Source organism: Hibiscus syriacus, unplaced genomic scaffold (assembly GCF_006381635.1).
Source record: "Hibiscus syriacus cultivar Baekdansim isolate YM2019G1 unplaced genomic scaffold, ASM638163v2 tig00110450_pilon, whole genome shotgun sequence".
Lineage (NCBI taxonomy): Eukaryota > Viridiplantae > Streptophyta > Magnoliopsida > Malvales > Malvaceae > Hibiscus > Hibiscus syriacus.
In genome coordinates this window covers 5,475,711-5,547,799 of record NW_024062743.1, presented here as the reverse complement: position 1 = coordinate 5,547,799, position 72,089 = coordinate 5,475,711, and the positions used below count along the sequence as shown (strand labels likewise).

At 34.1% G+C, this 72,089-nt stretch overlaps 3 protein-coding genes across 4 annotated transcripts; 2 read left to right on the top strand and 1 right to left on the bottom strand.

Annotated features, from left to right (window-relative positions):
- The first annotated feature begins 31,234 nt into the window (after window positions 1-31,234).
- On the top strand, window positions 31,235-35,134 carry LOC120126061 (probable envelope ADP,ATP carrier protein, chloroplastic). Its single transcript, XM_039144362.1, has 10 exons — window positions 31,235-31,719; window positions 32,358-32,414; window positions 32,768-32,830; window positions 32,943-32,999; window positions 33,098-33,181; window positions 33,490-33,558; window positions 33,637-33,749; window positions 33,833-34,002; window positions 34,341-34,419; window positions 34,878-35,134. The coding sequence occupies exons 1-10, from the start codon at window positions 31,375-31,377 to the stop codon at window positions 35,008-35,010; spliced, it is 1,170 nt and encodes a 389-aa protein (XP_039000293.1). The 5' UTR covers window positions 31,235-31,374; the 3' UTR covers window positions 35,011-35,134.
- A 5,512-nt stretch (window positions 35,135-40,646) lies between these two features.
- LOC120126024 (mitochondrial inner membrane protease subunit 2-like) lies at window positions 40,647-42,707 on the top strand. Of its 2 annotated transcripts, none has more exons than XM_039144329.1 (5): window positions 40,647-40,764; window positions 41,413-41,624; window positions 41,710-41,782; window positions 42,201-42,360; window positions 42,464-42,707. In XM_039144329.1, the coding sequence occupies exons 2-5, from the start codon at window positions 41,459-41,461 to the stop codon at window positions 42,569-42,571; spliced, it is 507 nt and encodes a 168-aa protein (XP_039000260.1). In that variant the 5' UTR covers window positions 40,647-40,764; window positions 41,413-41,458; the 3' UTR covers window positions 42,572-42,707. The 2 variants fall into 2 exon arrangements, with proteins under 2 accessions (XP_039000260.1, XP_039000259.1); XM_039144328.1 differs by lacking the exon at window positions 40,647-40,764 and adding an exon at window positions 40,802-40,918.
- Window positions 42,708-55,644: 12,937 nt separating this feature from the next.
- On the bottom strand, window positions 55,645-56,001 carry LOC120126177. Its single transcript, XM_039144447.1, has one exon. It carries the CDS (start codon window positions 55,999-56,001, stop codon window positions 55,645-55,647), a length of 357 nt encoding a protein of 118 aa, XP_039000378.1.
- Between the last annotated feature and the right edge of the window lie 16,088 nt (window positions 56,002-72,089).

Below are 72,089 nucleotides of genomic sequence, written 5' to 3'. Positions count from 1 at the left end.
TAGGGGTTGCACTAAGAGTTTCTCTGACATTGTCATGTATGGAGAACTGATCGAAAGTGCCATCAAGAATTGAAAAATAGGGGGAACTAGTAGTGTTGATATCGAGACAAGAGTTGAGATCAAAACTGTGAGATCTTATTCAGCCAATCATAATGACATATACCACAAGATGATCTGGAAAAAGACTCACATTAGCCCAATTCCGATGATTTTCGAAGAATTACTCCCAACACTGGTTTATAAGAACCTACTAACTCCAGTTCAGTCCAAGCCAAAGGAACCCTCGTTTCTCAAGGGTTACGATGTTAATGTAGTGTGTAGCTACCACATAGGAAGCTCATGACACACCACTGAGGATTGTAGGGCATTGAAGCACAAGGTTCAAAATCTGATAGATTTAGGGGCATTGTTTTTTATGAGTGATATGGCATTCTAATGCGAATGGAGAAGAAGCCATTACATATACCAGGAACATTGGTTACACTTGCATGCATATTATCTTGTTTGAACTTTTTTTTCTTTGTTTCTTTATGGCATGTAAGTCACTTGACTTTAGAACATTTTAAACAAAATACTACCTTCTGAGGTAATGAGCAATGAGTAAATTTCAATCTCGGAATTTCTTTAAATATCAACTAAATTAAATGCTCTCTTGATAATTAAAGTTGTAGTATCTTTGACAAATGACAAGATTGAACTCTTGCAAAACGAAGACCCTTGATCCTACTCCAAAGGATACACCTAACATTATACCCTTCTTCTGCAAGGATAGATAGCCTTCTTCTCTCATAAAAGGACAATCAAAGGGCTTGCTATTCAGTTATGTATAAGAACAAACAGGATGGGGCATCTCTTGCATTTGATGTTGCGAAGTTGATTGGATTATGCTTCTATTGAGGACGTTCATTGATGATCCTAATCTTCACAGATGAAATAGTGGAGTAAATGAATTTGGTTTAGGACAGTTGCTTGGGAATTTATCTCTAAAGATGAGATTTCCTAATTATCAATGACACCTAGACTATAACATGTTCTTCTTGATGAGCTTAAAAAATTGAATCTGTATACACAAGAAGCTAATATAATTATATATATATACAATAAAGCTAAGTTATTTCATTGGTTGAAAGCCTTGACTTTATGAATAGATTCCTTCAGCTAGCCAAATAAAGGCAAATAATATATACATACACACACACACACACACACACACATATATATATATATATATATATATATATATATATATATATATATATATATAATAAAGCTGAGTTATTCCTTTAAAGCAATTGGTTGAAAGCCCTGGTTTTATGGATAAATTTTTTAGCTAGCCAAACAAAAACAAATTAAATTGAATTTAATTAAATAAGGAGTATCGCTGAAAATGGACTAAGGGAGTTGAGAAGTATTTGTTATAGTTAACTTCACACAAGCACTCAGGAATTTTGTTTTTAGGCTGATATTTCTACACTGCCTCTACTGAAGAAATCTACGAAGCTTGAAAGAATGGAAGTTTCATAGAACTGGACTAGAAGCGTTCTAAAAGGTTTAACAATTAAATATGCTAGTTGCGACATTTTGTCTGCATTCGTTTAAAATGACAAGCCGAGAAAGAGGGGCAAGTAACAATGTTCACACGAACAGAGAAAAGAACGATGACTTAATGATTAGAACCTTAGAAAATAGGAAGCCAACCTGAAACTCAACATCAATCCTGACACTTGTCAAAGGTTTATAACTTTGAAAATTTAAAGAGTATTTGATTCTATCGATATTCATTGAACTCATTTTTGTGATTTGCCTCAATTGTGAGCCTAAAAAGGGGAATTATTTTGTTTCTTTAACAAACTTTTCAAAAGAAAAAAAAAGAAAAAATATTTTTAAACAAAAATAATTTCCCTGGAATTGTGTCTTGGAAAAGTCCTTCGGACTTAGAAGTTCAAAATCAGAAATTGGGGCAAAAGAATTGAATGCTGAAGAACAATATTGTTTGGGGAAAGTGGAACAATTTGTCACGAGATGAAAGCTTAGCAAAGATGAAGGCTCAACAAAGATAATGGAATTTGCAAAACTAAAATGACATAATGCATGCATATTTAGGCATTTGCACAATAGAGCAAACATATGCATTATTTCATCAAAGTCTTGAATATTTGATAGGAATTCAAAAGGTCATCAAAGATTTCATTTCATGACTTCTTGAAAAATAAGAGGATTTCATCAAAGATTCATCCCACCTTTTTACGGTCGAAAGAAGTGGATCTTGGCAAAGAATTGAGGACCATCAGGCCAGTACCTTTGGGTACTTTAAATACATATAACTAACATATGACAATCTTTTACAGGTTTAAAACTCTTTAAAGATAGCGTAAACCCATCAGCATTTCCAGTGGAAGGGTTCATAATAAGAAGAACTCATCCGATGAGGAAGAAGAAGTTCCTAATGAGAAGAACTTGTTCGACCTTGGCTCATCCATCACATATGGAGTTGGATCAGCATTTCAAGTAGAAGGGTTCTTGATGAGAAAAGCTCGTCAGATGAAGGAGAAGAACTTTCTAATGAGAATAACTTGTTCAACCTTTGGCTCATCCATCATATAAGGAGTTGGATCAACATTTCCAATGAGGGAGAAGAAGTTCCTAATGAGAAGAACTTATTCAACCTTGGTTCATCCATCACATAAGGAGTTGGACCAGCATCTCCATTTCGCTCGATTTCATCACATAAGGAGTTGGATCAGCGTCACACTTTTAGTAGATCCCATCACATAATGAAATGAATCAGTACAATTGTGGGAAGAAGAAGTTCAAAAAATCAAAATATAAAAAAATGCCAAAAAAGGAAAAAACATAAGAAAAATAAATAAATAAATAAATAAATAATTCTTAGATGTGCTAATTAGTGTTAATATTTTGCAGGTCTATCATTCATGGGACTCGGGTAACTCAAATGAGAAGAGGTTCATATATATAGAGTAGATCATCGAGTTAAAGGTAGATGGGCAAACAGATTGAAGCTCAAAAAATTATTTTGATGGCAGAAAGATTGGGTTGTTTTCAGATCACAAAAAATTAGGCCATTATCTACCTTTACTCCATTTTTGTCTCATAACAACAAGCAAATAAGGGTTATTGTAATACCCTAATTTTGTCTGAATTATAAAAAACTGAAGATGTTCTGATGGATGGTCGATGTAAATTGGTTTGTGTAAATTGGATCATCAAAGTTATGGAAATTGTTGGGCTTAATTTAATTCCCAAAAGTTTTGGATCGAGAGCTTATTTTGTTTGATGGAATCATACACTCATTTTATTTTCATCTGAAATAATCAAACAAAATTCCAAGTCCAAAGATATGGTGCAAAAAATAATGCTCAATAGTCCAAATTAAAAGTCCAGTCCATATACATGCATAAATAACCATTTTACAAAGTGCCCTTAACCCAACCACCCAACAAAGCCCAAACACAAGTACTTGACCCAGTTTGCCCAATTGGCCAAAAGTATCAAAGGGCTACAAAAACCCTAATTTTGCTTTCCTACCGAGTCGCCGCATCTCCTGAAGCTTCCAAGAAAGTTGTTTACAGCTGACACTCGTGGGGAGTACGCGAGTCTAATTGTCTTCTTTACGCATCCCTTCAATTCCATACGAGCAGGAGCCGTGGTCAGCCTCTCTCTTCCTTCTCACCAAACATTGGTCTCTATGTGAATAGGGGAAGTTTTTGGGTCACTCGTGTATGCAATGAAATACTTGACAATGGTAGAGGAAAACGGTTTTTGGCAGTAAATCAAAGAAATCCTCACATCCAAAAAAAAAAAATGTAAACATTTTGTATTATTATTTTCTTGTAAAAACTCGGCTATAAAACCGAGAGAAAGATAATCTAAAGAGTGTTGACATAAAATTTATCATGCCTTGTTATTAACCTTCAATTAACAACATGCAAATTTTAATTCAATCAAGTCCAAACGAGTACTTAATTAGGCATGCGAGTCTAGGGAGTAAAACGTAAACAATTCGATAGTTACACTAAATCAGCAAGCATGCAATTGAAGTTTCCATTATGAAATTAAACATACTTTAAGAGTGATTAAACAAGTCCCAACAAATTTTGAATTACCTTCTATAATTAATTAACAGTTTATTTTCTGGACCATTTTGAACTCACGCAACATTCAAGGAAAATATTAGCACTAAGGAACACTCTGGCCTTTAATGAATGTAATTCCACCTTTTTCCATCGAGCTCAACAGCGAAGGGATCGATCCTTTCTTAAAAGGGACCGATCCTTTTTCACGGGGGATCGATCCTATGCTAGACAGTAGGTTTGGGATCGATCCTTTTTTAAAAGGGATCGATCCTTTCCCGTCAGGGATCAATATTTTTTCCATAAAAGTGCATAATTCTCAAGAACATGCATTTTCAAGTTGCTAAACATTCACATAAAAGTTACTAGAAGCTATGATCATACTTGATTACTATCTAACCACTCATGTATGTCATAATGCATGTGTAACACAGTTCACAACATAAGTCAACATATCATACAAGAATTTAGCATCAAAAGTCAAATATTGCATAAATGTTCATCTTAAGCACAAGTCACCTACTCAGATTCTGCATTATAGGTCGTTTCATGCTACCTAAGAGTCTAACAAGTGTGTTTTACTTAATTCCACTTGTCTAAACACTTGAAACATTTATTTAAGGTTCAAGGCAACATTCAAGGATTCACATGCAACATTTTGCCAAGATCATGTATAACAATCTTTAAAACAATGAATCAAATCATCGACAAATCTCCCAACACAAAACCAATCACCACAATATAAGTGCAATTATTACAAATCAACATAACAACAAATGTCCAAGTCCCAAAAAGTTTCCAACATTGCTGCCATTTATTTCAAAACCACATACGCTTCACTTAAGTTTTTGCCTTGCTTGATCACTTTCTATGCTAGCCCGTCACCTCCGACTCAATTCTAATCTCTGAAAAATGTTAAACAATGAAAATGAGTTGAAAAACCCAATGAATAACCATCATTCTAAGACAATGTACATAGTCAATATGAAGCAAAGCCTTATATGCACACACCTTACTTGTTTTTACCTCAATATATGTGAAATCGTAACATGATCGGTTGATCATCTATCGTACACTAACTGCACACAATTTCCAAATTAATCAAGTATCATTAATTCACATAGTTCAACAGCAACCAAAAACACTCATGCACAATTACCTTCCTCAGCAAGACATACACAACACAAATATATTTTTCGTTAAAAGATAAATATTCTTTGTTCGAAACACAACTCATTCATTGGCTAAACGGAATCCATATAATTACCGTACCTCGTGACTTCTCAGAACATAGCTCAATGCATTGACCAAACCCTGTATAACCGATCACACACACATATAAAACACATAGAGTACTCTTTCCTAGGCATGCCTTTCATATCCAAAGGTCTCATTAAGAACAAAAAGTCAATTAATTCAAGTTCATCAAGAGTGGTTGTCAATGATACATAGTTTTTCTCATATATTGATTCAACTCATTTTGGAACAAAATCACAATTGGTTGTCATGATCAACCCATATTATGCACAGCGAGAATGTTCGACTCGTCCAATCACATTTACATTATATATATATTTTCACAAAACGTTTACCAAAATCCTATGCATCATTTGGAACACATCACATTCACATTTCACATTCATATTTCCGACATAAGTTGCATTAACACAATATAGCACAATTTACATAATCATTAGCATCATTAATTGAGTAACAAAATCAGAATCAAGATCAAGTATCAGTTCAAACTATATTTTCCTTAACCTTGAACACATCCATTCTCAAACAATGAAAGTCACTCACCTTGTTGTCTGATAACCGAAAATGCTTCTAAACGCTAACCAAACGCTCACCAAAACACAAAGCACAACTTATCCTCAATACCCAACACATCAAACACCTTGACAAGCAAAATAACACATCAAAACTAATGCTAAAATAGAGCAGAATTTTCTGTTTCCAAAATAGAGCAAAAACGTCAAAATTATCAAAATCCTTACCGAAACGACTCTCCGAAACCTCGGATTCGATTTGCGTCACTTCTCCTCATCAAAATCTTATAAAAAACTAAAATCAACATCTAATCCAACTAAAATCGCACAATTGAACCTCTGCAACTCTTAATTCCCCAATTCCAAAAAAATGTCGAAATCAAGTTTGTTTTCAAGAAATCAATATCCAAATCAAAAGCAATTGAAAAACTGTTTTAATGTGATAATAATTATCTCAAAGTAATCTCAATTTCATCAAGAAAACCTCATAAACACCTAAGGAAAATTAGCTCAATAATTAACTCCGAAAATAAATATAAATTCATAAAATCCAATTCAATAAATTGATTAATCAAAAGAATCATTAGCAATAAATCACTTTCCCTAGAAGCATGAAAGAAAACCAAGGAAAGGAACATTACCTTGCTATTTTGTATTGAAAAGAGAGGAAAGAGATCAACAATGGCACACCATCATGATCAAAAGTAAAATCGACTAAGAGGAAAAGAAGAGGAACTTTTGAGAATTGAAATCAAACTTAAAGAAAAGAGAATTAGAAATCAAAGAGAAGAAAAGAGGAAGAAACTCATCAATTTGAGAGAATTTGGGAGAAGTTATAAAATGTTTGAAGAAAAGAAAATGAAAACCACGTGAAATGAAAATCAAGAATTAAAATGCGTTTTCATTAAAAGATGAATCTAGATGGAATTTTAGTAAAAAGGGAAGATTAAAAGAAAGTTAATTTAAGAGGGAAAAATTGTAAACACAAGCCTTGGTAAAATAAGCTTCATGGACTTTGGATTTGTGATAATTTGCAAATTAGCCATTAAGACCATAATTTCAAATTAATTCAATTTAATTGATAAATCAAAATTCTAATTAAATTCCAACACAAAATATAATAACATAAAATCATTCAAAACCTTTCAAAAATTATCTCCAAATCAAAATAATAATTTTTTTAATATTATTTTCATTTATCGAAAATTCAAAAATCAACCCAAACTACTAACCCGAACTTTGGTATGTTACAACTCTCTCCCCTAAAATGAATTTTATCCTCAAAATTACCTCAACTAAACAACTGTGGATACTGAGCTCTCATCGACTCCTTTGTCTCCTATGTCGCCTCCTTGGAATTGTGGTAACGCCAACACACCTTCACCAGCGGAACGGGATTGTTCCGGAGAACCTTCACATCACTGGCCAATATTTTAACCAGCTCTTCCTCATAAGAAAGATCCTCTCGAACCTCAACCTCGTCTACTAAAACAATATGAGAAGGGTCAGACCGATATCTACAACATCGACACATAAAACACATCATGAATTCACTCATGCTCAGGCGGCTACCTAAGACGATATGCAACCAGACCAACACGCTCAAGCACCTCGAACAACCCTATAAACCTCTGTCTAAGCTAACCCTTACATCCGAAACACAACCCCTTCTTCCAAGGTGAAACCTTAAGAAACACAAAATCACCCACAACGTACTTAATCTCTCACCGCTTCAAATCAACATAAGACTTTTGCCGATCAAAAGTAGCCTTCATCATATCCTTAATCAACTTAACCTTATCCTCAATCTCTTGAATTAATTCCGGACTAACCATATGCCTCTCTCTCAACTCGGTCCAACATAAAGGAGTATGACACTTACGCCCATACAATGCCTCAAATGGAGCCATCTGAATACTAGCTTGATAACTATTATTATAAGCAAACTCCACTAACGTCAAATAACGCTCCCAAGAACCAACAAACTCGATCAAACATGCCCGAAGCATGTCCTTCAACACCTGAATCACACACTCTGACTAACCATCAGATTGTAAATGATAAGTTGTACTCTAATTAACCTTCGAACCCAAAGCCTTATGCAAACTCTGCAAAAATCTTAACGTAAATTGTGGGTCACTATTTGAAATGATCGAAAAATAAACACCTTGCAACCGCACTATCTCAACTATATACAACTTTGCTAACCTCTGTAACAAAAACGTCATATGCACCGGTAGAAAATGTGCACTCTTAGAAAAATGGTCAACAATCACCCAATTCGAATCATTATTTAACGGCGTTAATGGTAAAATTGACGCAAAATCCATTGTGATATGCTCACACTTCCACTCATGAATACGAATATGTTGCAATAAATCCTAATGACACTGATGCTCCGCTTTAACATGCTGACAAACCAAACATCGCCCAAAAACTCAACAATAGCACGCTTCAGACCCAATCACCAACACAACTCTCACAAATCTCGATACATTTTTGTACTACCCGATACACCGCAAATGGCCCACAATGTGCCTCTAAGAGAATCTCGTGCCTCAGACTCTCATCCCTCGACACACACAACCTATCATGGAAGCACAAAACACCTTCGGAATTCAACGATAAATCACCACCAGAACCACCACGTACAAGCTGGAGCTTCGCCTCTAACTTCTTATCGCTTGACTGTAAATCACGAATACGTTGGGACCATGTAGACTTGATTTACAACTCATCCACCAACGCTCCATCTCTAGCCAAACTCAAGCGTGCAAACAAGGCCTGTAACTCCCTCATTGACTTACGACTCAAAGCATCGGCAACTACGTTCACCTTATCCGGATGATACTCGATGACACAATCATAAATCTTCAGCAATTTAACCCAACACCTCTGCCTCGAATTCAACTCCTTTTGAGTAATGAGGTAATTGAGACTCTTGTGATCAGTGTAAATAATACACCTTTTACAAAAAATGTAGTGACGCTAAATCTTAAGTGCAAACACTATTGCAGCCAACTCCAAATCATGCATAGGATAGTTATGCTCATTCGGCTTTAGCTTCCTTAATACAAAAGCTACCACCCCACCGTCTTGCATCAATATATACCCAAGACGGTAATAGACGCATCACTATACACCATAAAGTCTTTCCCTGACACTGTTGAACCAACACTGTAGCCTTTGTGAGAGCCGACTTCAACCTTTCAAAGCTACTATGTCTTTCCTTTATCCATTCGAACTTAACATCCTTTTACAGTAGTTTGGTCAGCGGAGCAGCTATACGAGAGAAACCATCAACAAACCATCGATAATAACTAGTTAACCAAAGAAAAATAAAAACCTCAATAACACTTTTAGGCGGCTTCCATTCAACTATCACCTTAATCTTATTCGGATAAACCCGAATACCCTCAGCGGAAATAATGTGACCAAGATATGCTACCTCGCTCAACCAAAACTCACACTTAGAAAACTTCACATATAATTTCTTCTTCCTCAACACCTGCAAAATAGTCTTGAGATGTAAGTTATTATCTTCCTTCAAATCTGAATACACTAGAATATCATCGATTAACACTACCACAAAAAGATCAATATACAGGTGAAACACACGATTCATTAGATCCATAAAAGCAATAGGCGCATTCATCAAACCAAACGACATCACCAGAAACTCGTAATAACCATAAGGCGTCTGAAATACTACCTTCATTATATCTGACTCAATAACTTTTAACTGATAATACTCCAAACACAAGCCAATCTTCAAGAACACCTTAGCACCCTTAAACTGATCAAACAAGTCATCTATTATTTGCAAAGGATATCGACTCTTGATCGTCAAATTGTTCAACTGACGATAATTGATGCACATACGCATCATGTCGTCCTTCTTCTTCAGGAAAAAAACTAGAGCACACCACAGAGAAATACTTGGACGGATAAAACCTCGATCCAACAACTTTTGCAATTGCACCTTCAACTCTTTCAATTCCTTAGGTGGCATGCGGTAAAACTATAACACCCTCAACCCATATCCGACCTGGATCTGAGTCTGAAGTGTCACATTGACTTTTCAAAACGTTTTTCTTAACAAATTGGTTAAAATTAACTTCACAATTTAAGAAAACAAATATTTTACATTAATTTAAAATATATTTTTTTTACAAACATATCAGAGAATATTCAACTCTAATTTTTTACTATTGAAGTATCGGTACTGGATGAAGTAGTACCGATACCCCATGCCCAGAATTCATCTTTTATCTCAAAATTTCATCCATACTTACATATAGCTTCCATATTAAACTCCTTTCATACTACTAAACTCAAATATATTTCATAAAACCATCTTATATCCATATTAAACATCATTATCTCCAATATCTGATTCACATTCATGAATCCAATAATCTCACTACATTTTCAACATGTTCTAATTTCATTCCTAACACATTAAACTTCTTATTCTAACTGATGACAAGTCAAATTCAACTTCAAAATCCATTTACTCCTTCTATTTCAATAATTCTCTCAAAAAGTCATTTTACTTAATCTCTAATAACGGGTAAATCTTTGAGTTTTAAACCACGTTAAGCTTTCCTTAAGATTTCTTAGTACCTCAATAATCAAAACCATAACTAAAGTGCAAGAATTAACCAACTAGAAAGATTTCTCACCTTAGCTATTGAGTCACGGTGGAGAAGAATATAGCTCTTTAAGTCTCTAGATATTTCTTTTTCCTCCATTCTTTCCTTCTCCATGTGGATATAAAAACCACCAAATGAATTTTTAATTCATTTATCATCAAATGACCATTTTTCCCTTCCATCTTTCCTTATTTTCCAATCAGTCCTACCCAAAGAAATTACAATTAGGTCCCTGAACTTTTCAATGTTTCCTAAATTAATCAGTAAATTTCAAAAAATTTAGTTTTAGTCACTAACCTTGTTTTTGGGATGTTACAAAAGCGCAATAGACACAGGAGCTAAATTGGTATAAGTCCCTATACGAAACTCAACCTCACGAATCGACTGTAAACCTGAAAGCTCATTCAGAAACACATCAAGAAAGTCCTGAACCATTCGGATATCGTGCACTTGTAACTCCCAACCATCCATATTAAGAACATAAACCAAGTACGCCTCACATCCATAATCTAACATCTTATTCGCATCCAATGCGGACACAACATTGGAAAGAAACTTCGGCCGCTCACCCACAACTACCAACTCAACACCATCCCTCGGGACATGATCTTGAGGCTCACGAATTGCATACACTCTGCCATGTCCACCAGTCTAAGTTGTACCAGTATGATCACGAACCCTATATAAACCTAACCCATCAAACTTCCATTTTCAACTCGCCCACCACCTCTAGCAGAAACAGGTGCACCATTTCTTAACTCAACCCTCCTTGGACAATCTCGCAACTGATGACCCTTGTCACCACATCGAAAATAACCCTTAGAGGTTCGTTAACACTCATCTGGATGTCTCTTACCATAAAATAAACAAAACAGAGACTGCTTCCAACCACTAGACGAAGCAGTCACCTTACCAGAATGATCCTAACGAGCCTCTCGCTGATCAGGTCCTCTACCCCTCTTCACCAAACGGCTTTGAGAACTAGCATCCACAGATCTCTTCATAGAAAACTACTTAACTGGACCACCCACTGTACTCTTAACATCCCTCGCTTGATCCATAAAAATATCAAATACCTATAAAGATCCAGTAACCAGATATGCATGAATCACTCTCCTCAAACCATCCTTAAATCTCTTGTACCTCTTAAGCTCTGTCGGAACAATCTCTCTAGCATACTTACTCAATTGGATAAACTTAGCCTCATACTCAAAAATCGACACGTGCCCCTGAACCAAGTCGAGAAACTTTTTTTTCCTTGCATCGATGTACTGCGCACCCAAAAAATTACGCTGAAACACCTCCAAAAAAAGACGGCATCGGTACAACGCATCTGATCCAAAATCCACACAGCACTCTCAAGCCACTCCTCTGTGATAATCGGATCAGTTCGGTGAACTCCACTGAACTATCTGGCCCCCAAAAACAGCAAACGCTCTAATGATAAACCTCTACCAATCAACACTAGCATATGAACGAGTTTCACTTCAGCAACTACTCGACATAAATCACCTAGAATAGCCTCAGTCAAAACTTCCACAAAAGGATTTGATTGTGGAGCTACTGGTGGAGGTCCATTAGAACAATTCTGATCTCAGTCGCATTAGCCCTAGTGGTAGGATAACCAGACCCAGGAGCACCCAAAATAGCTCGACGTGGTCTCATCGTAACTAGACTAATCACTACACAAATCAACAAAATAGAGTGAGAAGCGCATTAGTGACCAAGGCAAGACCTGTAAAAACATATTTCAAAATAGTGTGGCAATGTGGTTCCCGTTTCCTAACTGACATACAATCCCATAACATTATCAAAGGTTTGCAAACTTGGCTCTGATACCAATAAATCTAACAGCCTATACCCGGTCTAGGAGACTGACCCGGGTACCTGAATGTATATTAGGTTCCAATCATGTTGGACAAACAAAACTTTAACATCATGCGAACTAAGCGAAAGCATACAAATTTAAAACTCATCAGCATATGACATGTGCTAATGAAACATATTAAATATCATGAAATCATGAAATGAGAGAAATGGAACAAAAGTATCTTAACAGACGAACACGGGTAAAATGGTTATTTTGTCACAGGAGAATATTTTATGGCAATCAATCAAATTAAATTTATCATATTTTGTTATTAACATCAATTAACGTCATGCAAATTTCCATTTCAATCGGGTCACAAACGAGCACTTAATTAGGCAGGTGAGTCCAGGGACTAAAATGTAAACAATTCGATAGTTACACGAAATTAGTAAGCATGCAAATAAAGTTTCCATTATAAAATTAAACATACTTTAAGAGTGATAACACAAGTCCCAACAAATTTTGAATTACCATCTAAAATTAATTAGCAGTTTATTTTCTGGACCATTTTGAACGCACACAACATTCAGGGTGTGAGTAGTGTTTTAGTCAAACTCTGTTTCCTAACTTATCTCTAACACTATATTCTAATTTATATAAAAGATGAATCCTATCTTATCTAGTTCTCTAATTCATGTATATAAAACTCCTATGGATCCTCTTGTAAAACATAAATTAGTTTTTTCGAATAAAGTATATTGCCTTCATCAGAAAACTCTAGTTTACATTGTATCAATTTAGGTTCGATCCATTGTTCCTCTTTCTATGCTGTCATGGTAGGTTGTTCTTCGTCCGACCTGCTATCCGAGGCTGCACCTTCCATTTTCTAGCAATCTCTTTCCGACTCTACTCCCTCGTCCATTACTTGTCATCGCCTAAATGGTGAGAACTATATTAAGTGGTCTCCATTCGTTCTTCTGTTCATCACTAGTCACCAGAATCAACAATATCTCTTTGAAAATATGTTGATTCTTGATCCCTCCGACCCCCAATATGACACTTGACTTACCGAAAACACCCTGATTATGTCCTAGCTCCTCAACTCTATGCTGCCCGAAATTAGTGAGAAACTTCATGCTCTACACCACCGGTTCGAAAATCTGGAATGCTGCCAAGGAGACGTACTCCAATCAGGAAAATTTGTCCGCTCTGTTTTTTATTGAATGTCAGATCAATGACTTGAAGTAGGACGATCTCACTGTTACATAATATTTCACTCAGCTATCTCGCTTATAGAAGCACTTTTAGTGAAGGTAGTTCTCTTTTTTCCTTTTTATCCCCTTCACTCGGGTGTCTCTTGGATTGTTGATTCAGGGGCGAGTGATTATATGATGGGAAACTTTCATCATTTTCAATATTTCACAAAAACAATATCTCATGCATTGTTCGTACTGTTGACGGCTCTCTCTCACCGTTTAATAAAAGTGTCTCAATTTGCCTTAATCGTTGCATTCTTCTGTACAATGTTCTCTATGTACCGTCTTTGACTTGTAATCTTCTTTTGATTAGTAAATTATCTATTGATTTGGGTTATACTTTTTATTTAACTTGTGATTGATGTGAATTTCAGGATTTGACCTTGAAGAGGGTATTTGGTAATGCTAGACATCGTGGTGGACTCTACATCCTTGAAGCTCCTCCTTTTCCTCCCATTCCAAACCGCTCATCTTCACCATTTATCTCTTCCTTTGTTTCATTTTCTCCTACAGATGCACCTAGTGAAATTGTGTTATGGTATTTTAGGTTAGGTCACCAGAGTTTTCCCTATCTTGCAAAATTGTTTCCACAATTATTTATTAATAAAAATTCCGCATCATTTTGTTGTGACATTTGTTCTCTTGCAAAGCACATTCGTAGCTCTTATCCTCCTTCTCCCTCTCGCTCGTTTAAACATTTTTCCTTAATTTACAGTGATAATTAGGGACCTTCGTGAGTTACGGGTTTATATGGAATTCGTTGGTTTATTAGTTTTATTGACGACCACTCTCGTACCACTTGGACCTTTCTTATGAATGACAAGTCTGATTCTTGTACTATTTTTAAACGCTTCCACAAAATGGTTGAAACACATTTCTAAAGTTCCATTGGCATCTTTAAATATGATAATGGTGGGGAATACCTCTCTCGTTCATTGGGATCTTTCTTCCAAGAAAACGGAATAGTCCACCTCACTTCATGTGTCGATACTCCATAATAAAATGGGGTTGCCAAACGTAAAAACCATCATCTTCTTAAGGTAACCCGAGCACTCCTTTTTCTTCTAATGTTCTGAAATACCTTTGGGGTGAGGCTCTCTTAATAACTACTTTTCTCATCAATCGTCTTCCTAGTAAAATGATTGCCTTTAAGTGTCAATGGGATATCCTTTCCACCAAATTCCTTTATTTCAAACCTTTTACCTATTCTATTTCTCTTTGTGTCTTTGGTTGTACTACATTTTTCCATGACCACGATCCTCATAAATCTAAACTTGATCCTCGAGCGATTCGATGTGTCTTCGTTGGTTATTCCTCTCTTTAGAAAGGTTATTGTTGCCACTCTCCTTCTACAAAAAGGTTCTTTACTTCTATGGATTTCACTTTTCAAGAGCATAAATTGTTCTTCTCAAAAACCAAAATCCAAGGGGAGAGTGATTCTAAATTTCAATTTTTACTAATTATTACTGAGTTACCCAATCTATCCATCTTATACTGAAAAAAACTACCACTCCCTAACCTCTTAACACCACCACATCTGATAATGAAAACCAATCTATTAATCCCACCGACTCTCATGAAACACCTAGGCCATATACCGATATTCTTACCTACAAAAGATGACATAAACAATCCTTACCTTCCACACCACAACCAATGCATTATCAATATCCAGAATCAGTCTTAAATCCCTCGACAGACAGAAGAGATATTGACCAAAGTAAGTTAGATGTGGTGATTGATACTAGCGAGTTACTAATTGCTCAAACAAAGGGAGTTAGACGATGTACAACTCATCCTATTAGTAAATTTGTTGCTTATAGTAAACTAATGTATGTTTTTAAGACGTTCACAACTCAGAATGATTAGATTCACATTCCAGAGACCATAGAGGATGCATTAAAAAGTCCTGAGTGGAAAAAGGTAGTTGAAGAAGAAATTTAAGCTCTAGAAAACACAAAGCATGGGTCATCGTTGATTTACATAAAAACAAGAAACCAGTCGGCTGCAAATGGGTCTTTGTTGTGAAATTCAAGGAAGATGGAAAACTTGAGAGATATAAGGCTAGACTTGTGGCAAAAGGGTTCACTCAAACTCGTGGAGTTGACTATTAGGAGACCTTTGCTCCAGTTGCAAAAACTCAACACTGTTCAAGTTCTATTATCCTTGGCGGTGAAAAAGGATTGGATACTTCAACAAGTAGACGTAAAAAATGCATTCCTCAATGGAAATCTTGAAGAAGAGGTCTATATTCAACTTCTACCACAAATCCATTCTAGAAATAACCGGGTATATAAATTATTGAAATCCTTATATGGTCTAAAACAATTACCTCGAGCTTGGTTTGACAGATTCACGAAGGTAATGTTACAAGACAACTACAAATAGTGTCAATCTGATCACATTCTATTTGTAAAATCCGCTTTTGATAAGAAGAATTCAATCTTGATTGTCTACATTGATGATATCATCATCACGGGTGATGACTTAGAAGAAATAAAAAAAGCTGAGGACATTACTAACAAAGGAGTTTGAAACCAATGATTTAGGAACTCTGAGATATTTCCTAGGCATGGAGGTAGCGAGATCACAAGAAGGAATTGTCATAAATCAAAGAAAGTACATTCTAGACTTACTTTCTAAAACTGGAACAACTAATTGCAAGCCTTCAGAAAATCCTATAGAAGTTAACCTGGAATTTAGTAAAGATGGAAACCCAGTAAACAAGGAACAATATCAAAGGCTAGTTGGTAAACTCATTTATCTATCTCTTATGAAACCTGACATTGCTTTTTCCGTTAGCATTGATAGTCAACACATGAATGATCCTAGAGAAGAACATTTGGAGTTAATTAATCAAATCTTAAGATATCTAAAGATGACACAAGGACATGGGTTGATTTTCAGAAAATAAGACATAACAGTTAAAATCTTCTCAAATTCAAGTTGGGCTAGAGAAATAACAGATAGAAGGTCAACCAGTGGATATTGTTCATTTGTGTGGGGAAACCTAGTGACATGGAGAAGCAAGAAACAATTAGTAGTCACCAGGAGCAGTGCAGAAGCAGAATATAGGGTAATAGAACTCGGGATGTGTGAAGGAATTTGGCTACAAAGACTTTTAACTGAACTAGATATGTGCAACAACAACTACTTTGAACTTCAGAGTGATAGCAAATCTGTGATAAGAATTGGAAAGAATCCGGTGCACCATGACATAACAAAACATGTAGAGATCGAAAGAGACTTCATTGCAGAAAAAGTAAATGGCGGAACTGTGAAACTAAACTATGTCTTCTTACATAACTAGCTAACATATATATTAACCTAGGCACTTCCATGGATTACCTTCGACGAAATCACATTCAATCTGGGTATTTACAATATTTACTTCCCAGTTTGAGGGGGAGTGTGAGTAGTGTTTTAGTCAAACTCTATTTCCTGGCTTATCTCTAACACTATCTCCTAATTTATAGAAAATATGACTCATATCTTATCTAGTTCTCTAATTCATGCATATAAAACTCCTATGGATCCTCTTGTAAAATATGAATTTGTTTTTTCGAATAAAGATTATTTCCTTCATCAGAAAACTCTAGTTTACACAAGGAACATATTTGCACTAAGGAACACTTTAGGCCTTTAATGAATGTAATTCCACCTATTTCCATCAGGCTCAACAACAAAGGGATCGATCCTTTTTCATGGGGGATCGATCCTATGTTGGATAGTAGGTTTGGTATCGATCCTTCAAGCCATGGGATCGATCCTTTGGCAGGAAAAGTGCAGAATTCTCAAGAACATGCATTCTTAAGTTGTCAAACATTCACATAAAAGTTACTAGAAGCTAGGATCATACTTGATTACTATCTAACCACTTCATGCATGTCATAATGCATGTGTAACACAGTTCACAACATGAGAAACATATCATACAAGAATTTAGCATCAAAAGTCAAATATTGCATAAATGTTCATCTTAAGCACAAGTCACCTACTCATATTCTTCATTATAGATTATTTCATTCTACCAAAGAGTCTAACAAGTTTGGTTTGCTTAATTCCACTTGTCTAAACACTTCAAACACTTATTTAAGGTTCAAGTCAACATTCAAGCATTCACATGCAACATTTATCCAAGATCGTGCATAACAATTTCAAAACAATAAATCAAATCATTGAAAAATCTCCTAACACAAAACCAATCACAACAACATAAGTGCAATTATTACAAATCAACATAACAACAAATGTCTAAGTCCCGAAACGTCTTACTCATTGCCACCATTTATTTCAAAACCACATACGTTTCACTTAAGCCTTTTCCTTGCTTGATCACTTCCGGTCTAGCCCCTTGTTTCCGACTCAATTCTAATCCTCTGAGAAATGTTAAACAATGAGTGTGAGCTGAAAAGACCAGTGATTAACCATCATTCTAAGATAATGTACATAGTCAAAATTAAGCAAAACCCTATATGCACACACCTCACTTGTTTTTACCTCAACATATATTAAATCATAGCATGCTCGATAGATCATATAGTGTACACAAAATGCACACAATTTCAAGATTAATCAAGTTTCTTTAATTCACATAGTTCAACAAAAACCAAAAACACTCATGCACAATTACCTTCGTTAACAAGGTACACACAACACACATATATTTTTCGTTAAAAGATCAATGAACTTTGTTTGAAACACAACTCACTCATTAGATAAAAGGACTCCATATAACTCCCATTTTATTTACGGACTCACATAGGTCCATTACCACGAAATAACAGAGCAAAGCTCAACGCCTAACCTTGCCCTGTGGCTTCTCGGAGAATAGCTCAACGCACCAACCAAACCCCGTATAACTCGATCACACACGCATATAAAACATATATAATACTCTTTCCTAGGCATGTTTTTCATATCCGAAGGTCCCATTAAGAACAAATAGTCAATTAATCCAAGTTCTTCAAGAGTGGTTGTCAATGATGCATAGTATTTCTCATATATTGATTCAAACTTATTTTGAAACACAATCACAATTGTTTTTCATGATCAACCCATATTAAGGACAGTGAGAATGTTCGAATCATCCAATCACACATTCACATTATATATAGATTTTTAGAAAACGTTTACCAAAATCCTATGCATCATTTGCAACACATTACATTCACTTTTCACATTCATATTTCTGACATAAGTTGTGATGTGATCCTATCTAGCACCAACTTTTTGCATGACATACTCACATCATTGAAATTCCATCAAACTCAACATAAGGGAGTCCTACCTTACTTTATATTATATTTACTCATTTATGCACTATATATTATTATGAGCATACATTTTCATATTAGACTATGCTTGAATTATCATAACATGTGCATTCATTCATTATGTCCTATGGTTTGCATCATTGATTGATATTCATGCATATAATCTAAAGTTGTAATAATTATTCATTATCATATGATGCATGAATTATTATTATAACCTATAGTTCACATCTTTATAATATGCACATTCTTATTACTTTATAATAATTCATATACTTAGCTGATATTATGCTTTCTTTTGTAGATGCATGTTCGGCCACATGATGGGAGCTGACTTAAAGCTAGCATTAGAGTCCAAGAGCTATGGAAACTTAACTAGGACAACTCCGGGACAGCTCAAGAATATTTTGGGACAAAGTTTCCAGCTGACCCCCGAGCTCATAGCTGACTTGAGCTGGACTTTTGAGCTAGCTAGATGTTTCATTTCAGCTGGAGAGTTGCACCATCATCACCACCACACAGAGTACTTCAAATATGGTCTATGTCAATTTTTGTGGATTCGTACCTTCTCGCGAATAGTTGCCATTCCAAGAGGTGCCTTTTCACAAGGAGCTATCTTATGACTCATCTTCATGTAATTCATCTATGGCAAGCTCATCTTCATCTCAAACACATGGAAAGTAGCTCAAATGATGAAAGGTTACCTTCCACAAATGTGACCTTTCATGACAAGTTGCTGCCCATTGAAGACCATGACACCTAGATGCACGTTGGGAGCTACGTCATGCCTAGTTGCTACCTATCTTCATTCCATGGACTTCAAGACATCATCCTATGGTTGCAACCTCACCAAAGCCTTGTAAGAAGACCCATGTGCATTCAAGTAGGCTGCCATTTGCATCATTCAAGCATGTGCACTCTATGTGACATCAAATTGGCGCCAAAACACCAAGGGATGCTTCCTATTCGGCCAAAGACTCATTCCTCTCCATTTTGGCGCCCAAATAACTTCCAAATGCATTCAAATCATCCTTAGGGCCGAACCAACACATAACCATTCGGCCAAGAGCATGTATCTTCATTAAAATCATGTATTTTCATCAAAAATCATGTATTTTCAAAGGGGTTTCAACCTTGGCCGAACCATCATGTATCTATTCGGCCTAAACCCTTTGAAAAACTATAAATAGGCTAGTGCATTTCATTTGTAATCATCTCATCTCATATATAAAAATTACTCTTGTGAGTTATTTCTCTTCAAAGTTCTTTGTGAACTTTATCGATTAAACAAGTATAGTTCCTATACTTGTGGCGTCATTCCTTCCATCTTAATTCCTAAATTCCTAGATTGATATCTAGTGGGTTGAAGACACTATCACCACCCCTCAAGCAAGTTTGTGAAGACGGGATTGTGCTCCTTAGCATTGTTTCATCTTTGGCGTGCTTGAGATAACACCATCACCATCTCCTCCATTTCATCAACATCATCCATCAAGACCATCATTTCCGCAGCCATCTCTATCCTTATTCTTTCATTTCATCATTTATTTTATCATTCCATTTATCCTTTAAAATATTAATCTTATTTCTTTCTTATCATATTTTGTAGCCCAAACTTATAATTCAAGGACATCAGTACTTGTCAATCCTAGATCGAGACACAATAAGGTTATCTACTCTCTTCCATCAAAGCGTGTAGATTCGCCATACATCAAGTTGCATCAACACAATATAGCACAATTCACATTATCATTAGCATCATTAATTGAGTCACAAATTAGAATTAAGACCAAGTATCAGTTAAAACTACACTTTCCTTAACCTTGAACACTTCCATTCGTGAAAAATGAAAGTCACTCACCTTACTGTCTAGTAACTAAAAATGCTTCTAAATGCTAACCAAACACTCACTAAAACACAAAGAACAACTTCTCATAAATACTCAACACAAACACCTTGACACGTAAAATAACACATCAAAACTAAAGCTAAACAGAGCGGATTTTCTGTTTCCAAAACATCAAGATTACCGAAATCCTTTTGAAATGACTCTCAAAAACCTCCGATCCGATTTCCATCACTTATCCTCAACAAAATATGATCAACAAAAACTAAAATCAACATATAATCCAACTAAAATCAAACAATTGAACCTCTGCAACTCTTAATTCCCATATTCCTGAAAAATGTCGAAATCAAGCTTGTTTTCAAGAAATCGATATCCAAATCAAAAGCAATTGAAAATTTGTTTTAATGTGATAATAATCATCTCAATTTCATCAAGAAACCCACATAAAAACCTCAGGAAAATTATCTCAACAATTAACTCCAAAAATAAATCTCAATTCATAAAATCCTCTTCAATAAATTGATTAATCAAAAGAATCATTAGCAACAAATCATTTTCCCTTGAAGCATGAAAGAAAACCAAGGAAAGGAACATTACCTTATGGTTTTTATTGAAAAGAGAAGAAAAAGATCAACAATGACACTCCATCATGATCAAAGGTAAAATCGACTAAGAGAAAAAAAAAGGAACTTTTGAGAATTGCAATCAAGCTTAAAGAAAAGAGAATTAGAAATTAAAGAGAAGAAGAGAGGAAGAAAAGTGCTCAAAAATTTGAGAGGATTTGGGAGAAGTTACAAAATGGTTGAAGAAAAGAAAATGAAAACCACGTGAAATGAAAATCAAGAATTAAAATGAGTTTTCATTAAAAGATGAATCTAGATGGAATTTTGGTAAAAAAAAAGGAAGATTAAAAGACAATTAATTTAAGAGGGAAAACTCTAAACACAAGCCTTGGTAAAATAAGCTTCATAGACTTTGGATTTGTGATAATTTGCAAATTAGCCATTAAAACCATAATTTCTAATTAATTCAATTTAGTTGATAAATCAAAATTCTAATTAAAATACAACACAAAATTTAATAACCGAAAATCATTCAAAACATTTCAAAATATTTCCAAATCAAAATAATAAAATTTTTAATATTATTTCATTTATCACAAATCTGAAAATCGACCCAAACTACTGACTGGACTTTGGGACATTACATAAAACTATCGGATTTAATGGTTTTGGATGTGGTCAACCAAAAATTGAAATAGTAAGAAATATGCTTTCAATAAGAAAAATAATATATTATGAAACTAACTTTATCGACCATTATCGCAAAGATTTGAGCATTAAAAGAAAATTCTAACTTGACTTTCATTGATTTTAAATGAATTTTGAGAAAAATAAAATTATTGAGAAGAAAATGGGGTAAAATGTAAACATTATTGTACCATCTATGTCACATATGTTGGTAGATGATAATAGAAAGGATTTAAATCTTTTTACAAAAAAAATTACATCATAAACCTCGTTAAAATATTAACGGTTTGATTACTAAAAAATGAATTAAAAAACTTTAGTACTATAATTTTAACTTTTATATATCTCAATGATCAAACAAAAATATGGTCAAAGTTTAATATTTAAGATGTATTTTACCCTTTAAAAAACAACAATCACAAAATTTAGTATAATAAAGGGACAAAAATGAGAATTCAACCTTTAAGATTTATATCAAGTTAGGACTAAATTGAGAGAATATGTAAATAACAGGGATCAAATATGTGATTATATCAAAATATTTAACTACTGTTAATGGCAGTTAACTCGGGGTGACCACATCTTAATTAAATAAAAATGAAAATGATCATATCTTAATAAAATAAAAATGAAAGTAACCATATCTTATGTTTTTTGAAATCAGTGACCAAAAGTGGACAAACACAAACGTGAATGATCATTTGTGTAATCATTTAAAAATTGGGGTTCTATGTTAATTAGTCAATTTGATATGTTTTCAATGTTTGATTGATGAATTCTATATTTGATTATATGATTAACATGAAAATTGATTGAGGAAACTCTTAATCAGAATGGGAATCAAGATTTCAAGAATGGTATGATGATGAAGTATACGATGATGTTGTAGCATATTTGGGTAACTTAATGTCACTCCATTTTAATTCTTATTACCATTTGAAGGTGAAATCATAAGTCGTGTTTTCAATTCACGGAGCAATGAATAGAAAATTAAGTATCATTAGTCGTGTTAAGTTTACTAGTGTAAATATATGTTAAAATTCACTAGAGTAATTATGTGTTAAGTTGATTGACATGATATGTATTTAAGTTCACATGTATAATTATGTATTAAGTTCACTAATATTATGTGTTAAAGTTGACTAGTGTAATTATATGTTAAGTTCATTGATATGATATGTGTTAAATTTTACTGGTGTAATTATGTGATAAGTTCAATGGTATAATATATTAATACATGCTAATTTCAGTGGTGGAATTATGTGTTAAAAAATTGACCAAAAAAGTCAATAGTGGACAATTTAAGTGGGATAAAAATAGTATGAAAATATGAAAACAAGATAAATGTGTTATGAAAGCATGAATGAAAACTATATGAATGATAAGATGCTACAACTCACTTGGTACATTAAGATAAGAAACTATGTGAATGAAAAGGAGCTACGACTCATTTGGTACACAAAAATAAGAAATCATGGGGAAAAATATATTAAGTACTGCCTTTGGAAAATAAGTATAGTTTGGGTATAATTGGCATGTCATGGAGTCAATTTGAGCTTATGTTAGGGTTTGAATTATGATCCATAGATTATGATCCTTATTTAGTAAAGTTGGAGGGAAGTTCTTGGTCATTGACGATTTTGAAGGGAGACCATTCTTAGTTATTTAGCGACAATTTAGTTGGAGATTCATGTATACATGTCTACTTATAATTCAATGGACTAAATAATGACTTAAAATGATATAATTTCTTGCTATGAAAGACTATGGGCTAAGTTAATGAATAAAGATGATTGTTTGGTATCTTTAGTTTATAAGCTAAATATATGATATAAGTTGTTTACATGGATGTGTTATATAATAGATTATGATTTATATGAGATAATTCTTGCCATGAAAATTCATGTTATGATATAAGTTCATTCCATGAAAGTTCATGTTACGATACAAGTTCTTACCTTGAAAGTTCATGTTATGTTATGTTCATTAGGTTTCATTTATCATTCAAGCATGTTAAGGACAAGCTAATACGTTATTGTAACACCCCATACCTGGTCTAGGAGACCGACCCAAGTACCTGAGTGTACATTCGGTTCCAATCATGTTGGACAAAACAAATCCCTAAATCATGCAAATTATGCGAAAGTATGCAAATTTAAAACAATCAACATGTGACTCATGGTAACAAAACATATTAAATAGCATGAAATCACACATCAAAAGAAACAGAACATAAATATCTTAACAAACAATCATGGGTAAATAGTCATTTTATTACATGAGGAAATTTTTGGTCATACAGTCAAATCAAATTTGTCATTCCTTATCGTTACCTTTAATTAACAGCATGCAAATTCTCAGTTCATTCGGATCACAAACGAGTACTTAATTAAGCATGCGAGTTTAGAGACTAAAACGTAAACAATTTGAAAGTTATGCAAAATCAGCAAGCATGCAATTTAAGTTTTACATATGAAATTAAACATATTTAAAGAAGGATAAAACAAGTCCCAACAAATTTTGAATTTTCATCTAAGATTAATTAGTAGTTCATTTTTGGACCATTTTGAACTCACACAATATTTAGGGAACATATTGGGACTAAGGATCGGGCTCAACAGCGAAGGGATGATCCTTTTTGAAAAGGGATGATCCTTTCTGAGAGGATCAATCATTTTCACGGGGGATTGATCCTATAGGTTCAGTATCGATCCTTCAAGCCAAGGGATCGATCCTTTCCCCTAAGGGATCAATCTTTTTGCTGGAAAAGTGCATAATTCTAAAAAACATGCATTTTCAAGTTGTGAAACATTCACATAAAAGTTACTAGAGGCTAGAAACAGGCTTGAATACTATCAAACTACTTCATATGTCAAGATGCATGTGTAACATAGTTCACAGCATGAGTTAACACATCATATAAGAATTTAGCATCAAAAGTCAAATATTGCATAAATGTTCATCTTAAGCACAAGTTACCTACTAAAATTTTACATTTTGGGTCATTTCATGCTACTTAAGAGTCTAACAAGTTTGGTTTACTTAGTTACACTTATCTAAATGCTATAAACACTTATTTAAGTTCAAATCAACATTTAAGCATCACATAAAACATTTAACCAAGATGATGCATTACCAATCTCCAACACAACAAATCAAATCATCAACAAGTCTCCAAACATAAATCAATCGTCCATAGCACAAGTGCAATTATTAGAAATCAAAAGAGAAACAAATGTCTAAGTCCGAAACGTCTCTACATTGCCACCATGTATTTCAAAACCACATACGCTTCACTTAAGCCTTTGCCTTGCTTGATCACTTCGGTGCTAGCCCCTCACCTCCAACTCGATCCTAATCCTCTAAAAATGTTAAACAAAGAGCGTGAGCTGAAAAGCCCAATGAATAACCATCATTCTATGACAATGCACATGGCCGAGACAAACCAATGCACACACCTCACTTGTTACCTCAACATAAGTGGAGTCTTGACATGCTTGGATGATCATCTATCGTTTGCTAAATGCACATAATTTCCAGAATATTCAAGTGTCATTAAATCATACAATTCAACAACAAACACATATATTCATGCACAATTACCTTCCTCAGTAAGACCACACACAATGCACACATACTTTTCCATTTAAATATCAACGGCCTTTGTTCGAAACACAACTCACTTATTGGATAAACGGACTCCATACATCTCCCATTTTATTTACAGACTCACATAGGTCAAAACCATAAAATTGTGGAGCAAAGCTCAACGTCCAACCTTACCTCGTGACTTCTGGAGCATAACTCAACGCATGAACCGAACCCGTGTAACCCAATCAGACACACACATATAAAACACATAGAGTACTCTTTCCTAGGCATTCTTTTCATATCCAAAGGTCCCATTAAGAACAAATAGTCAATTAATCCAAGTTCATCAAGAGTAGTTGCAATGATGCATAGTTTTTCACATATATTGATTCAAACTCATTTTGAAACACAATCACAATTGGTTGTCATGATCAACCCACATATAGACAACGAGAATGATCGACTCTTCCAATCACACATTCACATTATATATAGATTTTCAGAAAACATTTTCAAAATCATATGCATCATTTGCAACACATCACATTCATATTTCTGATACATGTTGCATCACACACAATGTAACTCAATCCCATTATAATTAATATCATTAAACTAATATCACAATAAGAATTAAGATCACATATCAAATCAACTAAACTTTCTTAACCTTGAACACATCCATTCTCAAAGAATGAAAGTCACTCACTTGTTTTTCGGTACCCGAAAATGCTTCCAAACTCTAACCAAATGCCCAACAAAACACAAAGAACAACCTCTCCTAAATATCCACATCAAACACCTTGACAAGCAAAATAACACATCAAAACTAATGCTAAAATAGAGCAGAATTTTTTGTTTCTAAAATAGAGCAAAAACGTCAAAATTACTGAAATCCTTACCGAAACGACTCTCTGAAACCTCCGATCTATTTGCATCACTTATCCTCAACAAAAGCTGATCAAACAACTAAAATAAACATCTAATCGAACTAAAACCACACAATTGACCTCTACAACTCTTAATTCACGGATTCACGAAAAATGACAAAATCAACCTTGTTTTCAAGAAATCGATATCCATATCAAAAGCAATTGAAAAATTATTTTAATGTGATATTAATCATCTCAATTTCATTAAGAAAACCTCATAAACACCTCAGGAAAATTAGCTCAATAATTAACTCCGAAAATAAATATCAATTCATAAAATCATTTCCAATAGATTGATTAATAAAAAAAATCATTAGCAACAAATCACTTGCCCTTAAAGCATGAAAGAAAATCAAGGAAATGAACATTACCTTGTTGTTTATGATTGAAAAGAGAAGAAAGAGATCAACAATGACACTCCATCATGATCGAGAGTAAAATTGGCTACAAGGAGAAAAGATGATTAAAATCAAGCTTAAAGAAAAGAGAAATAGAAATCAAAGAGAATAAAAGAGGAAGAAAATTGCTCATCAAAAAGAAAGAATTTGAAAGAATTTGGGAGAAGTTACAAAACGGTTGAAGAAAAGAAAATGAAAGCCACGTGAAATGAAAATCAAGAGATTAAAATAGATTTTGATTAAAAGATGAATCTAGATGGAATGTAATAAAAGGGAAGATTAAAATACGGTTAATTTAGGAGGGAAAAACTCTAAACAGAAGCCTTGGTAAAATAAGCATCATAGACTTTGGATTTGTGATAATTTGCAAATTAGCAACTAAAATCTTAATTTCCAATTAATTCAATTTAATCGATAAATCAATTTTCTAATTAAATTCCAACATAAAATTTAATAACAAAAAATCATTCAAAACCTTTCAAAAACATTTTCCAAATCAAAAATCAAAAGTTTTTAACATTATTTTCATTTATCGAAAATCCGGAAATTGACCCGAAAACCGACCCAGACTTTTGGACGTTACAATTATGTTCATTTTATTTGTGTTATGTTGACTACCTCACTAAGCTATATAAGCTTGCACTTTCTTTGTTTCACCATTTCATAGAAATAAATTTGATAGCTTTCCAATTATATTTAAGATGTTGTAAGTCACTTTCAAAAAATTTAGTGTAATTTCGTTCTATCTAAACTCCTAAATGATGGCATATGTCTCTGTTGTGTAATTAATATGTAGCTATGATTCTATGTTATTTAGTTATAAGTTTGGAGTTTATGTTGGCTATGTTGGGTGTGATAATGAAGATAGAGCCTCAAGTACCATGGTGATGAAACGTGAGCTCTTTCGAGTATGTTGTGAAATCACAAGGTAAATGCACTTGATATCATGATGCATGATTTAAAAATATAATTCATATTATCTTAATGAATTAAGATATTCATGAATAGGTTGATTACAGGGTGTGCTCATGAATGAATAATTTATGTGATTCCTTGAATGTTTTGTAAATATAATGACATTTTTAAGCCATGAAATAATAGCTAAGATAAGTTATGTTTAGAATGCATGATTTGGTTTAATTTTTTTATATGATATGTATATGGATAATAAGCATGATCTTGAAAGTTTGAATGCTTAGGTAAATGTCATGTTTCTTAAGTGTTTGGATGTGTTTTCTATTTATTTTAATTACAACTTGTTATGTGAAAGTTAGGACAAGTTTGATTAAGTTTTATGTATGATTTAGACAAAATGACCATTTAGTACTATATAACCAGTAATGGTACTCACCTTAGGGTATCGGTACCAAAAAGTTAATAATGTTTATAAAATTCAATTTAGTCTTAAGTTGTATCTTTTATTAGATTACAATTGAATCATGTGAACTATTGTATGTTGTATGTTTTTAAGTTTGTGTAACTCTTATATGTTATTAATATCACACAATTATTGAATTAGAATAAAATATCAAATTACAATAAAGTCCATAATAAATCCACAATTGGTACCATAAGTTATGAAAGGGTAAATTACATGCTTAAATTCATCTTAGACTAATTTGTAGTATTTATGTGACTATTTACACTTAGGTCTTTAAACTTTTGAAAAGTTTAAATTTGATCCTTAAGCGAGATAACAATATTAGACTAAGTCTACGAAATTACGCAATTATTGAATGTCAAGGTTTGTTAAATGAAGGATTCTCATAGTTCTAACATTTTCAGATAAGACCTTGAACATTTAGAAAATTTTAGTAAAGACCTTAAGTGTAGAATCAACTATGATTTGATTAGTGAATAATAAACATGATGTTACAATGTGGAATTTTGATGATTTGATTCTATTTGATGTTTAAAGCGATACTATGTATGATTTATAAATATTTGATTTTGGTTTGAGTTTTGACAAAATCCCTGATCTGATTTTCGTCTAGACCGAGTTGAGGGTGTTACAAGATTTGTTAAACTCTAGGTGTGAATCATAAATGAATCGGTTAATAATGGGGATTGGATTTGTTAAATAAAATTTGAATTTAATCGGATAGGAATTGAATCCAATTATTCATATGGAAAGAGTTTTTGAGCTGTGAATAAAAAAAGGAAGAACTAGAGATATAATTGGACCATTTCTACTTTGAAGGTTTTTTTTTTTCTAAAATAGAAGAAATATATTCAAATGCCAATGGCGTCAAGAAGCACGTCGTTTGAAATACATTTCGATACATGAAAAAAATAAACCAATGAGGATTGATCCTCGATAAAGCCCATTAAACCAAATTATGAGTAACGCAGTTGGCCTCCTAATTAACAAATTGCACCTTGAGGTTTAGATTGCCTGTCATGAACATGCATGTTTCATTGAGCATCAATCCAATCACCAATATGTCATCTCTTGGATTAGCTAAACAATTGTCAATGAAGATGACATCACCTTCAATGATAAGATTTTCCCAGTCGTTTTTGGTTGCCATACGAAGTCCTTCTGTAAAACCAGTCACCTCAACCGATTCAGCCGAATGTGTGCCTTCTAGTCTTGTAGCCATTCCCCCACCACTATTCCTAGATGATCTTGTGTTATAACACCAATTGTGGTTGCATCCATGTTGGGTGGAAATCCCTATCCACATTAACTTTCAAACTCTCGGCCTGGGGGTTTCCATTGCTTCCTTCTCGTTCTGCATGGTTGTTGAGGATGACCCCCAAGACTTTGTTAGTTTGTTTGAAGTTCATCCCTAGGAACCAAGCAACATTGATAATATCTCCCGGATTTTGACGTTTCCCATCGTGGACCCATTTGTTTCTTCTATTCCAAATATTCCAAATTAGATCGAAGAATTTGTGAATCCTTCTCGATCCAGTCTTACAACAGTATTTTTAATCCAAGATTTGCATGTTGTTGCGTGATCTTCAAAGCAGCTCCTGTCAAGCCCCGTTAGCCTCAAAGATTTCCTTGTCTTAGGGCACTCCTTTAGAGCATGGATGTTGGTCTTCATCTCTTGCGAGCATAGAAGACCCAACCCCGAACCTAGTCCTACCGCTATAATCTTATTTTTGGTGGGCAACACTTCATGGCAGAGTCGCCAACAAAATAATTTGATCTTTGGAAGCATTGGGAGTTTCGTGATTAACTTCCAAATCGAAGAAGGATCTCAGATAATCCCCGCCTCCTTAAGTAACCAATTATAACCCGATTTGGTGTAACAAACACTAGAAATTGTGATGCTCCTAAATGAGTTGGTCCCCTAAAGTTGCTGAGAAAATAGTGCCCAAGATTTGTTTTGTTGTGTTCCGTGAAGATATGTTGTACCTTAAGTGCATGCCATCTTGGAACCCCGAGAACCATGAAATCCTTATAAAGGATTAGTTGATCAACAATGTTGTTGTAGATGTTATTGAAAACCACCGATTTTTATCTACCAAGTGCCTGTCGTGAATTTGTGAGGGGCTATCAATGTCGACTCTTCAAAAGTATCCATTCTTATGGGCCTCATTTGCTTTAAAGATACATGTCCACGCGAATGAGGCTCTTGCTCCCAGCTTGGCATCTAGAAAATTGGAGTTGACAAAGTACTTCGCTGTAAAAACATTGGATAAAGAGAATCAAGACAGTGAATAAATCTTCAAACTTGTTTCTTCAACAACGCCAAATTGAAAAGCTTCAAGTCTCTAAAGCCGATTCCACCATCTTTTTTCGCTCTACATACTTTGGTCCACGCCACATGTGCCCATCCCCGAGCATAGCGCTTCCCTGACTACCAATAAGCACTCATATAAGAGGATTTTGTCTCTAAAAGCTTGCGTACAAACAATACATATTAATAAGAAATCAACTCTAATCCTTGGACCCCATAGACCCTATTGATGAAGTTTGGAGCATTTTTGTGAAATAAACATTGGATTAGTGTCATGAAGTAAAAAAAGAAAAGAAAAAAAAAAGAGTGGATTGAAAATTTTAAGATCCAATGGTCATCAACGATCGATGACGGTAATCGACGATGACTGAAGATGATAAGTGGCGACTAACAATGAGAACATTGTTTGGATTTAAGGGTCAAATTGATATTTTATATAAAATTAAGGTATTAGATTAATATTTATCTAAAACTCAAGATTAAGTTAATTAACTATTTTTACTCAAAAATTAACAAGAATTAATGATTCAATGACTAAAATAAGACAAATCAAAACGAAATTGATCAGAACATAACTGTTTTTAAAACTAGTAAGCAAATTAAGTTTACCTATAATTTAATTATCATTTTTCTCAAACTATACCTTACATGAAAAATAAGGGAAGGCAAAGTTCAGACTTATCTACTTTGCGCTCTGTTTCCTGCCCCTCTGCGCACTGCAACTAACAAAAATTCTTCCACTGCCTTATCTTTTCATCACCCTTGGAAACAATTCCCCAAATCCCCACTCTACCCTACCGCCATGGGAGAAGACAAAGCAATTTTACGCTTCCAAACCATCCCAGGCCTTACCCCTTTGGGAACAACGAAGCCCGATGACTTTCTCTGTCGAAACGCCCCCCTCACTTTTAATTTCAGTAACCGCTACCCCAGGGGCACTGCTCGTAATTTCGCTTCTCTTTCCATGGCAGAGAGGAGACAACAGCAACGGGATTTCGCGCCTTCTCCAGCTCAGCTACTCAACCACCCTTTGGCTTCTCTAGCTTACGTCCCCAGAGACGCTGCCATTTTCGCAGCTGGCGCTGTCGCTGGTGCCGTCGCTAAAACCGTTACGGCTCCCCTCGACCGAATCAAGCTTCTTATGCAGGTTAGGGCACCTACCATAGTTTCCACATAAAAAAAGAGTATCGGTTAGTTTGTTATTTAGTTATCTCTTAACAAAAGTATAAATTTCGAATAAATTACCACTAGTATGGATAATTTAGCGTGTTTTATTTGGTTGAGAAAATTAATTGTTTTATGGAATTCAGAATTGTACTCCCTCTGTCCTGATTTTATTGTCACGTATTTTTTTTTTTAGTTTTAGGGAGAAAATGATAATTTAGTTTTTGAAAAGTTCATTTTTGTTTCTGATGCAAAACTAAGAACAAGGGTAGAAAATGAGAAATAACTTGTACTAATTGTTAAATTTTTCAAAGTGATAATTTCAATTGGATAATTTTTCGGAATTCCTTTTCCTTTTCCTTAACTATAAAGTTCGCATGCTGAGTTCATATTGAATTGCTTATGCTTTGGTTCTGGGGTTAGATGATAGTATGGATGTATTGATGGCTAAATCTTCAGAAAACACCCACTTTGCCAATGATTGCATTGAGGTCTTTAAATCGGAAAAGTTAAAGAATTAAATTCTAAATTTTTAATGCAAGGATGAAGTCTCAAATTTTATTCAACTACTAGGACTTGCAACATATTTTAACTTATTTAAAATGATTTTTCCCTTGGCAGACTCATGGCGTTAGAGCTGGGCAAGAGAGTGCAAAAAAGTCCATTGGTTTTATTGAGGTATGTTTTTGGTTTATTTTTCTAGTTCTGAGGTATCTTTGGAAATGTGTGTGATTCTTTCTTTGCTAGCTGGGATGGACCGCCCCCCCCCCCCCCCCCCGAAAATTTAAACTTATCATATTTTAGATTTTTTATCTATGTATTTTGTATTGAAAATCTGTTTTTACCCCCTTGAAGTTTTATAAATTCGTCCCCTCTTAAAATTTTAGAAGTTCGCCCCCCTAAAGTAAAATCTTGCGTCCATCCCTATTTTCTAGTATTGGTAATTATATGTTTGTTGAATTTTAGCTGATTAAGGTAGTTTTATTGGATTATATTTTAAACGTTGGTTAATATTTTGGAGTGAATTGCAGGCGATTGTATTGATTGGGAAGGATGATGGAATTAGAGGGTACTGGAAAGGCAATCTTCCTCAGGTTCTTTGCAACTTTTTACTTCATTTCCTTATTCTGAGAATAGATTTTGATAATGTAATAGTGATGGTTTATTAAGCTGCCTTTGATATAGATTTATTACTGAATGGTTCAGGTGATAAGAGTTGTACCTTACAGCGCTGTCCAGCTCTTTGCTTATGAAACTTATAAGGTATTAAATAAAATGCATAACCTAATCTTAGTATCATACTTATTCTGTGTCCCTTGATGGATTTGGTCTTTTAATTTCCATGTCCCATCGAATTCTAGAAACTTTTTGAGGGAAAAGATGGTGAGCTATCTGTACTTGGAAGACTTGCTGCTGGAGCTTGTGCCGGCATGACATCTACTTTTGTAAGTGATGCAATAATCAAGTTTTCTCATATTTCTGTTCAGTAGAAATATTCCTTTATGCTTCTTGCTTTTTGGCTACTGACTGTACTTATTTACGTACTCTATAATGGGAAAATCAGAAAGAGTCTTTTGTTTTATGGAGAAATTATTTCTGCAATTCAAATTTGTCCATGACCAACTAAATTTGGTTTTTGGATTTTTTTTTCTTCATTTTTCCCTTTGGATGAATCTCGGTTTCTCTCATCAACTGCTCTCTATGTTTTACTAATTTCAGTCTTTCACCGTTCCGGTTCTTTCTTCTTATGTAGATAACATATCCATTAGATGTCCTAAGGCTACGCTTAGCTGTCGAGCCGGGGTATCGGAAAATGTCTGAGGTATGCCAACTCTCTCATTGTTACTACATGAAGATCACCGATTTTTTGGAAGATAAACCTTAACTGTGCTCTTTCCAGGTTGCCCTGACCATGTTGCGGGAGGAAGGTTTTGCATCCTTTTATTATGGTCTTGGACCTTCTCTCATAAGCATAGCTCCGTATATTGCTGTGAACTTTTGCATATTTGACCTGTGAGTCCCATTGACACTTGGTAATAACATCATATGAAAACCCAATCTTAAATTTGTGTAAAAAATTCTTATGATTATAACAGTGTGAAGAGGGCTTTGCCCGAAAAATATCGCCAAACAACTCGAGCATCTCTACTGACAGCGGTAGCATCAGCTGCTGCAGCTACCATGACCTGCTATCCTTTAGACACGGTGAGAAGACAAATGCAAATGAGGGGTACTCCGTATAAATCAGTCATGGAGGCCATTCCGGGTAAGTCGACGATATTACTTGTATTGTCATGACTGATAAGTAACCTAGTCGATATAAAATGTACCGAACTTCATTGGCATTTGCCATTTATAACTAGAATCCTGCATACTTTTTCTCCCCGAGTGCGAGATATAGCTGCATCGACTTGGGTATATTAGAATTTGACTGTTGTTAATTTTCTAACTATCAGTATTCACTATCGTCCATGCTCCATAGTTTTGGTATTATGATATCAAGTCAGGATTCTTTTTTCATTTGTTCAGTTCTATTGTAGGAAAAAAGGTTAAAACTTTGGCCTCGATGGCTTCAGTGACTTCAACGTATTCTTGCTTGTGTAGGTATTATTGAACGTGATGGAGTTGGTGGCTTGTACAGAGGATTTGTTCCAAATGCATTGAAAAACCTTCCAAATAGCAGGTTCACTTTCATTTCTTTCCATGATTTTTAACAATACAACGTTTGTGCCATTTTCATTATACTCGGTTTAGAGCTGGAATATCTTGAGGTATTAGTTCAGTCAATTTCCAATGCTGATAATGCCTTGCATGAAAACTATAAAGATTTTCCATGTGAACTTGGTTGTATAGGACCCATGTAGGAAATAAACTGAAGTAGCTAACATATCATGATTTTGGTAGTCAAAGTCATCATGTCTATTTAATGAACAAATTCTAATGAATTTTAAGGTTTAACAACATTTAAACCTATCAAGTGGCCTCAATAGTCGATGAGAATGTTGTTCTTCCTAGAGGTCCTATGTTCGAGCAGTTGCTTCTGCTGGGTGTATACATTGTCAATAGGTTAAGAAAGTTGTGAACAAATATTATCTCATAATCATCCGCTTCACTGACATCTGTTACTTATTTCGACTGCAGCATTAGGCTTACCATCTTTGACATTGTCAAACGTCTGATAGCGGCGAGTGAAAAAGAGTTGCAGCAAATTGTGGATGAAAACCGCCAGAAAGAGAAGCAGGAAGCGAATATTGTGCAATCCTCATCCTCATGATGTGCAAGTCATCTCATTTTTTATGTTTGTTGGCTGTATCCAATTTTTGTACGAGAGAATACTTTCAGCTGGAGTTACCAATTGTTTCCGCCAATTAGGGATCATGTGTATGCTACTGAGAATTGAAAGCTGCCATTCGTTTTATTATTTTTAGGTGGAACCGCAATTTAAGTTCCACCATAATGATACACAAACTGTACGATTGCACTAGAAATATCATATTTTTACTTCATCATTCAGCTTCACTCTTTTTTGCATATACAAATTGTTTGCAGTATTCTCCTGCTAGAGGAAGCGCTAAACCCGAAGCAGCACACACTATTTTTGGTAAAGGAGACACTTCTAAAATGTTAGAAAGAGAAAAGCTTATAAAATTTTAGAAATAGACAAACCTATAAAATTTTACGAAAATAAAAATATATAGTAAAAGATTTAAAATGTATAATAATTTTAAATTTTCAAGGCGACAATTATCCCCTTCCACTCCCTCATTCTATCTCTGTGCACCACGACTCAATATCCTTATTTCCAATAGGAACATCCTTGTTCTCAAATATGGCATATTAAAGCATAAAACCAATGGCAAAACCTATGTATTAAAAGATTTAATTGATCTTTTTTTTTTAAATGAAAAGAGAGAACTAAAGAAGATTACAGCACTATAGCAGTGTCATTATGCAAAAAACAAGAAACAGAAACGGGAGGGATAGCATATCTGGCGGCACCGAATGGCATGGCCCATGCAATCTTCGGTTCGCTTCTCGTGGCGTATAGGAGAACTGCAGCCTCCAGGGACGAGCAATTAATTCAGCCAAGTGGGGAATCAAATGAGAACTGCCGTCCATTACTTTGCCTCGACAAAGCAAATCATAAGCTTCCCGGTTATCGGTTTCTACCACCGCTGCTTTAATTTCCATATCCCAGGCGACAGACAACCCCTCAAAATACCCCATAGCTCAGCATCCAACACGGAACACCTTTCTAACGCTTTCGAGAAGCCCACAATACAGTTGCCATGTGAGTCACGTATGACTCCCCCACACGTCGCTAAACCAGTCGAAGAATTACGAGCTCCATCAGAATTTATTTTGAACAACCCGGAGTGGGGGAATACCATTTGACAATTTCTCGACACGTATTCGAACCTCTACCAGTACCTCCATCCATGGCTTCACGGGCTCGAACAGATTCATCACAAAGGCGCTTCCCTCGCTGCACTATACCTTCAGTCTCTGTGAAATCGGGGTCGAAAATGAATCGGTTCTTCGCGTCCAGAGAGCCCAGAGGATCGCACCAAACATTAACTCCCACTCATTGCCATGAATCGGAAAATAATCAGGATCACTCAAATTTTTTTGCAGCCACTGTTTGATATCCATGGTGAGAAATTCGAGAAGCCGGTTGGGCTTAACCAGACCCGACCAAGTTGCAAAAGCAATATCACATCCGCGCCGAATGTGGGAAACAGATTCAACACCGGAATGACACACCGTGCACTCAGCATTATCAGAAATATGCCTCCTTGTTCTTTCTTCATTCGTTAACAGCCGATTATGCCCAATCAACCAGAATAGCATCTTGACTATCGGTAAACCCCTGTAACGCGATATAATCTTCCACAGGTCCGAACACGCATCAGAGGAAGTTCCCAATCGGTGTTCATAAGCACTGGCTATGGAGAAACGGTGGTTCTTCCCCCATTTCCAAGGCGGTCTATCATCTCCCCCAATAATCTTGGGAGGCAACACTGCTGCAATTGAAAGCAATAACTCATCCGGTAAAAGGTCCCCCAAAACATCCCACCTCCGATCCCCTTCCACGCCCACCATGAGAGCAACCGGAGTAGGTTGAAAAGAGAGATGATGCACCTTACAATGGTTCATGAGAGGACCAAAATGACACACCCAATCATCTTTCCAGAAAGTCCACAGTATTCCCATTTCCGAGCCGCCATCTAATCCCCGAATACACCTCTGGCCAAATAAGACTTAAACCCCGCCAAATACGAGAACACCCCGGGCGAATGAGGGAGTCGGGGAGAATACCAGTCCATTTATACTTGCATATATATATATATATAGATATGATTAATTTGTTTCCTACGTTGAAGGTTATGATTTCAAGCCCGTTTTAACATAATTATTTTTAATTTAAAAAGGTTAAATTAAGCATTTAGTGTTTAAACTATCAGTTTCGACATCTTTTAATACCTATATTTTTAATTTTTTCAAAATCATATCTAACTTTAGATTTTCAAATGGTTGTCCCTTTTTCCCATATATATGGGGTAAGGAGGAGGTAAGATGGTAGGTTACCCCCAACTTTAGATTTTGTTTTGTTTTAATATCTTATTATTAAAAAACTTAACGGATGATTTGACGTGGCACCTTTTTTGTAAGTAAATTGTATCATTCATCACTCAACTATCTTCTCACACCTATTTTGGTTACTAAAGTTTAAATTTTTTAATTTAATTACTTAACTTTCAAATTACTCCTAATTTAATCACTCTAACCTTCAAATTTAATTTTTTATTTTAATTATATATTAATAAAAAATAAATAAATAAATAATTCATATCATAAATTATTAATAAAATAAATTAGAATGATTAAAATAGAAGAAAATTGAAAGTGGAGTAGTTTAACTGAAAATATTTAAATTTTAGTACCAAAATTAGAGCGAGAAAATAGTTAAGTGATTAATGATGTAATTTACCCATAAAAATGTAATATCGTTAAGTTTTTAACTGTTAGATACTAAAATGAAATAAAAAATAAATATTTGATATGTTTTCAAAAAAAATAAAAATTTAAATACTAAAACTGATCAAAATAATAATTTAGATACTAAATTTTACCTTTAAAAATTTGAAAATTATAGATAATTTAAACATTATATTTATACGCTAAGAAAAAGCTTACCCGCGCATTGCAGCATTGTTCACTCCTGTCACGTGTCACAGGGAGTCGTTCATATCTATTCAACAAAATAGCTTAACGAAGTTAAAAGGGATTTGATTTAATTTTTTGTGAATTTTTAAAACTAATTTTAATTTTTATAAGAGTTAATTGTATTTTATGTCTTCAAATTATAGCTTTTAAATTAAAATAGTCCTTAAATTTTTGCATATTCCAATTTCATCCTCAACCTATGACTTTTATTCTAAATTAATCATTAAACTTTTAAACATTCTAATTTCATCCTTAAACTATTAACTTTTTTCTAAATTGGTCCTCAAAATTTTGAACATTCCAATTTCATCTCCAAATTCATCTAAATATGTAATTAGCTTCAACCATAGTTTAACCTAAATTTTGTTTTTTCAAACCTATAATAATATAACTTGGCCTAAGGATTTTATTAACAAAGGATGTGATTAGTATATACATAAAGTTTGGGATGAAACTGGAATGTTTAAAAAAGTTTGGGGACCAGTTTAGAATGAAGGTTAAAGTTTGGGGATAAAATTGAAATATTCAAAAGTTTGAGGACTAATTTAGAATGATAGTCATAGTTTAAGGATGAAATTGGAATATTTAAAAGTTTAGAGACTAATTTAAAATAGAGTCATACTTTGAGGACTGTGATGCAATTAACTCTTTAATTATTTTAAAGTTCTGAAAATTTTATTTTTTTCTAAAATTATGTATCTTAAATTTTAATACTTTTAAAATATTTATAATAATTTTTTTAGGATGGCGATCTTTTTAACAGTGTGTAAATATATAAAATTGAGTTTGTTAATTTAGTTAGAAATTAAGATTAAATCGATGAAATGTATAAAATTAACAATAAAAATATTAATATAATTATTTTGAAAAAGACTACCGTTATTTTGTAAACTATTTAGCAGAGAATGATCAAAATAATTACGATTTTTTAAATAATAAAGTTAGCTTACGGATGATCGATTACCTCAAAAAGTTGAGTAATAAAAACAGAAATCAATCAATAAATGGACGAGTATCTAAGAAATTCAGCCTTCAGTTTCAAAAAAAATTAAGTAGTTTTGGAGATAAACTATTCATAATATTTTTTTATCATTGATAATACATACACATTCTATAGATGCAACTTGTGTGAACATAGGACCTTAAGAGAAAATAATATTCATTTTAATTACTAAGAATGTATAAAAAAATCTTACATAACCAATACAAGATTAAAGATTTGATATTTAAAAATTATTAAAAAATTATATAAATTTGAATTCAAGTCAATTCATTATATGAAAAAGTATTTCCAAATTTATAAAATAAATTTAAATAAAATACTGTAAACCACTTTTTTCTTATTTTTAAAATTATCTTTTATTTTTCAAAAATCATTTTAAAACATTTTAAAAATTCAAAAAAAAATAGTTTATTTAAGCGATAAGATATAAGTAACGAATTTACCTATGAAAGTGTTTAATTTTTTAAAATACTTTATAGATATTTTTAATTTTTAATTTATATAATTCATTAAGTTATGCTTGATGTTTTAACTTTTAATTTTTTAATTAATTTTTTAATTTTTAATGTTTTTAAATTTCAAATTATTTTTTATTTTTAAGATTAGATAAGTTCTTAAACTTTCAATCAAAATTAATTAAGTCATCGAATTTGTTTGAAATATCAATTATGTCTTTAAAATCGACTAGTAATTCAATCTAATCTCTTGGTCAAATCATCATCTGTACATAAACCATCACATCTACATCATATATTATCATGTTAGTATAATAGACTATTAAATCAACACCATTAATTGCTATGTTAATATTATATCCGTCAACATCGATTAAAAGAAAAACTAGTACAATTAAATAATTTTAAACAAAATTAATACATCTAAAAAATAAAAATAACATTATTAATTTAGATTTTTTTTCAAGGATAAAACAATTTTTTGACCTAAACTAAATAATAATTATGATCATTGGCTATAAAATGTTACTTTGTTGAGTCACTAGATTATTAAAAGTTACAAAATAGTCCCCTAATTGTATGATATTGCTTTGTTAAGTCTCTCAACTATTAAAAGTTACAAAATAGTAACCCGACTATTCATATATTCTAAACTCATCATTTTTCGTTAAAAAATTAGTGGCCTTCTGAGCTAAACGTTAACTTGATTGTTGTGATGTGATAAAATCTTATCCAAGAATCGTTTGAGTTGTATCTTTAGATCGAATCTTTGTTTATATTACGCCATCGAGCCAATACTTAAAAGCAACGACGATGCCAATAGACCATTAAAATATGATTTTATCATATCTCAATCAGTATGTTTACGCCTAGGTTAGACGATTGTCATTTTTTTAACAGAAAATGACGAGTTTGAAACATATGAATAGTCATGTGATTATTTTATTATTTTAATAGTCGATGACTCATCAAAGCAATGTTATATAGTTGAAAGACCCATTTGAAATTTTTAATAATCGAAGACTCGACATAGCAATGCCTAGAGGGACCATTTGTGTACTTTACCCAAATAATTAAACGTATACATTTCATTAGACATAATTACCGTTTTAGAGAGTTGGTAAAGGAACATAGTACAACTGAGCCAACCCAATCCATTATTGACTCATATGCCGCTACAAAATAACAATGGCCCTTTTACCATTTTGGCAATTTCCCAAGTAACCAGCTGCAAAAATACATGCTGGCAGCCGATAGAAGAAGAAAAAGAAGCAAAACAAGCTAAAATCCAGGGACCAGAGCCCGTCTCTACTATTACCTAACTGCTTCCCCTGCTCTCCAGGTAACTCTGTTCTTCCTTTGAATGTTTCACTTTGCCCTTACTTCTCAGAAAGTGTGCGTACGGTCCTCCTTTATATTCCGTTGCCACTGCATATAAGGTGTTCGATGTTTTTCCTAATCGAACTATATGCATTTCTGAAACTTGTTAATCCATCGTATATGGTCTGATCAAGTGGATTTATCTGTTTAGCTGTTTTCCCATGTTGTAATTTTCAGAATTTATGGAGTTTCCTGGATACCCATATGACAATTCCGTAACTTGTACTTCACTGGCAAATTGGGTGGAAGTTATTTACATTCACCAAGAATTTTTTTTTGTATTATCAAGAAGATAACGTATTTTGTCCCACTTTCGGTTTTTTATTTTATGTCATCAAGTGGTTTATAGTTCTTTACATTCAGCTCCCACGGCAAATAAGTGTTCGATGTTTTTCCTAATCAAAATATCATGCTGTATGATCTGTCGTGTGTATTTCGTGATTAATTGTTTGCCCATGTTGTCATTTTCAAAATTTAGGTTGTATGTCAATTCTGTAACTTGTAATTCATTGGCATCTTGGATGAAAGTTTTTATACTAACCAATGTTAACTTTTATCTAATATATAGTAGATATTGTTTTTTTGGTTTTGATTTCAATTGTGAACGCAGATGGTTCCATTTTAGCCTGACATTTGTGTTTATTGGAAACGTGGAGATGGGAACCCCTAGTGTTTTGTGGAATATTGCGAAGAAGTGTTTCACGGTTGGGGTTATCACCCTTACAGTTTCGGACCTATTTGCTAGTATCGTCCAAGTCCGGGGTACCTCAATGTGTCCAACATTTAATCCCAAAACCAATAGCTTGCTTGATTCATTGAGTGGTATTACCTTTGAGATAGAGAGTGAGAGTTGAAGTTTTTTGCATTACTCTTGATTTTAAGTGGCTGATCATTTCTTTGGCCGCAGAAGATCGTGTTCTGGTTGAAAAGTTGTGCCTTAGAAATTACAAATTAGCACATGGTGACGTGGTAGTTTTCAGGTAAATTGTTCATTGCTATTGCTCATTTATCTTGATTACTTGTTAAGTCAAATGTAGCCACCTCCTGAATGAAGCAACACTTTGGGTTGGCTTCTTCATGCCAAACTTGTATTTCACTTCTGCGGAGTTGGAACAGAGTTATCAAGCTTTTGTTCATTGTAGAACAACTCGTTAAAATCAAAATGGGAGACTTTAGAGAAATTTATAGTGTAAACAATCACATTTTAATGAGTCCATCTGACATGACACTGGAAATGACTTTGTTTTTCTTTTAAGAAGCACAACTTCACCCACGGTTCGGGTGTTGCTGTTGCCTGATAAGTATTTTGATGAAATATTTCCAATACTTCCAATACCTATGTTGTTAATAAAAAATCGTACTGAAATGTAATGCTGCTTTTGTTGTATGCTTTTTCAGCTCTCCAAATAATCACAAGGAGAAACATGTAAAGAGAATTGTTGGCTTGCCAGGTGACTGGGTCAGGACTATTTACGACGTGGTGCATGTTCCAGAAGGACACTGCTGGGTTGAGGGAGACAACTCGGCTTCCAGCTTAGACTCGAGGTCATTCGGCCCCGTAAGTTGCTTCACCCCGGTTGCATTCTGTAATATTGTATGGCTGAACTCCTTTATATTTCGAATACTGTGAGGTTTAAACTGGAACGGGCTATCCTCTGCAGGTTCCATTGGGTTTGGTTAAAGGAAGGATCACCCATATATTGTGGCCTCCACATAGAGTAGGCAGCGTCGACAGAAAAAGTCCTCAAAACCGAGTTTGTGCCTCTTAATTGGCATCCCAATTCTGAACATCTATCTGTTCCTTTCTTTTCTATTCGATTACAGCTTTTTACTCGCTTGAAGCACTTGTCAAATGGCGTGGAAGAGTTCTTTCATGGACAAGTGTTTCCATCGGTTTCTAATCAACAACATTTCAGAATTTAAAACTTAGTTTTTATATTGTATTTTTATAAAATTGAGTTTTTATATTATTTTTTTATTTGAGAATCTATACCCTTCTCTTAACTTTTGTTCAATATTATTGTTAATTGTTGACTTTACATCTAAAAAAAAGTTAAAATAATTTTTCTACCTTTGTAGTTTTTTATTCAATTTGATTATTAATCTTTAATTACAATCATCAATTGAATGGTACAAGTTCCAAATCATATAGATTTTTAAGAGGGATAAATTGATCAATTTCAATACGTTGAAGATTAAAAATTTAGAACAAACCAGTTTCAATAACAATACAAAAGAACTAGGAGATACTATTCACGTTAAACTTATTGTTGAATCGGAATAAATGTGTTATGGCTCTTATATGTAGTTAATATTCTTTGATTTGGATGGACAATCATAATTGATGATAGATTAATTGTTGGTTGGTGTCAAAATTCTGTGTCACCAAAAGAAGGTAGAACATAAATGAGTGAGGTTGAGGTGGTTCCTTCTCATCTCTTGATCTTAATCGAGAGATTTTACGGTCTCTCGGAGTTGATCAGTGTAGGGTCATCATTACTACACGTAAGTTAGCAAACTAAGTATATATGATCTAGTTGCGATATTTGAGGTCATGTTAACATGTAGTTTTTTAAGAGATGTTAGATGTTCGAGGTCCTGCCTTTAGAAATGTTCTTATCATGTCTTTTGGGGTTTTTAAGATGCGAATGAGGCCAAAAATTCGAAGATGCTTCTGGTTTCATTTAGAGGTGCGAAGTAGATTTGAGATCCTCAAGAGGTATAACAATTTGCCCCCCTTGGTCGAGGCAATGCCATGAAATGGTTTGACCCGAGACTTGACTATTGAAACATTATTGACATTTATTAGGTCGTTTTTGGAGAAATGTCGCAACGATTATTTTTTGAACTTCTTAGAGACTTAAATGTGGAACGTCTTTGTTTAGCGTGATGGAATGGGGCACTATTTTAACCATTGTGGGCGTATTATTTCACCCGAGTATAAGGAGGATTTGGAGTGGCAGTCGTAAATCCTAATATGTTAATATTTTTCTGTGAAATTGTCTCTGGTTTTCATTTTTGTTTGTTTTCATGACGATGAAGAAGATTGTTGCGGAAGTTGTGAAGAAGAGAGAGGAGCAAATACAGGCGAATCGTCGACAATTGATAGATGGTGATATTTTCAAATGTAAAACCCGTCGGCTCGAGGTCAAGAATCTGTTGTCGAGTCGTGGTGCATTGTGGGAGAAATACAAGTTTGAATTTACTATTCTATGTAGTTCACTTTATATTAGGGGTAAATTACATAAATGACCACCCAACTATGGGGCATGCTCTCAAAATGACCACCATTTTTAAATTTGTGTCAATATGACTACTGAACGATTTAAATGGTATCAATATAGTCACATGTCGTTAACACTTAACGGAAGTGTTTACTTGGTAGTTAACAAAATTGGTATAATTAGGGTGCATGTACTTGTAAAGTTACATATTCGCGGTGCTGGAACCCTATTTGTTTTCTTCCATTTTGGTTACTATTTGTATATGATTTGTTTCCTTGGATTTTCATTTAATGCAATTTGATCCTGCTTCTGTTTTTAGTTTGTCTAATGCCTTAATTTGAGCATTAATTTTAAAATCTCTCATTCTAGTTATGTATCAACTTTATAGATTAAATCCCTTAAATTTTAGAATTAATCAATTTGATCACCAAGATTAACTTTAATTCTTAATTTTTAATTAGGTCCTAATTTCAATTTTGTTTAATAAATTTATTTCTTCTATCAAATGTGACACACATCATAGTCTAATTAGAGGGGTTTTTTAATTTTAATTTAATTAATTTAATAAAATTTCAATCCAATCAAAAGGTGACATGTGACACTTTTTGAATTGAAGTGAAAATAAATAAAGATGAGTTTTGACACTCAAGGGTAACCTGCACATGCCTTAAACACTAAGCTAATTCTCACGCTTGTTATTGAAATAATACATATGTTATATAACTTGTTCAAGTTTACATAGAAAAAATTAAAATAATATAATTTGATTTGAACCCAAAATGAATTAGTAATCAAGCAAGTCTTAACCAATAAGCTAAATCTAATATTTAGGAATCAATTATAAATATATATATATATATATATTATAGTTAATTGTTAGGCTCGAATCGATCAACCGAAATACGCCAAGAGGGGAAATTGGCCTTTAAAAGTCTTTGGTGTGGTAGCAATAAAAGATAAAAAATAAATTGGCACAACGGTTTATAGTGGTTCGACTTCTCAACCAAGTCTGCATCCACTATCTTAGCTCCACACTAAGGATTTTCTAACAAATTCACTAATTTGTTCTTACCTTTCAAGGATAAGGTATAATCTTTACAATTCTCTAGTTTTTCCAAAGGCTAAACTAGAACCTTTCCCCTCTTTACAAGGTTTGATTTGGGTAAACAAGAATACCTCTCTAAGTAGGTGTTTACAAGAATTAAGCTAACAAGGAATGAATTAAAAAGATATACAATAAGCTCATTACACTTATGTATAAGAGAAAATGAATTAAGTAGGAATGAAAACTCTTTTCTCTTGATATATATGCTTGGATAGGTGTAGTAACCTTCTTCAAGTGTCATTGTGTTGTTTTTATATGATGAAATGAACATGTGGTTGTTTCTAACCGTTATGGATGTTTTAGAGCCATTGGAAGCCTTTAATCCCCTCAATTTTAGCATTTTAGCATAGTGGTTTCGAAACCACTAGAGGGGGTTTCAAAATCCTTTTAAAAATGTAACCTTTAGAACATGTGATTTAGAAACCAGACGGGGGGCTTTAGAAACCAGTCAGGGGGATTCGAAACCAGGTACAAGGGGTTTCGAAACCAGGCAAAGGAATTTCGAAACCAAGCTGAAATGTTTTGAAACTTTAGGCATTATGCCTAAGAGGTTTCAAAACCTTAAAGGGGTTTCGAAACCTTACTCCAAAATTGAATATTTTGACTTATTTTGAGTTTCTAAACATATTAGGTATGGGTCATGTAAAAAATACTTGGAAAACATTTTTTTTCAAGTTTTGTGGACTTTGAATTATTTTTTAATCATTTGAACAAATTCAATTAAGTCAAAAAAACATTTTGCCTTTATTTGTTATATCAAAATACAGGTTCAACATTAACGATAAAAAAATAAAAACATACAAGCTAAAACTTACATCTAGGCCAACTGAGAATATGACAATACTTAAATCAATAATAAATCTAGCTTATTTATAATTAATTTAAGACTAATTCTATTGTTTTAATAATTATTTTTAATGTGAAATCACTAAAAAAATAATTTAATATTCAAATTATAATCATAAGAAAAAAATTTAAGATTCAAATTATAAATTTATCTTTTGATTTTAAATTATGCTCGTGAGTTCAAATATGTTAAATAAATTTTTAATTTAATTTTAAACATAATTTCATATATATAATCATTAATAAATAAATATAAAATAAATAACTTTAATTTAAAAATATTAAAATCTTAAATGAATTATAAATAATATATTAATTTTTTTAGCAATTTAAGTGTTATCATATTCTCAATTGACATAGATTTAAATCTTCACTTGTCTATTTTTTATTTATATAATTAACTATAATATATAATATATAAAAAATATTTTAATTAATTCCTAAATATTAGATTTAGCCTATTGGTTAAGGCATTTCTTTGTTACTAACTAATGTTAGGTTCAAATCCAATTAAGTTATTTTAGTTTTATTTTTCTTCCTAAACCTGAACAAGTTATATAACATATATATTATCAAAGTGTGAGAATTGACTTAGCGATTAATTCTAAAATCTAAGGGATTTAATATTTCAGTAGTCATATTAAAACCATTTTAATAGTTCAATAGTTATATTGACGTAAATTTAAAAATGATAGTCATTTAGAAGGCAATAGTTGGGTAGTTATTTATGTAGTTTACCCTTCTTAGAGTACGCAACGTCGATAGAAAAAATTCCTCAAACCCTAGTTTCTTCCTCTTAATTGGCATCAAAGTTCTGAACATTAGGTTCTTACTTTTTCATTGGATTAAGCTAGGAATGGCAGAACGACCCGAATGGGAAACCCGAAACCTGGCTAAGTTCGGGTCGGGTCGGGTCGGGTTGGTTTGAATAATATCGGGTCAGGTCGGGTATCGGGGTAAAATTCGGGGATTTTTTTTGGGTTCGGGTTCAGGGACGGGGCAAGGTATCCCCGCCCCCTCCCGCCCCAATTATATATATATATATATATATTTATATTTTTTATATTAATTATTAAAGTAAAATTTGGTTGATTTATTGATAAATTTCTCAATGTAGTGAGCTACCAAAGAAAGTCACAAAAGTGGCACGAAAATTCGGGGATTTTTTTTGGGTTCGGGTTCGAGGACGGGGCAAAAAAAATCCTCGATAGGGCACCCCGATAAAAACTCGACAGGGAACGGGGCGGGGACGGGGGAGCAAAACCCGCCCCGTTGCCATTCCTAGATTAAGCTTTCTTTTACTCACTTTAAGTAGTTGTCAAATGCTATGACAGAGTTCTTTCATGGACAAATAATACATGTTTCCATCTATTCCTAATCAACAACATTTCAGAATAATTTATTTTTTAAAATTAAGGTTAATAAATGTATGAAATCCTTTACTATTTCAAAATTTAAAATCTAATTTTCATATTTTATTTTTTATAAATTTTTTATACAGTATTTTTTTTATTTAAAAGCTTTATCCTCCTCCTAACTTTTATTCAATATCAATGGTAGTTGTTGATTTCACAGCTATAAAAAGAAGTTAAAATAAGGTTTTTTTTTACCTTTAAGGGTGTTATAAAATATATTTTTTTATTAATGTGAGGTAAATACAAGGTAGTATCTATTCAAAGATAACTCTCAACCATTTGACATTGAACGTTCACACCCATGGCAGTCCTGGTGTTCAATTTTAGAGCATCAAGGAATAGCAACAATTTCTTTACTAATGAGGTCGTTCAGTTCGTGAAATATTACAAAAATATAAGATTATCTTTAGGGGGATGTTTGGTTCACATAAAAGATTATTATTAAGAGAATGGTCTTTTTCTGAATAACATATCTACAGTTGGTTTAAGAGAATTTCCTCCTGAAAATGAAGTATTCCCAACAATAGCATTTTTTTGGATTTTTTTCTCATAAATGTAATTCTCTCTCTTCTTAGGAATTACACAATTTCTTCTCTTAGGACAATACTACACCTAAAATAATATAGTTATTTCAAAATGATCATTTCTTTTGTATATAATTACACGAATATAAATATATTTTATTTATTTTTAATGATTTCATATTTTTAAATACTTATTATAAAATTATATGATGCATACAAAATAATAAGTAAAAAATATATTAAGGTTTTATTTTATTTTGATTATTTATTATGTATACATTTAATTCAAGTTTTATTTTTGGTATCTATTTTATTACATTTATTTTTTAGGATTAATTTTCATAAAAGGTTTTGATATTATATTTCTGGCATACCAAAAATAGTCACATAATGTTTACTAAAATGGTCATTTTGGACCTTATTCTTTTTTGGGAGCATTTTGACCCCAAGTTTCACTTTGAGACAAAATATCCCCCCTATAGATGAAAATCATTAGTTAACACACAGATAACGCTCTAAAATATAAGCCTTTTTAACCTAAAATGGAAGTTTAAGGGTTAAAATGCTCTAGAAAAAAGAATAAGGGACAAAAAATGATTATTCTATCAAGTGTTAGGGGTCTCTATTGCCTAAAATGAAACGCTGTGGGAGCAAATGTTCTAAAAAAGAATAGAGGGAAGAATGATCATTTTGGTAAACATTAACGGTTAATTTCAGCATTATGCCTATATTTTTTAGGCAAAAGGTACCCAAGATCCTTTACTATTTCAGAATTTAAAATATTTTTTTTTCAAATTTTTACATTTAATTCGGCCCTCAAACTTAACCAAAAAACCAATTTAGCCAATCTACCATGTCATCAGCCTCATCACCAGCCTTCGTGGACTGTCACATCAGTATCATGAAATGTTACATCAGCATCATAACAATCAATGAAAAAATCGTTGGGCAAAGGGCCACGTTGGGTTTTTTTTCTAAGTTTGAGGATCACATTAAGTGCAAAAATAGTTCGAGGGCCACATTGGTTTTTTTGGAAAGTATAAGGGCTTGAGGTGCCTTTTTGCCTATTTTTAGCCCATCTACCATGTCATTAGACATATCACCAACAATCGTGGACTGTCACATCAACATCGTGAAGTGTGACGTCAAGATCATAATGGCATGAGGTGCCTTTTTGCTTAATTTTAGCCCATCTACCATGTCATTAGCCATATCATCAACAATCGTGGACTTTCACATGAGCACTGTGAAGTGCAACGTCAGGATCATAATGGTAAACTACGAAAACCATTGATCAAAAGGCCACATTACGTTATTTTTCTAAGTTTGATGGTCACATGGAGTGCAAAAATAGTTCGAAAGTCACATTGGTTTTTTTTTTGGAAAAGTACAGGGACTCAATTACTTTATTTGCCAATTTTTTTATGTTTTCTACTAATTTTGTTAAATAATTTGATATATTTCATTGTGCAACTCATACATGTAACAAGAAAAAATAAAAAATGTAGTGATTAACACACACTTATATCGGTGTAAGTATGCACATCTCTCAATATCTTGGTACCTAAAACACACACACAATTATATTGATGTAAGTATGTTTATGTATTTTAAAAAATGAAGTAAAAAATATATTAAATTATTTGTTTGCAAATTTTACTAAAAATATATAAAATAGAAATAAAAGAAAATTATATTTTCTATGAATTTTAATGTAAATATTTTGGCTTCAATATTGTGAATTTAACTTATTAAAAAAGAAAATATATCTCAAGGAAAATTTGGTAAAACCTGTATTTTTTTCTTATCTTATATTCCTTTGATCAAACATTGTAATCTTATATTCCTGTCAAATAAGTAAACAAGGTAATACACATTTTCTAGTAATATGTTAAGTAATGTACATTCTGGTAATCTTATTTCCAAAAGTAAACTTGTAATACCCTAATTTTGTCCTAAAAATAAATAGAGAACAAAACAATTCGTATCAACTTTTTGAAAAGGAGCCTGAACAGTGAGACATGCTAGAAACAAGAAAAAAGGGATTAATTCAAAAATAATTTTGTCATGCATTAATAACATTGTTTTCAAGTGAATAAAATTAATCCTGAAAATCTATCCCCTGGATACCTCTTATGCAAAAGACTTTTGTGTATGAAATGATGAATGACTTTATTTCATTATCCATTCACAAAAGGAGAAAATATATATCCATTGTGTCCCTATTTGAGCCTAAGTTATATTGTCTTCTGATTCAACCCTAACCAAGGATCACCCTTTACACTGGGGGACAAGGTGAAGGAAATCTGCTCGCATGAGTGAAGACTATCAATCCAGATAAGATATCGAAAGGTAAACAAATGCAAAGTGCAAAGATCAAATCAAATCCAAAAGAAAAATCAAAAATAAAAGAAAACAAAGAGAAAAATGGAAAAATCAAAGAAAAAAAAGATAGAAGCACATGCAAAGAATTCCTAGAGTCAAATGACGCATCGAGCTTCAAACCATGAGATTGATCAAGTCCAATCATTCCAGAATTAGTTCACCAGAAGATCAGTTCACCAAAAGATCAAAAAGGACGCATACAAGCATATTCAAATAGAGCAAGACAAGATTGAAGGCATCAAAACTAATTAATCCTTGGTTCAATTACCCTTAAACACTTGTTTGAGCCTATTTATCCCTTTCTTTCATAACCATGAACTATAACCTACATTACGTGCCTTAAAATTCCCTTCTAATCATACATGGATTTCTAAACAGAAGAGACTATCTTCATATCTCATCCCGCCCATCAGGATTAAATTTAAAAAAGGTTTTCTAAAATCTTTAATGCATGATAGAAAAAAATAATAACAAAGGGGGTTCAAGAAGTAAAAATTTGAATAACTTCTTGAAACCAAAGGAGGATTCGAGTTGAAAACCTGAAAAGGCGGCTCAAATATAAAGATCGTGCAGCTGTTGTATAGAAGGCGATATCACAAATCCTTTGATAAGGCATCATACAACCCGAATTTGATCAGGAGAGCTAAGAAAAGAAGAACACCCCAATAGATGAGAATAGAAGCTACTCCATCATATTAGTGAAAATCAAAGAAATGAGAAAGTCATACCTTTGATTAAGACAATAACCTGAGACACCTTGTTCTTTCCTTACTTAACCCTACCTCAAAAATAGCATTAATCTTGACACTTTTCAAATAGCTATAATTTATTAAAGTATTAAAAATGTAATTAATTCTTTGATATCCAATGAACTCTTGTTTTATAATTTCTCTCAATTGTAAAACCTAGAAAGGGGCAATATTTTCAAACATTTGATTAAATATTTTTTAACATCCTTTTAATTGATATTTTCAGACTTCTGAAAATAAAAGAAGAAGAAAAAAGCTTTTCAAATAAGAAAATCTCTCTGGAATGGATTTTGGTAGTTGACACATGGCTCTCAGACACAAAGTTCATGCTTAGAATTAGTGCTGAAGCAAGAAATGATGAATGTTGGGGCATCTTTGGAGATTCAACATCCTGAAATGAACGATCAGATCTTCTGAAGGTTTTTCCTCCACCTGCAGGAACAAGTAGATTTTTTGTTGCCTTTGAGATTGTTTCTCTCGAAACAAAGTGTCGTCTCGCTAGAGACAATTTTCTTAAAAACAAATTTCATCTCACTTGAGAAATTTTCCATCAGAACACAAATTTCAAAGTTGTTTTACTTGAATGAATTTTGTCTAGCTTGAGACAGTTTTCTCTAAAAACAAATTTTGTCTCGCTTGAGACAATTTCTCTCAAAACAAATTTCGTCTCGCTTGAGATATTTTTCCTTTGAGATACAAATTTCGAGTTTGTTTAACTTGAAACAAAGTTGATCTCACTTGAGATTGTTTTTCTCAAAACAAACTTTGTCTCACTTGAGACAATCTTCCTTAAGACAAACTTTTCAATTATTTCTCTTGAAACAAATTTTATCTCCCTTGAGACAGTTTCTCATGAAACACCAACCTTTGAGATTGTTTCCCTTGAAACAAGTTTTGCCTCCCTTGAGACAGTTTTGTCTCCCTTGAGACAATTTCTCTTGAAACACCCATCTTTGAGATCGTTTCCCTTTAAATGAATTTTGTCTCTCTTGAGACAGTTTCTCTTGAAACATTTATCCCTAAAGATGGCCAACTATCCTCATCATGTAGGAACCGTATATCCACCGACCAGATCTCCTCATCACGTAGGAGTCGCATCACCCTTAAATAACTAGTCGTCCTTATCACGTAGGAACCGTGTTATCATCCCTAAAGATGGTCATCCATCCTCATCACGTAGGAACCATGTCATCCCCCCGACTAGATCTTCTGATAACGTAGGAGCCGCGTCACCCCTAGATAACCAGCCATCCTCATCGCGCAGGAATCGTGTTATCATCATGCCTAAAGATGGCCAAGATGTCCTCATCACGTAGGAATAGTGTCATCGATCGACCAGATCTCCTCATCACGTAGGAGCCGTGTCACCCTTAGACGACCAGAACTCTTCATCACAGATGAGTAATGTTGTCTTCAGCAACAAATTATCTCTAAATTGACTAGACTTCCTCATCGAGAAGGAATGGTGTCATCTCCAACAAACAATGTACCTCAAAGAGATTAGATCTCTTCAACCTGAATGACCAGTGTCGTCTTCAACACCAAATTATCTCCAGATTGACCCGACGTCCTTAACATGAAGGAATAATGTCATCTTTAAGTCCTCTATTTTCATAAAAAGAATTGAAGCTCCAAGCAAACATCGTAGCTAGACAAAATTAGGCCATTATTTATCTTTGCTTCGTCATTGTTTACACAATAGACGAGCAAAGAGGGGCAGCTGTAATACACTAATTTTGTCCTAAAAATAAATAGGGAACAAAACTGGGACTAAACTTGTAATATTATCATTTGTAATTTGGTGGGCTTTAAAAGCCAATCAAAAGCAGGAAACAAGCTCCCTCCCCCTATTTTTGGGAAAAACCAGAAAGAAAGTAAGAGCCCCCCATTTTTAGGAAGCCCCGTGTTTTGTAAATCAAGGAGATTGCTTGTAACTCTCTCGCCCTTTTTTGGTAAGCCCTTGTTTTTGTAACCCCCTGTTCCCGTTTGTAAGTTCTAAAACAATAAATAAAAAGAGTGTTATGTTCTCTTCATGATTTGTTTTCTTTCATATATATATATATATATATATATATATATTAGCCTCGTTACGTAAAGGTGGTGAGGGTATAAGCATTAGTGTGGTTCTACGTCACCAGTGGAGAAGTCATTATTTGGGTTAGTTTAACGTCCCGACCACCATGGATGGTGGTCGGAGGAGACGAAAGATGCCCACATAGGACATTCGGGTTTCACCCGAGGGGTTTTGGGGTCTTTTTTTAGTTGGTTCGGGTTTCACGGGTTGATTCCTCGTTGGTTAGGGCGTGTGAGGACCACCTTTCTCGGTGGTCAGCGTTGTTAGCATGGTTTGAGTTCTCATTGACCAGTCGTGCGTGCAGAGAAGAAAGGAGGGGACAATGTTCTATTTTTTGGGTAAATTACCTATAGGTCCCCAAGTTTTAGGCTTCATATTGTATTTTGGTCACTTATTTTAGGGGCTAATCTCCCATTAGTCCTCCCATTTTTAGCGCCACTTTACATTTTGGTCACTATAGGGGAAAATCACCTTTGAGCCCCCCTATATTTTAGCCTTTTTTGTACTCTGGTAATTTATTTCTTATTTATTTTGAATATGCATGCATATTTTACTAACTTTTAATTTGGTCACTATTCTGCTATATTATTTATTGCATATTAACCACTAACTTTTATTTTATTGCACTTTAACCTTTGTTTATTTATTTATTTATTGTTTCTATTATTCGATTCGACCTTGTGGTGACCAGATCCATGGTATGATCGATATTATTATGATTCAGACTTTGCTAACTACTGAATTTTATTTTATTGCACTCTAACCTTTGTTTATTTATTTATTATTTCTAATATTTGATTCGACCTTGTGGTGACCCGATCCAGGGTATGATCTGCATTATTATGATTCGGACTCTGCTAACTGCTATTTTTTCTAACAACTAACTTTTCTAACCGCTAATTACTAATTGTTAACCTTTTATTTATTTATTTATTTATTTATTTTATTTCATGTTCGCACCATGTACAACCTTGCGACAATTCACCCCGGGGTATGACTCGCATCATTTACGGTACGAGATACATAATAAAATTCAATATTAATATTTTATTTTTATTGCATTTTATTTCTGCTATTTAACTTTGTGCACTTTTAAATTTATGTTTTTTTTATTTTCTTTATTTAATTTTAGTATTTACATTTATTTTCTTTAATGTTCTAATCGTTTATTTCTGTCTCTTTATTTTTCAGTACTTTAATTTTATTCGTTTAATTATTGCGCTTTATTATCTATTTATTTTACTTTTATAATTTAAATTTTTCTTAGTTATATTTTATTTCCTTAAATTTTTTCCATGTATGAATATTATATATTTATTCGTATCATTTATGTATGTATATGTTCTTTGCTCTTGGGAATTGGTTTCAAGCGATTATACAAAATATTTGTTTCATTCATTTTTAACGCTTTTTTTTACTCTAATATTTTCAAGATCACTTATTTGTAGAATGGGCGTGGAAAGCACTGCTTGGTGGAAGTAGTGTGATCCGATATGACATTCGAACGAAATAGGAACTTGAAATAAATCTAAGTTATTTTTAAAGTGCTAATCAATTTATTTTTATTCAGACGACGCAAGGCATGTTTTTACTAATGTATTTTATGCAATTATCGATAGTTTATTTATATTCGATTCGGGTTTTCTTATAACATTGGTGAGGGGGAATATTTTTTGTGTAAAGGAGAAATAGACGAGATAGCCTTCCCATTGGAGGATGTGCAAATCTCGTGATTTCTTCTTGAATTAAGGAATGTTCCCTAACAAATAATTCGAAGCAAATTAATTAAACTTTCATAAATGGATAATTTTCTAACTTTATATTCGATTTATAATTTCCACTACCACGACAATATATAAGCAACTAAGTACCAATTTTGGGCTCTATGGGGGTGCTAATCCTTCGCAACGCATAATCGACTCCCGAACCCGTTAAATCAGATTTTTGGTAAACACAGACCAATTTTTGTCTTACAAAATGATTTTTCTTAAAATTATTTTAAAAGACGTTTTTAGGTATTCGACCTACCTATCTCAAAGGTCGATGGAGACTCTCATTCAATTTAATTCAAACCAATCCAAAATCCACCAATTTTTCAAATAAAAGTCATAATTATTATTTAAACTTATTTGTTTATAAAAAAATGGTTATGACAAAACTTATATTTCGTTAATCAAACGAGAAATAAGATTACCGAAATGTAACATTACTTTTGAAATATTGTTATATATTGTTTGATTTGTTTATCATGGACATAAGATTATAATATTTTTTATTATATTATTTGGTAAGATTATAATGTTTGACGAGGGGAATATAAAATTATTTGAATACATATTTTACTAAATTATCCTTGGGATACATGTTCTTTTCAACAAGATAAACTTTCAATATTAAATTACATATATTTGCATAAAAATTTATAAACAAATATTTTATATTTTATTAAGAAATCTTTTTTACTAAACACAATAAATAGAACAAGCTACATGGCCAATCGTGCACTATCCTCAACCGCATCTAAGTGCGAGCTGCCCCTACTTCAGCATGGTACTTCAACAGAACTTCTGTTGGTGGGTTACGAAAGGTATGTAATCTAAACGAAAGGCTCCAAGCTAGCCAAGCCATCGCGTCAGCAACCAAATTCCCTTCCCTTAACACATGCACAAATTGCAACTCCCATTCTTTACGAATAATTTCAATGAGGTATGGAACAACACTTGACACCCGATCCATATTGATCCTACAGAGCAAAAGCTTCCATACTTCACTACTATCAGTCTCGATAATTACCCGCCTCAAATCGAGTTGCCACGCCAACTCCAAGCCTTCGAGGACACCACACAACTCCACATCCAAGACCGAAAAAATCCCCATAGTTATGGAGAATCCACTTGATGTGATCTAATTCAGCATCATGTTTAACTTTGCTATTCCAACCTTTCAAGGGAAGAAACTTTCTAACTTTATACATAATGATGCCTATTTCATATGCTATAACATAGTTATATTCATATACATATATTACATCTATAGCTATAATGATAATAACTTATTCATTACTATGTGAGTTATAAGTTATTATTATAAACTATAGTACACATCTTTATCTTATTCATATATATATAGTTCATATACTTAACTTATTCTTTATGTTATGTGTGTATGTACATTCGACCACAACTTGGGAGCTATCTTGGAGCTAAATGGAGAAAGCAAAGGCAATGAAACTTATATGGGGACGTTTAGGAGAGCATATGGAACATTTGGTGAAAAGTTGTTTGGATACCCGTGAGCTCATAGCTGGATTGAGCTGAAGATTTGAGCTACAAAGATGACTTCAATTCAGCTGGGTAGTTGCACCATCATCATCACCACTTAGGACACTTCAAATATGTCCTAATTCAAATTTTGTGAAATCGTACCTTTTCGCGAATAGTTGCCACCTCAAGAGGTACCTTTTCACAAGGAGCTACCATAATGTTCATCATTCTATAACTCACTTATGGCCAACTAAGCTCCAGCTCATTCACCTTAGAACTAGCTCAAACATGAAAGGTTACCTTTTCAAACATTGTGACCTTTCATGAATGATGCTGCCCATGAAGATGCTCGTTCATCAAAGAGTACTTTGATGAAGAGATTACACCCATTGGAGGCATGAATCGTCAAAGGTCATGAGACAAAGCTCCATGCCTATTCAGCCATACCCATATGCTTTGCACATGAGAGGTTTGGCGCCAATTTGAGGAGACACAACACCATTCGGCCAAAGGAGATGTCTTTGGCGCCAAGATGAACAAGCATGACACCATTCGGCCAAGGAAGATATATCTTCATCCTAGCCGAACTGACATATCTCCTTTGAAGAGGTAGCCGAACCATCACCAAGCCAAGGGACTCATCCTTTAATCTCAAGCATTATGTACTTTCAATAGAGACATGTATCTATCCGAAACCTTATATGACTATTCGGCCAAGCCCTCTCATTTCCTATAAATTGAGAGGTTGGTCATCATTTGTAACCATCTCATCTCATATTATAAATAAACCTTTGTCAGTTAAATCTCTCTTCAAAGTTCTTTGTGAACTTTATCGATTAAGCAAGTATAATTTCTTATACTTGTGGCGTCATTCCTTCACCTTGATTCCTAAATTCCTAGATTTTATATCTAGTGGGTTGAAGACACTATCACCACCCCTCAAGCAAGTTTGTGAAGATCAAGATTGTGCTTTCTAGCATAGTTTCTTCTTTGGCGTGTTTGAGATACAACATCATCACCATCTTCCATTTCAACATCAACACCATCAACCATCTTCCATCAAGGCCACCAACATCTTCATTATAATTTCGTAGCCATCTCTTTTTTATTTTATTCCATTAATTATTTACTTATCCATATCTATTTCCATTTCTAATTTCCATCTCTTTTAACTTTGTTGCATCTAATCTTATAACTCAAGGACATCAGTACTTGTCATTCCTAGACCAGGTAATGCTATCTACTCACTTCCATTGAAGAGTGTAGATTCAGCCCACATCAAGCAGTATTCAGAGCATAGTTGGATTGACAACAAAAGTGTCATTGGCGTGCAAAAAGAAAAGAAAAATAAAAGAAGTTCAAAAAAAAGAAATCAAAAGCTCTTACAATAATAAAAGGAGTTCAAAGAAGAAAAAAAATTAGAAAAGAAGAAAAAGAATTTCAATCAAAAGAAAAGCAAAGCCAAGGAAAAGTGCTCTACCATTACAAGTACATCAAGGAGGCATACCTACACTAGAGAAGATAACCTTATTGTTTCTTGTGAAAGGGTGCAGTAAGTGTTGTTTCTTGGGTTGTAAGTCACCTATTCTTTTCTATACTTTTATTTTCCTTGTCTTCAACCTTTTTCTTCTTTTTCATTACCCTTTTGAATCCTTTCTTCTACCTTTCCATTTCTTTTCCTTTCTACCCTAACCTAATTTGCAGCCGTACACAAGAGAATAACTTGTCTAATCTTGAGTAAGTTCTTCAAAGGACTTAGTAAGAGAGATCGAGTGGAAAATAACTTATTGAGTGAGTGAGATCAAAAGGGGAATTGTAAAAGCCAAATCATATTCCCTAAAGTAAACACGAGTGTTGAGTGGAGTGATCTTATCTTTTCTTTGGAGCGAAATTTGTGAGGCTTTGTGAGTGTGCTGGTAAGGTTTATTTTATTTTATTTTGTTTACTAAACATGTCTCAAAGTCCTAAAGGAAATGCAGGTCAACCAAACTTGAAAATGCAAGCATTGATTGGAGAAATGATGAGAATGTTTCGTGAAGAGTTTGATGCTCTTCATGATAAACTAGACTAACGTCGAGATCCACCACAAGCTCGAAACAATGATACACCTCGGAGATAACAACCTCTTCAAGAAGATGATGTCCTAGACAACTATGATGGAGAAGAACCAACAATGTTACAAGGACCTAGACGTGCCAATATTGATGATAACATGAGTAACATCAAAATCAAGATTCCTCAATTCCAAGGAAAAACTGATCCTGAAGCCTATCTTGAATGGGAAAGCAAAGTGAAACATGTTTTGTAGTTGCCACAACTATTCCAAACTAAAGAAAGTGAGATTGGAAGCCATGGAGTTTGTCAATTATGCTTTGATATGGTGGGATCAACTTACTATTACTATAATGAGGAATGGAGAGAGACCAATATCAACATGGCTTGAAATGAAAGGTATCATGTAAACATTCATTCATGTTCATTATCACGGGGACTTGTTTCCAAAACTACAGAATCTTAAACAAGGCCAACAGAGTGTGGAGGATTATTATAAGGAGATGGAGTGGCAATGATTTGAGTCAATATTGAGAGGATCGTGAAGCAACATGGCTAGATTTCTTGCGACTCAATCAGAAATGCCAACACCTTGGGTTATACCATTATATAGACATGAAATGTTTCAAATGTGATGAAGATAGAAAGGCAACTACGGAGAAGATCTACCTTCACAATGCCATAATTACACCTTCAATGGAGTCCAAATAGCTTGAAGAAATCTACTCACTCCTAGAAAAGACAAGGTCGAATCATCCAATGCTCGACAACGCAACAAGGATAACCAAGGAAAAGAAACCCCTGAATGGTCAAGAGACATTCGGTGCTTTAAATGTCTTGGGAGGGCATGTTTCTACACAATGTCCCAACCAAACACCATGTTACTACTTGGAAATGGTGACATTGAATCTCACCATGAAGAAGAAACAACACCAATCGAAGTTGATGAAGAAGAGAAATTGGGGCTCTCATGGAAGGAGAAGCTCTGTGGTTAAAACAAGTATGAGTTCTCAAGTGGTAGAGGACAATGCACAATGGGAAAACATCTTTCATACCTGATGCCATGTGAACGAAAAGGTGTGTTTCATGATCATAGACAGTGGGAGTTGTACTAATGTAGCAAGTTCAATCATGGTGGAAAAATTGGGATTAAAACATTGAAACATCTAAATCCCTATAAACTACAATGGCTTAATTAACAAGGAGAACTTAACTTCAATAACAGGTGATGGTTCCTTTTTCAATTGGAAAGTACAAGGACGAGGTTATGTGTGAAGTCGTTCCTATGCATGTTAGCCATTTACTTCTTGGAAGGCCATGACAATATGATAAAAAGACTATCCATGATTTTTTACCAATCAATACTTGTTTAACCATGGAGGGAAAAGATTATTCTTACACCTTTGACCCCTAAACAAGTCGAAATTGATCAAATCAAGATGAAGCAAAGTGTTGAGGCTATGAGGAAGGGTAAATCGAAATTAAGCAAGTAGGAAACTAGTCAGAAAACAAGTGCTTATACATCTAAGTGCTTGTTTCAAAAATGCTTATTGTCAAGACACAAGATCAAAGAATATTTTTCTAACCTTGAAAATGAAGAAATTTTCTTTGATTTGCAGGATGCTCCAAACAACACAATTGTCAATTTAGAGAATAAGGGACATGCCTTTCAAGAGCGAAGAGGTGTGTCTAATGAAAGTAAAGGGATGCAATTCTTCATCCAAAGGGCGTGACTTATGAGGATTACAAGGATATCTCTATTCCAAAAGACATAACCTTTCGTGATTCAATGAACATCTATTGGAGGACCAAGGAACATGATTTTGGGATTCTAAGGGACAAAACATTCAAAGCAAAATGTCTTCAACAGACATGAACTATGAACATTCATCTAACATGGAGTATTTTAATTTTAATTACGCTTAATCAAACTTTTTCTTATGAAATTTTCTTTCTTTTCAGATCATGGACTTTCAAAGCATTCATTCACAAGACATGACCTTTTCATAAAGGTACTTGTTGAATGGAAGGATAGTAGAAAGAAAGCCTTTTGATTTGAGGACAAATCGATTAAAGAAGAGAGGATGATGTGATCCAATTCAGCATCATGTTTAAATTTACTATTCCAACCTTTCAAGGGAATAAACTTTCTATTTATACATAATGATGACTATTCATATGCTATAACATAGTTTATTCATATACATATATTACATTTATAGTTATAATGATAATAACTTATTCATTACTATTGAGTTATGAGTTATTATTATACTATATAACATCGTTATCTTATTCATATATATAGTTCATATACTTAACTTATTCTTTATTATGTGTGTAGGTACATTTGGCACAACATGAGAGCTATCTTGGAGCAAAATGGAGAAAGAAAAGGCAAGGAAACTTACACGGGGACATTTAGGAGAGCATATGGAACATTTGGTGAAAAGTTATCAGAGACCCGTGAGCTCATAGCTATTGAGCTGAGATTTGACTACAAGATGACTTCAATTCAGTTGGGGAGCTACACCATCATCATCACCACTTAGGACACTTCAAATATATCCTAAGTCAAATTTTTGAAATCGTACCTTTTCGCGAATAGTTGCCACCTCAAGAGGTACCTTTTCATAAGGAGCTGACATAATGTTCATCATTCTACAACTCACCTATGGCCAACTCAGCTCAGCTCATTCACCTTAGAACTAACTCAAACATGAAAGGTTACCTTTTCAAACATTGTGACCTTTCATGAATGATGTTGCCAATGAAGATGCCCTTTCATCAAGGAGCACGTTGGTGAAGAGATTACACCCATTGGAGCCTAAATCACCAAGGACATGAAAGCTCCATGCTATTCGGCCACACCTACATGCCTTGCACATGAGAGCTTTGGCGCCAATTTGAGGAGACACAACACCATTCGGCCAAAGGTGATGTCTTTGGCACCAAGATGAACAAGCATGACACCATTCGGCCAAGGAAGATGTATCTTCATCCTAGCCGAACCAACATGTCTCCTTTAAAGAGGTAGCCGAACCATTACCAAGCCAAGGGCTCATCCTTTCATCTCAAGCATTATGTACTTTCAATAGAGACATGTATATAGCCGAAATCTTATGTGACTATTCGGCCAAGCCCTCTCATTTCCTATAAATTGAGAGGCTTGCCATCATTTGTAACCATCTCATCTCATATTATAAATAAACCTTTGTGAGTTAAGTCTCTCTTCAAAGTTATTTGTGAAATTTATCGATTAAGCAAGTATAATTTCTTAAACTTGTGGCATCATTCCTTCTCCTAGATTCCTAAATTCCTATATTTTATATCTAGTGGGTTGAAGACACTATCACCACCTCTCAAGCAAGTTTGTGAAGATCGGGATTTTCTTTATAGCATAGTTTCTTCTTTGGCGTGTTTGAGATACAACATCATCACCATTTTCCATTTCAACATCAACACCATCAACCATATTCCATCAAGGCCACCAACATCTTCATTATAATTCCACATCCATTTTTTTCTTATTTTATTCCATTAATTATTTACTTATCCATATTTATTTCTATTTCTAATTTCCATCTCTTTTAACTTTGTTGCAGCCAATCTTATAACTCTTGGAAATCAGTACTTGTCATTCATAGATCGGGACAACAATAAGGCTATCTACTCAATTCTATTGAAGAGTGTAGATTCAGCTATATCAGACTATACCAATTTCCACAATTATCACAGATAACCCCACCGCAAGCCGTACAACCTAAACGCGAGTTGTTTACTCCGTCTGCATTAACTGTATACTAACCGACTGTGGGATCTAATGAATATTTTCCTCTCTTTGTCTAGATAACACTTTATCCCTGGCTGAGTTGCCTCAAGGACTAACCGACGACTCCAATAGATAACACTTTCGGTCTTCACTTCTTCCGGACTGAAGATAGCTCGATTAGAGTGCATCCAAATACACCACATAATTGAAGGAAACAATAGCACCCAGTTAATTAAAGTCAAAGGGAAATAATCCGACTGTTGGAGGTTTTTACAAATCAATCCAATATCGGTGGAACCATCTTTCGGGTGGGCCCAGAATTGAGCTTCGACTTGAATGAAATGTATTGAGTCGCCACCGATCATTTATTTTAAAATAAATGGGTTGATCGAATACCTTATTTCTTACCTGATCTGCGTCTTACCAAAGATGTGTCGGATTCGGGAGTCGGTTACAGTCAAGGAAGGGTTAACACCCTTGAACAGCCCTTTCGATACTACGTAATTTCCAATTGTCTTTAATTAAGAAAATTGTAATTTAACTTAAAAGGTAAAATAACGATCCAAATTATTTACCTTTAATGAGTTTACGAAAATACCCTTAAAATCAAAACAAGGTGTTAGGGAAAAATAATAATAATAAGATAAATAACGAGTCCATAATAATAATAAGAAAAAGAAATAAACTAAAGACTAAAAAAAAGAAACACATAAGAATATACAAAAAATAAATAAATGAAACAATACGAAGAATAAAATGAAATGAATAAATAAAATAAATGAAGATAAAATATATAAAATAAAAAAAATAAAAAGATAATAAAAAAGTAAAGTGTTAAAAAAAGATAATAATAATAGGAGCAAAAAATTCAAAAAACAATGAGAATGAATAAAAAACATAAAAAAAATATGCATAAATATAAAAAATATGTATAATAGAATAAAATACTAAAAGTATAATAATAAATAAATGAAACAGAAAGAAAGAGAAAAATAATAAGAATAATAATAATAAATAAATAATTAATATATATATAATATATATATATATATATAAATACTAAAATGTAATATTAAATAAAACAAATAAATACAAACAAATGGAAAAATGTATATATAATAACAATAATAACGTATAGATACATATAATTAAATATTAGAGAAAAAATTATAATAATAGTAGGGAAATAAAATAATAAATAAAATATAATAATTACCCATAAAGGATTAAATTGAAAAAATAGTGAAATAGAGGGTGAATTAAATGCAAATCGGTGTAAAGCTAAAATTAGGGGTCAAATGGGAGAATTAAAACAAGGAATGACCAAAACTGAGATTTACCCTTTAATACACAAAACACGCGGACCACGTGTGGGTATGGGTCGGGTCGGGTCGGCGAGCATCCACGGTTGGGTATAAAACCAAAAACAGTTTTTCATTTCTCCTCTCCCATGTAAATGAATCAAAACTCCCCTTGTTTTTTTCTCTGAAATGTTCAACTGTTCTTCATCAAGACGAAGAACAAGGCTTTGAAACCCAGAAAACGGCTGGCCACTGCCTCGTTCGGTCGTCTATATCGGCCCCGGTCGAATTTTTTGTACTTTTTAAAAGATTTTTCACCCCTGTTATGAAAAAAGACAAACCTTTTGTAAAAACTAGACTCGGGGAAGGCTAGATTAGAGTTTAAAACTCTCGAACCCTCCCCTATTTCCTAATTTTTGATTTTTAGGGGTTTTCGCATCAATTCTTGAGAAACAATCACATGCAAGGGCTAAGATCGAACAAATGGTAAAAAATTATACCTTTCTTTTATTTCTCTTCCGAAAACACTTTATAATGCTTTGACTACTTGTGTATCTCTCTTCGTATGATTTCTTGTGTATATTTGTGTATCTCTTGTGTGTTGCTAGTTCGATTTACATCATATTTATAACCTAGGAAAATCTATTTTTAGAGTGAAAGACTCCTAATGAAACTAGATTTGTTTGTTGGTGATGGAGTTACGTTCGCCAGAAAAATCGGTGAGGAATGCGTGAGGCGTGGGACTTGGTGCTGCGGCGCTTGGAGGAAATAAAACTAGGGTTTCAAATCCTTTGGACAGGTTCGGGTTCGGGCATCCACTGGATCCGGTTTGGGCTTCATCCAGGTCTCGTATAATGGGTTGCTGGACAACTGGGTCACTGCTGTAATGGTTCTGGGCCCCATTTTTTAGGCCTGAAATATGTAATAAACCCAAATAAGTAAATAATATAAATATATATATATGTTCAATATACTATATACTAAAGGTGTGACACGCGGGATGAAAAATGTTGTGTCTACAACTACCCCTCTTTGCTCATTATCGTGTAACAAAAATAGAGAAAATATTAAAAGACAAAATTTCGTCCATATCGAATGCCCTCTGTTGTTGAGTTGAAATTCGATATTTGGATTAAATCATAAAATGACTCCCTCGTCGTGAGGTTGAGTTGAACTAAAAACTTCTGAGCACGATATCCTTCATCGTGAAGTTGAAATCAAACTCAAAGCTTTTGGAAAGTGGCCTCTGAATCATCTTCTGGCTCAAGATACTTCGTCGTGAAGATGAAACTTGACCTGAAGACTTCGGTGTTGACGTGTTACAGATGAGTCCTTCATCGTGAAGTTGGGTCCATCTTTTGGGTACGATATCATTCGTCGTGAAGTTGAAATCGTAGATGGATCCTTCGTTGTGAAGTTGAGCTTTAAATTGAATATCATTCGTCATGAAGTTGAAATCCAATCTTGTGTAGGTTACGTTGTTTCGAGTTCAATATCCTTCGCCGTGAAGTTGAAATTGACTCTGAATGAAACTGGAAAGTTCCTTCGCTATGAAGTTGAGCTTTGAATTGGATATCCTTCGTCGTGAAGTTGAAATCCAATCTAGAGTTGTATGGGCACAATATCCTTCTTCGTGAAGTTAAAATCGTGGATGGCCCCTTCATTGTGAAGTTAAACCTGGAATTGGATATCCTTCGTCGTGAAGTTGAAATCCAATCCAAAGATGAATGTCGCTGGTGGGCACAATTTCTTTCTTCGTGAAGTTGAAATCGTAGATGGCCCCTTCGTTGTAAAGTTGAGCCTTGAATTGGATATCCTTCATCGTGAAGTTGAAATCCAATCTAAAGATGAATGTTGCTGGTGGGCACAATATCATTCTTCGTGAAGTTAAAATCGTGGACGACCCATTGGTTGTGAAGTGGAGCCTTGAATTGGATATCCTTCATCGTGAAGTTAAAATCCAATCTAAAGATGAATGTTTCTTCGAGTCCAATATCCTTAACTGCGAAGTTGAAATTGACTCTAGCTAGAACCTGTAAAGTTATGTATATATTCTATGTTACGAATGCAATGCTCTTAGGTATGCCTAAAATGCATATGCAACACATGTTATTTTGGGGCTTTGGAAAGAAATCTTGATCTCCGGTTGCCTGTCTTGTTGACTCTTGATTATGGAATCTTGAGGTTCTGATTCCTGATCTTGAATTCTTCAAATGTTTGAAAATATTATTCTTTGATCCTTGCTTTGAGAAATGCTTTTCGACCATCTCAAGTATGTGCATGAGCCTTGATCGGCTTTCCGAGTACCTGTACTTTTCAAAGAATCTTTGTACAGTAATATGCAATTATCTTTTGCAGAAGTAAATAAATCGATAGGTTTAAATTCATCCTAAAATGCTCAAAATGAATTGATATAGAGAAAAGAGTGTCTTTATTCATAAGGGAGAAAGAACAAATGATATATGGCAAACATTCTAGGAAATGAATACATAAATGAAGAATGAATATATGTCTTAGATCTCAATAATGCAGGCGCTTTTGAGCTGAAAAGCTGTTAGGTGACTTTGAACGCAACCTTTGTCAATGAATCTTTGAAAATGCGAAAACATTTAGGAGATTGCAACCTTTCTCCGACTCATTAAGTCTGTAGAAGATTCGGATGCTCGGATGTTTCCACTGTCTAGATTTCTTGAATCAATAACTAAATCACCCTTTAGGGTTTTCAACTTGGACCCATCCTTGGTTGCAATATGCCCTTTGCGGGTTTTCATCTTGAACCCACCTTATTTTCTTTTTTCTTTTTTCTTTTCTTCATTCTTTTTCTCTTTTTTTTTCAAATTAGGAACCCTTTCGGGTTTTCATGTTTTCTCTTTTTTGTTCTTTCTTTTCTTTTTTTCTTTTTCTTCTTCGACTTAGGACACCCTATCGGGTTTTCATCCTAAGCGAAATATTTCTTGACTGCATCCGAATTGACAGGATTTGGCAGTTCAGGTACGTCTATTTCAGACAGGACAAGTGCTCCTCCAGAGAAGGCATTTTTTACGACATAAGGTCCTTCCCAATTTGGCATCCATTTTCCTCTGAAATCTTTCTGGATTGGCCAAATTCTCTTTAGCATCAGATCTCCTTCACGGAATATTCTCGGGCGTACCTTCTTGTCATGTGCTCAAATCATTCGTTTCTGATAGATCTGACCATGATGAATGGCTTTCAATCTCTTTTCATCTACCAAGTTCAACTGATCATATCAGGATTGCACCCATTCTACATCATCCAGTTTGACTTATGTCAAGACTCGTAGTGACATAATCTCTACTTCAATGGACAACACTGCTTCTATTCCATAAGATAATGAAAATGGGGTTTCCCCAGTCGAAGTTCGTACCGAGGTTCGATAAGCGAACAAAGCAAAAGACAATGTTTCATGCCATTCCTTGTAAGTCGCGGTTGTTTTTTCCACTATCTTCTTGATGTTTTTATTTGATGCTTCTACTGCTCCGTTCATCTTTGGTATGTAAGTAGTAGAATTGTGATGCTTTATGTTGAACTGTTCACAAGTAACATCCATCATTTTGTTGTTCAAGTTGGTACCATTATCGATAATGATCCTTTCAGGTAAATCATACCGACATATGATCTATTTCTTCAAAAACTTACAAATAGTGGACTCAGTGACACTGGCATATGATGCAGCCTCCACCCATTTCGTGAAATAATCAATTGCTACGAAAATGAAACAGTGACCATTCGAAGTCTTCGGATGTATTTGCCCATAACATCCATGCCCCACATAGAGAAAGGCCATGGTGATGTCATCACGTGAAGTGGATAAGGTGGAACATTTATTCTATCTTCGTAAATTTGACATTTATGACATATTCTAGCATAATTGATGCAATCACTTTCTAGTGTGGACCAAAAATATCCGAATCTCATTATTTGTCTTGACATCATATGTCTATTTGCATGTGTTCTGCAAACTCTGTCATGTACTTCTTCCACTATCATCTTCGCTTCTTCTATATCGACACACCTTAACATGACTTGATCATGGCTTTTCTTGTACAAGACCTCCCCGTCAAGGACATATCTAGCTGTCATCCTTCTAATGGTTCTTTTATCAGTTTCGGTGGCTTCCTCTGGATAACTTCGATGCTTGATATATTGGAGAATGTCGTAGTACCAAGGCTTAGTGTCTTTCACTTCTTCAATTTGGTAACAATGAGCTGGGTACTCATACGATTGCATATCAATTGGCATCATTTCAGACTCCCCGCCAGCCTTGAATGCGTCTGCCAAGGTAGCTAAAGCATCAGCCATTTGATTTTCTTCTCTTGGTACATAGTGGAAGGTGACTTCATCGAACTCTTGAAGCATATCCAATATTAGTTTCTGGTATTCATCCTTGGTTTCCCATTCTCCACGGAGCTGATAGATTACTAAGGCTGAATCTCCGTATACCTGCAAGGTCTTTATATTTTTCCCCAGTGCAACTCGAATTCCCAAGACATAAACTTCATACTCTGCCAAGTTATTGGTGCAATCTAAGTTCAGTCTGCTAGTAAATGGCTAGTGATTCCCTTATGGGGAGATGAGTATAGCCCCGATTCCATGTCCTAATGCATTGGATACACCATCGAAATACATTCTCCAGGAATTATCTGTGGAAGTACTTGCCTCTTCTAAGGTGATAGCCATCAAGTCTTCAACTGAGAAGTCAAAGCTCACTGGCTCATAGTTTTCATCAGTTCTGCTTGCTAAGAAATCTGATATGCCACTTCCCTTTATGGATTTCTGGCTCACATACTCGATGTCAAATTCAGACAACAACATCTACCATCGGGCAAACCTTCCGAAAAGAGCAGGTACACCAATCATGTACTTTAGTGGATCTAACTTGGAAATCAACCAAGTAGTGTGATACAACATGTCCTGTCTAAGTCTTTTTTTAGACCAAACTAAAGCACAACAAACCTTTTCGATATGAGGATATTTGGCCTCGCAATCGGTGAACTTCTTGCTCAAGTAGTATATGGCTATTTCATTCCTTCTGGACTCGTCATGTTAACCCAGAACACAGCCCATCGAATTCTCAAATATAGATAGATACAAGAATAGAGGCTTGCCTGGGATGGGGGACACCAAGATAGGAGAGATAAATACTCATTTACTTTTTTGAATGCAATTTGACAGTTCTCATTCCATGCTCCGGGGTTGTTCTGTCGGAGAAGACGGAAGATTGTGTCACATTTGTCGGTTAACTGAGATATAAATCATGCTATGTAGTTCAATCTGCACAGGAAACCTCAGACCTCTTTTTGTGTTCATGGTGGAGGTAGATTCTGGATAGCCTTAACTTTATCAAGATCAACCTCAATGCCTTTCCTGCTGACTACAAAGCCTAACAGCTTCGCAGATGCTACCCCAAAGGTGCACTTGCTAGGGTTCAATCGCAGCTTGAACTTTCTCAATCTCTGGAAGATTTTTCTCAGGTTTTTGACATGTTCATTCTCGGTTTGTGCCTTGACAATCATGTCATTGAAATAAACCTCGATTTCTTTGTGCATCATATCATGGAATATGGTCACTATAGCTCTCTCATATGTTGCCCCAGCGTTATTCAATCCGAAGGGCATCACTTTATAGCAGAAAGTTCCCTATATTGTGACAAACGTAGTCTTTTCCATGTCTTCAGGATGCATCTTGATATGATTTTATCCCGAAAATCCAACCATGAATGAAAAGAAGGTGTTCCCGACTGTATTGTCCATAAGAGTATGTGTGGCAGAGGAAAATTGTCTTTGGGACTTCCTTGTTAACGTCTGGTAATCGACGCACATGCGAACCTTCCCATCTTTCTTCAGAACTGGCACTATGTTGGCCACCCACTCTGGATACTTAGCCACTTGAAGAAAACCGGCATCGAATTGCTTCTGACTTTTCTTTGATTTTAAGGAGCATCTCATGTCGCATTCTCCTCAGCTTTTACTGTTCGGGTTTGCATTATGGTTTGATAGGCAGTTTATGGACTACCATATCTGTGTCTAGCCCGACATGTCTTGATGCGACCATGTGAACACATCTTTATATTCTTGAAGCAAGACTATCAAGTTTTATCTTGCCTCAGCCGAAAGAGTTGTGTCGATTTTAACTTCCTTTCTCTCATCTTCAATGCCAAAATTTGTTTGTCTTCTCTTTCTACCATTCTCAAGAATTCGGTAGGCAAGTTGTACTCATCTTCATTGTTGCATTCATCAAATTCCCCAAGATAAATGGCCGATTCAAAATCTACTTCCGGATCAGGATCATCAGTGCCTCCATTATCGTTATTTGGGAGCCTGAAGGAAAATAAAATATGTATGCGTAGGAGGAAATATACCACACGGAACAATCAAAGAATTAAATTTGAAAGAGAATGAGATGGAGTACTGAATGAAGAAAATAAAAAATGAATTCAAAAGAAACAAAATAAGAAACTTGTGTTGAAAACATTTTGATGTTTTGATATAACAAATTAAGTGTTATTAAATTTTAAGATTTTATTCAATTTTGAATTAGATATTCGAGTAAATTATTTGAAATATCTAAATATTACTCCAAGTTTTCAAAGGTCAATTTTAATCCTTACTAAAGTATAAAATTGTGTTTGAGTCTTAAAATATTTTTGAAACAATTTTTATAAAGTTTTTCGAACCATAATCGGGCCAAATTTTTTTTATTAAGGGATGTATCGATATAATCTTGGATGTATCGATACACACCAAACATCGAATGCATTTTGTGTATTGATACATAGCTAATGCATCGATACACTCCTAGCTCCGAGAAACATCGAATGTAATTAGTGTACTGATACACTCCAAGTGTACCAATACACTAGGTCAACCAACGGTCGAAATATTTGAATTTTAAACTGAGTGTACCGATACATCTTGAGAGTGTATCGATACACCTACGATCCCAACTGAATTTTTAAATGTTAATTACACCATAACGACTCTATTAACTTCACCAATGATCCTCAACGTTTAGAAGTGATCCAAGGTATATTTAAACAAGCTTAAGAGCCATTGATCAAAATAAGATACAAGAATTGAGAGAGAATCAAAGAGAAAGCATCAAACCTCATTGTTTGAGCATTTCAAGCTTATTTTCATTCAATATTCATTTTACTTTCAAGAACACCATTTGTGCTCTATTGTATTCATTCTTGAGTGTTCTTTATTTATTCTAGAATTGTGCAAACATCTTACCTTGTGAGGTTGTTCTGTGAGTTTACAAAATTTGTAATATTCTCTTTGGGAGAGAGTGTTCTCAAGAATTTGGGGTATAATTCTCGAGGGAGTTATAAAGTTACTATTTGTCCTCAAAAAGAAAGAACAAATTAGTGAATTTGTTGGAAAATCCTTAGTGTGGATAGCTAAGGTAGTGGATGTAGACTTTGGTTGAGAAAGTTGAACCACTCTAAATCGATGTGCAAATATTTTATATTTTCTACAAAAGCTTCCACCAAACTTTTAATTGCCAATTCACCCCCTCTTGGTCAATTCGTCAATTCACCCTTACAAAAGATCACCTATTGCCCTGGGTATAGGCAAATAGGGATAGTTCGAATAATACTTTGAAAGACTCTTGTAAACCACAGGTAGTTCTTCCACCGACCAATTGCTAGGCACAAATCCAGGTGACAGAGGGCGGATTCCAGATCTATCCGCGTCGTCAGTATCTCTAGTGGTCACGACATTAATACTTATATCTTCCAGAGCCACCTCTAAATCTGTCGAGGTGGTCTCAAACACATAACCACCTGAATTAAATGTGTTGTAAAGAGGTGAGAATTCCATGGGTTCCCATTGAAATTCATTTCCGGTCAATCTGGATATTCTTCTTTCACAGTTCTTTTGAATTTCTTTCCTCCTCATGGTGGCTGGGCTGAAAACCAAGGTCAAACTGATCTAGTTTTGAAATAGGAAGGACTGGATTAATCCTTCCTTGCAGTTGTTTTCTAAATCCTCTTCCCGTCTTGGTATCTCTTCCCAAGGTCTGCTTTATTTCCATTTTGGTGCACATGGAAAGTCAGGGTTTGGAAATTTTCCTTCCTTCTGCCACAAATGTGGCATTCACAAACTCTAGGGAGCGGAATGAACATTCAATTGCTTCCTCATCTACCTCGATGTACGGAGTATCCGTGGTCACACTTGCCACAATATCTTGTTCGACGTTTATAGTCACTAGGGCTCCGTCGATAACAAACTTGACCTTTTGATGCAGGGTGGATGATACTGCACCAGCTTTGATGAATCCAAGGCCTTTCCAAAAGACAATTGTAAGAAGGCATGATATCCATCACTAAAAACTCGACATTATAGGTGGCAGGTCCGATGGTTATCGACACCTCAATCTTTCCAATTACCTCTCTCTTGGTCCCGTCAAATACTCGGACCACCTTCTGATAGGTTCTCATATGAGAGGTATCTATTAGTAGCCTTTTCAATGTGACTAAAGGCATCACATTTAGGGCTGAGCCGTTTTCGATTAAAACACTTGGTAAAGCAAGCCCCTTACAGTAGGTAGTGA

What these genes read in the sequence shown, in the direction of transcription:
- LOC120126177 (XM_039144447.1), bottom strand. Translation starts at nt 56,001, where the DNA reads ATGGGGATTTTTTCGGTCTTGGATGTGGAGTTGTGTGGTGTCCTCGAA.
- LOC120126024 (XM_039144328.1), top strand. Translation starts at nt 40,869, where the DNA reads ATGTTTTTCCTAATCGAACTATATGCATTTCTGAAACTTGTTAATCCA. An exon ending in CTTGCTTGATTCATTGAGTG is followed by an intron (nt 41,625 to 41,709) that starts GTATTACCTTTG and finishes CTTTGGCCGCAG; the next exon opens with AAGATCGTGTTCTGGTTGAA. An exon ending in ACTCGAGGTCATTCGGCCCC is followed by an intron (nt 42,361 to 42,463) that starts GTAAGTTGCTTC and finishes TATCCTCTGCAG; the next exon opens with GTTCCATTGGGTTTGGTTAA.
- LOC120126061 (XM_039144362.1), top strand. Translation starts at nt 31,375, where the DNA reads ATGGGAGAAGACAAAGCAATTTTACGCTTCCAAACCATCCCAGGCCTT. An exon ending in AGTCCATTGGTTTTATTGAG is followed by an intron (nt 32,415 to 32,767) that starts GTATGTTTTTGG and finishes AGTGAATTGCAG; the next exon opens with GCGATTGTATTGATTGGGAA. An exon ending in TTGCTTATGAAACTTATAAG is followed by an intron (nt 33,000 to 33,097) that starts GTATTAAATAAA and finishes ATCGAATTCTAG; the next exon opens with AAACTTTTTGAGGGAAAAGA.